We start from the raw sequence: 72089 nt of genomic DNA on the forward strand, positions 1-72089 counted from the left end.
CCGCATTTTCCTAGACAACCCACGTTTTATGAAACAATTTAGTGGTGTTGGGAACAAATGTTCACGCGATTGGATAATTCTAGTTATTAAGAAAGCCGAAGAAGAAACAAAGGCACAAAACGAAGAACTTTCAGGCTTAGAAGACAAAATCAAAAAAGACTCTGAGATTCCAGACATAAAGATTCAACTTGACAAAATTGAAGAAGAAATCAAGAAATTCCAGAAATTCACCATCGATAAAAAACTGGTGAAACTGCAAATAGACATAAAAAACTACAAGGAGGAGAGGAAATATCCTTACCTCGTAACCGGTTTCTATAACCAACTTAACACAAACGCATCAAGACAGAATCCCCGAAGACAACAAAGGAAGAAATTTGTGACCTTTTCCAATACTTCCAACAGCAGTGACTCTGACTCAACAACTGGTGGACAAGCGAACCCTCAACAGGCATCAAGTTTTCAAGGGAGAGGACAACGAGGCAGACCTCGCTACCAAGGCCAACACTCGATGAGAACACGACAATGGGTTCCAACACAACAAACATGGTGATCCCCATTTTCAATCTTAGTGACCTCATTTTGTCCACCAACGAAATAGAGGTCCTAACAAAAGGTCTCAGTTTCATAACAACTGCCAAAGCTAACCTCTTCACAACTGAAGTTGAACTATGTAAGTTTTTTCGCACGATCCGCCTTCAATATTTCTTCAGAGATAGCCCAGAGAAAGAACCCCCTAAAACTACAGGCCTAAAACCACCTTCAACTTTCACTCCCCTTGCCTCCATGGTTTGTCCGGAGATTTTAGCCTTTGAGAATCATATCAATAAGAACCTACACTTCAAAAACAATTTGTCAGCAGCACTACAAACATTAGAAAGCAACCAGACTTTCCTCATCAAGCCTGCAGATAAGGGAGGTGGCATAGTCCTCTGGAGTCAGACTTTATACGACGAAGAAGTCACTCGACAACTCTCCAATACAAGATTCTATAAACAGCTACCCACTAACCCGACTTCCAGGATTCTATCAGAAATCACAAATCTCATGAATCATGCACACAAGGAGGGTTGGATAGTTGCAGACGAGAAGGCTTTTTTAGTAAACCAACATCCTACCATCCCTGCATTCTACTTGCTCCCCAAAATCCATAAAAACCAAACCAACCCACCAAGAAGACCTATCGTGGCCGGTATAAGTTCAGTATTGGAACCTTTATCCATCTATATAGACCATTTCCTGAGACCTTTCATCAGCAAGATGCCATCCTATATAGAAGACACCACAGCAATAATTAAGATATTGGACACTATACAAACAGAACCAAACAACCTACTAGTTACACTTGATGTAGAATATCTCTACACAAGCATACCACAGCTAGAATGTCTAGAAGTTCTGAAAACGTATTTGGATGCAAGGACGACACTGGAACCTCCAACAGCATTTCTTTTAGAATGTACCAGACTAGCGCTTATGGAAAACTATTTCATCTACAGACAGACCTTCTACCAACAATGTCATGGAACAAGCATGGGGGCCACGTTTGCCCCAGATGTAGCAAATCTTTTTATGGACACTTTTGAGAAAGATTTCATCTACAACAATGCCAACCCATTTAAACCATCTATCGGCAGTTGGTTCAGGTACATTGACGATGTCTTCATGGTATGGAAAGGGACAGAAGAAGACCTCCTTCCCTTCTTACAATGGCTCAACTCACAGAACAGATGCATACAATTCACCATCAATCACAGCAAAACTAATATATCCTTTCTCGATTTAGACATCTATAAATCCAAAGGAAACTCTCTAGCCACGACACTCTACCATAAACCTACATCTAAAAATACCCTTCTGGAATATTCCAGCTTCCACCCATCTGGACTAAAAATGAATCTTCCATATGGTCAATTTTTAAGGATAAGGAGAAACTGTACCACCCAAAGTGAATATGAGTCCAAAAGTAAAGAACTAGCAACTCGCCTAAAAGAAAGAGGATACCCGAAACATCTAATTCGTCAAGCCCGCAAACGCGTGAAAAATACTAACCACGAATCTTGCCTAACATCAAAGAGAAGAGATCAGTCCACAACCAAGATGACCTGTATAACCACTTTTACACCATTGAGCAACAACATTAGGAAAGTGATCCTAAAACATTGGGATAAACTACAGACTGATTCCTTCCGCCCTGAAAAACCTTGTTTCGTCTTCAAAAGAAGCCAGAATCTTAAAGACCACCTTGTACATACGTACACAGAAATCGAAACATCTAACCAACAAACAACTCTGTGCAATTTACCCATGGTAAAAGGACACTTCAAATGCGGCTCTTGCTCTGTCTGCTCGTTGACAGCAAATCTAAAAGAAATCACTCTCAAAGGTAACCCTTGGACTTTCAACTCATTCACTAATTGCAGAACAAAGTGGTCAATTTACATCATAAAATGCCCCTGCGACCTCATCTATATAGGCAAGTGCAATTGAGAAATATGTCAGCGTATCTGTGAACATCGTTCATGTGTGCAGGACCAGGTTGATGACAAAGCACTGGTCGCACATTTTAAATCGAAAAACCATAGCCAAAACGACATCTTCTGGGCAATCCTGCAAACAGTGAAAAACCCTTTCCGTGGAGGCGACAGAGACCTAGCCCTGCGCAAACTCGAACAGAGATGGATACATCGCCTGGATTCTGTCCACCATGGTTTAAACATTTCCATCGAATGGAATCTGTTCTTCAATAGATAACAATACCTTCTTAACATTTGTAGTAATAACGGCCCATCTAACTACATCATCCATTCATGCCCTTGTCCACTCCATCATCTTCTCCTACTCCTTGGGGGTTGGTCTTTTGTTTGGTTTGCAAATAAAGCTCCATCAATTGCTTGCATCCGAAAACGTAATGCATCGATGTAAAAAATAGCCACATCTGTTTTTAACATGTTTTGCTGTTTTTCTAAAAAATATGTGTTTCCCTGTGAACTGTGCACCACTGCGTGCCTTTTTCTAAAGCAATGTGGTCTTGGCTGTTTATTTTTACATCACCAGCCTTGTATTTAATTAACCTCGACGAAACCAAGACATTGGACCAATATAGCCTATAACAATAGACCATTTTGGCCCACGTGACACCACAAATCCACAGTGATAGTAGTCCTTCTTGATAGGTCCTTTTCCTGTCCGCGGGATGCGACACTACACGCCTTTCCCACTGCCCGACATGCCCACTCAGCTGTATACACGCGCCAGGACACTACTCTCCTGTTGCACACGCGCGCCTCCTGCTCTTTTGCGTGACATGCGCACTCGGATTAATACGCTTGTATTTTACTAGCACATGCGCAGTCACCACCACACTAACACAGCTCTCCTGACGGTGACCGGAGTAGCTGGCCCTTTCCACCCGCTCATGCATTTATCTGGTAAGTTTTTCGTTTTTCGCTTCCGCGAATCTATACTCTCAGTAATTAACCCGTGCCTCACAAGCCTGAGATCTCCAGTCACGTCGGTCCACAGTTCGCTCTGGTTCTTTAAATTTACTCACAATTGTTGCACTTAAGACCTAATTGTTTCACAAATCACCTCCACTTGGCCGATATATTTCACCCTTCCATGGCCCTCAGACCCTACAGTTTTTGGAAACACCTGCCGGCAATTTTAGCACTTCACCTTGGCATCAGCATTAAATATTGTCGCTGACCTGACACCACGGCCCCCAGTCGCAGTTTCTAATTTTTAAATATTCTGATTCATTTAGCGCTTGGCCTCTGATGCTTGCAGACTGCCACTCCAGACAAATCAGTGACTGGAACACATCTTTCTACGACCAGGCGCAAAATCGCTCGCTCATGGTAGGTCGCCATTTTTGCAGTTTTTTAAAAATTTCTCTTGACACCATTCCTAGAACTAACGCAGTCCCCTATGACCCTTAGGTGGACATCCACGTCTCAACATCGACCTGACTTTAACCACCTGTCCTGATGACCGTTCGGTAACATCTCAGCAGCGCTGTCCCAACCTAAACAGCCACTGCCTCCAGCAATTAAATACCTGACCAGAAACACAAAAATCGTGTGTCGACGATGCTAGACAATGTTAAATGTATTGCCACTCTTAACAATACATAGGAAAAATAATGTTAAACCATGTTAAATGTATTGCAACTTCAAACAATACATAAAAACTAACACTGTTAATCACTATGCTTACTAATCCACAAGTATTGCCGATTACTATGTGTCTAGTAATGCTATCTTTCTTTTCCCAGCGCCGAGGCACAGTGTGTTAAATTGTTTTTGTTCTTTGTTAATGTAAAATAAACAAAACCCTTTTTTCCTTGTTACTCTCCACACTCTTGGGTTTTTGTTCTCTGTCCTTTTTTGAGTTAGTATTTACCTAGCTCTACTGCAAAATATGGTGACCCTATGTCACGCCTTTGGTCAGGGTAGCTTTTGACTCTCCCCCCTCTCTCTATACCATTTACCCTTCTGAGTTAAGCCCCCTTACAAAAAAGATGCTCCACCCTATTATTATTACTTCCATGCTACCCATGCCAAAATGTTCCCAGCATCACTGAAAACTTTGCTTGATCCAGACGACGAGAAAAAGACAACGGTCTCGGAAACGAAAGAAACTGTTGCCAGTCCAGTGCCACAGCATCAGCCTGAGCGAGAAGTGAAAGTTGAAACAAAGCGCAAACGAGAAGAGAAACTGGAAACAGAGCCTGAGGAGGCTGCCAGTAAGGGGGAAGGGTGAAAAGTGCCCCAACGTTGCTCAGCGGAAACAACATCACTGCTGAACGACACAAATCCTGCATTGAAAACACGAGCAGATACAACGCGTGCACCCCTTTGGCGCCCACCAGTTCTCGCGAATGCACCAAAGCCAGAGAAAGAAACTACATCATTGCCACGACGCCCATCGCTGCCCATCATTGTGCCACAGGCTGACACTGAGCCTGATACTGGAAATGCAAGGGCACTATACGGATCATACAATAGCAGGAGTGAATCGATATAATCTGCGGCCTCGACAGGCAAAGTGATCCACAGATCTTTGGTGCATATCTTTTTGGCCTTTGGTTCTACTCACGGACGGAGTAGGAACCAGGGGCGTAGAGGAGAGAAGTTTGAGAATTGTGCAAGTCGGACAATTCAAAACTCACGCTCCTCGGTGCGCTTATAAATTACATTTGTCCTAAGCCAGCGCGGGACAAGCTGGATGCACATGGTACTCTATCAATAAAGAAATGTTCAGAAATCGTCTGAGCAGTCGGAGAAAGAACAACTAATCTTGCTCGGGAGTGGTTAAATGATTCAGGCTGTGAAAAGACTGGGAGAATTGAACTGTGACATTTTTCGTTGAACTTTTCTGGCATCAAGAACGAGAGACATTCATGACGAACTTAGCCAGCAAGAAGAAGGATGATGAAGAACAAGTCAAGACCGGTTTCTGTCTCCTCCTGCACCCCTGGTAAAAAAATAATAGATTTAGAGACTGTAAATTTAGGGAAAAAGCATGGTAAAAGGAAAAAGGTACTGATTTGGACATTGGTCCTATGTTTCTTAAGTATGATAGTACCAACAATAACAGCTATTACACTATGGTTCCTGGAGTACGTACACCCATTAGAAACACTTTTGCCAAAAACAGCTACTGAAAGCCCGGTTCATGTAATCACTGGTACTTTGCCCCCAATGGAAGAAAGACATAGAGAAGGTTACAAAGACAATACATTGTTGCTCATCATGAACATGACCCATGCGGTGTTAAAGAAAAAAGATTGCTGGGTTTGTGCCCATTTACCACAGCACGGTGGGAAAGGGATAGGCTGGTATGCACAACCATTGCCATTGATTTATTCCTGTGAAGTAACGTTAAGTGCAATGTTCTTTGGGAAATGGAACAAGAGCAATACGGGTCAGCTAGATGAGACCGATATGAATGAATTTGAGGAAGTAATCATGAAACCTGTGGGTTGTTCCATATTCCAAAAAGCTTGTGTATTTGCACTAGAACCCGTGAGAAAGAATACACGAAAAATAACAAGACTAGATAGATTACATAGGCAGAATAGACCAACACCGCCAGCAGAAAGAACATCAGGCATTTCGGATGAGGGATGAATGGAACAAAGATGCTGTGCCCCCTGCCTATGCAGTGGATCACAGCCCCAAAACTGCTCCCCTATGTCTACAGAAAAAGGGTTCCTATAAGGTAGGAACATTTAGCAACTGCCTGAACATAGTGGTTTTAAAATATGAAATAGAACCTGTGTATGTGGGAGACCCTGTTTATTTTATATGTGGAGAAAAAGCATATCCATGGTTACCTAGGAACTGGGGAGGTACATGCTACCTAGGTCTACTGTTTCCAGGAGTGTTCCTCTTGGAGACAGCAGAAGTAGCCAGACAAACAAAAGGTAGAACTCAAAGGAGTAGTGAGGATGGAATGATAGCAATGGATATAGCCAAATCATTTATACCGTTCTTGTCCCAAATAGAAAACTCTTACAATATAAGAAAACTGTCTGGAATATTACAAAAAACAATAGATTCCACAATGGATATTTTATTGAATATGACGGTAGAAGAAAAAGGAATAAGACTGTTGGCACTTCAAAACAGGATGGCTCTCGATATAATATTAGTTGATCGCGGGGGAGTTTGCAAGCTCGTAAAAACTGCATGCTGTGTGTATATAGATGACTACTCCCCTACGATATTTAAAGCGATCCGGAAATTACATGTCATAGGTTCCACACTCTCTACTGAAGCAGGGGGTTGGGGGATAGAATCCTGGTTATGGGGATTATTGTGGTCTTGGGGATGGAAGTTAATTTCGATACTAATGATGGTACTTGGGATATTCAGAACATGCTGCTGTTGCATACAATGCTTACCAATAATATGCACTGATATAACTGATGGATGTACTAAGGGATGTATGCACATGGTGTTGAGAGGAAAACAAACGCATGGCCGGAATAACAGAGACACTGAGGAAACAAAAATAGAAAAACAATTCATGGCGATAGACATTAATGATGGAGATGATTCAGATGCAGATACCCCAGACTCCTCCTCAGAAGAGGAGGATAAAATGAATAAATAAGACGTTTGGCACACGGCCAAAAGGAGGGTTTGTCAATCTGGAAAAATGAATACCCTTCATTTGAATGATAGACGTAACTTGATGGCCGTGGGCCAACCGTTTTATGCACCGAATTGGAGAAATATGAACTGCTATGCTTGACCGACGAGCGGCCATTTTAAATGTAGTAAGAATCGCCATTTTGCTTGTTAACCATTGCTCGTTGCTTTTTGTCTAAAAACTGCTTTGCAGCTTGCAATTCTTGCGAATTCTGCGTACTCTGCGCAACTGTTAACATTGTTGTCTGAATATGAAAGGACAAGGTCGCGGGACTGAAGAGTTTGCTGAAACTCCTCATGAGTAGCCCAGAGAGGAATGCCCACGCTCCCTCTCCGTAGCCTTGGGAGGAAGCTGCAGGGCATTTAATCACTTCAAAGCTGCCAGCCAGTCTCGTACGATGGTAGAATATGTTAGAATAATACACTTAAATGCTTGAATTATGCTTCTCTTACGGCCCCCCTTCACAAAACCCTTTAGAACGTGTCGGCTCCCAGGACACGAATAGTACCGCATAGATAGCAAAGCTTGGAATGTGGCTCTTCCCCCGTGTACAGATTTCTTCCAAGAACAGAACCACCGTGTTCTAAAAGATGCCTCCGCACTTTCTAATTGCACATTGTTACTAGAATAGACATCGAAAGCATTATAATCGTCATAATCGTCGGATATGTCATCGTCATCCCGAGTTCAAAGGAACTTAATACAGAGGGGTGTTTAACATGACTTTGCTGATTGTATGATATGCATTTTGTATATATGTAACTGATGTACGTAATTCACTCCCTTGCATCCCTCGAGGTCTAGGAAACTCACGTCGCGGGGCGTGAGATCAGAATTGGTTAATTGATACTATCTTTTGCTTGCAATAAACCCTAGCATTGGGAATTTGAAACCTTGTGTCTGGCGCATCTTTTCGTGTATGGTCATTGCCTTGTTTCCATAGCACGAGGGACCCCTAGGGGCCCCTTTCAAGTTTGCAAATGATTTTGAGGCCTGCTGAAAAAGGATTCAGCTTGTGGATTCAGGCCTCCCTGCTACAAGTTCTGGAGTCTGGGTTCAAAGTTCTGGTCTCTGGAGATTGATGGATTTGAAGTCTGGAGTCTCCGTCAGCGTGCTGCGCAGGAATTCAGTTGAAGGTTGGAGCCTGGGTTCCAGTGGCTCTTTTTATGTCTTTTGAAAATGGGTGTGGATGCTAACTTTCTTTGCTCAACCCACTCACGATTTGATTGGTCAAGGATTTCTCTTTGACCTGATTTGAGAAGGGAACAGTGAGTCAGAGTGATGAGGTAGGTTTATGGGTCAGAGGGAACTCCCCTTGTCAAATTGCACACAAATCTATATTTGATCCAAATACACATGTATCTATGTACCATTTTGCTAATATTATATGTCCAGTTAACATAATTTCTGTAGCACCAAACCATCCGATCCCTGTCTTTGTAAGATGTCGTGTCCACTTTTGACAGAATTCTGCCCTTATCATCCAGATAACGAGCTCTAAAATTTCCCAGATTTTACACAAATGTGCACAAGGGATATGGGTTTCAGATGATAAAGTGTCAGATTTTTAACATGCATACATTTGGAGTAACAACCTTATTTTCCGCTACTACTCTCCAGAACATACCACAGAGTCCTGCCACCTCTTAAAATGTGCACAGAAAAATCACAAGAATGATGATATTATTTATATAATTTTTACAAGTCCGCACTATGAATTATCCATCTTTTTAAAATTATGCTCTGGCCCCAAAGGGGTGTGGTTTTCCAAAGCACATGGTGGTATTTCTGGTTTGTCCACTTCCCCCAAGCTCAGCTTGCTCACAGAGGCACTTCTCCTCCCACTTCTCCCAATAGGAAGCTATTTTATGACCCCCCCCCCCAATATAACATTTGCCTGAGCCCAAGACAGTGCTTTGTTCAGTTTCCTGCAGTCCCCAGGTGCCACTCCCTTAATTCAATCAGAGAGGTGTCATCTCCTTTTGGCAGGGGCAGCAGAATGCAACCAGGCCTGGGAACACAGCTGCTGATCAAGTTTCAACTCCTGTCGGGGGTAGTTGTCAGGCAGAATTCAATCTCTTTAAGCCAGGCTTCAGCTAAATGTCACTTTGGTTCCCAGTTTTCTACATTCAACCAAACTTGCAATTTTTACAGATGCAGCTAGAATGCCGATTCTAATTTCAAAACTATGATATTTAACAGTTGCAAACTATGTGACACTCAACAGTAGGTCACTCATTTATTTTAAACATTTCGATTTTAGTGGCTTTAAGTCCAATTTCACTTCAGCTGCTGACATCCACAACTCAGCCAGTTTCATTATGAACATTATTTTGGGCCCTTTCTCTTTCCAGATTTTGTATGCACATAAGTCTACCTTCTGCCAAATGTCTGGTGGTGTTCATTGAGATTTTTGAATATCTTGCAATGTTTAAAATAGGCATTTTTAGCTTGCATTTCAGAGAAACAAAGGTGAATTCAAAGTGCTTCCTGAGCTTACCAGCCCTGCTGTTTTTCCTTTGGCACACATTTCACCCATGGCACTCCTGGCCCATCATGCTCGCACTGGTGGGTGGTTTGTCAGGCGACCATTTTGGTGTGCGCAAAAAATGCACAGTTTTCCTGGATCCTGGCGCAAATGTGGGCTTTTCCGCCATCTTGGATTTTCTAAGCCCACAGCACCAAATGTTGCAGCATAATAGTCCAAACGTGGGTCAGGACACCCAACAGCCTAGTATTTTTGACACCATTTTATTCCACCCTCCGCAAGTGTGGGGCTGGCATTCCATGTTACACTTTATACCGTGTTTGTAATACAAAACAAATTAAAAGAGAATTGCTTTCATACAGTAGTCAATAATCATATGTATTCATGTATTTGTTTTATTTTAGCATTTATAACAACGCACAGAACCCTCAGGCATCTAGATGCTAGTAATGGGAAGTGTCAAGTGATATTAACAAATGTTGAAGAGCCTGCATAAGGACCAACATGCAGGGGGATCTTGAAGCATAATATGGCAGAGCACACCTCATGTTACGGGGGTTCCATAAGTGTACAGATCTGCATAGAGGACAAAGTAATGGTAGATGCGCAGTCTGGCACATCCACACCTCATGGTATGGGGGGGCTACAACAGCTATACAAAACCACAGATGACACAATTATATTAGGTGCACAGTCCGGTAAAGCCTCACCTCATGATGTGGTGGGCTATATCAGTTGTAAAGACACTCAAGAGACAAAATTGGAATATCTGCACAGTATGGAAAAGCAACTCCTCATATTACATGGGGTTACTTCGAATGTGCAGATGCGCCACAGGACAGTGTTAGACAGGCCCTACCTACTGGTCCAGGTCAGGGTACCGTGGAGTTGTAAGGGACCCAGTAGACAAAAGTTAACAGTAGTATAGATGAGTATAGTTACAATTACATCACTGGGCGACTAAGTCATATTAAGTTAAACACTGCTTAATACAGTCACATGAGGTATCGTGTTGGAGGTGGCTCTGGCAGGCAAGCAGGTCCTCCAGCTCCAGTAATGCTACTACTATTGGAATTATCTTGGTGTGGGAGGGGGTGTGGTGTGCGGGTGTGCTCCTTTTGTACTGGGCCTGACTCCATTGCCTCCACCTGTGCTGATTGTGTGCACCTGTGGCTGTTGGAAACAATGCTCTTTACGGCAGGTCGGCGATGCCGGTATTTATGGCATGCAGGTAGGCACCTTTTTCGCCTTCATGAGGCTGTTATTTGCATTTCCGCCTGACTTGTGATCTACTCCAGTTTACGGCACACCGCTACTGCCGGCATGGCGGTTCGCATGCACATGCGCGCGCCCAGCCCGCTCTTAACAGTATTGTACTTGTCGGTGCCGTTAATAGCGGTCTGGTGGGTCAGAATAGCCCGTAGCGGTAAGCGATGCCGGTAATCCTTTACCGGCATAGTTTTTCACTTACCTCCAAACTCGGAATGAGGGCCATAGACTCTGAAAAATAAAACCTCATCAGAAAGGCTCCTAAATCAAACACAATTACCTTTGAGAAGAATCCATGTAAAAACACGTTTCAACAAAGAAGGCTGTGTTGTGTCATGCTTAAATAATCATCAAAATAGCCTGTCTTGGCCCCAAGATCTAGAATAAATGCTGCAGTGATGAAAATTACAACTGGAAATACAAAAATAAGATGTGTTGTGCCATGGAAATCTTTTCTCCAAGCAGATTGATAAGATAAATCATGAAAATGAAAAGGCAGACTGCCAAATTACATTCAAAACTGGGGACAATGTTCTTTCCAAACTCTGTGATGGAAATAGACCTTGCCTATTGTTCAGTTATTGAGAGGATTCAGAATGCCCCTCCACGACATTCAGTCAAACAAAATGGATGAACACCCATCCACCTTATCAATACAGGACATAAAGAACACCCAGAATGCTCAAGCTCTTATGGTCCTAAAATGTGAAGCATACAATTTGGGTTTGGCAGTGTCTATAGACCTGCAGAAAACAAATGTGTTAGATCTCAAATCCATCCAAGCTGGAAAAAGTACAACATGTACAAACTGCAGGAAGAGGAAAAAGTGCACCATTCAACTTTTTAAAAAACGCAGCTATTTGTAATGGGCAGGAATGTATGATTTGTCATCAGACTCCCACGCATCTAACTCCCGCCCTAATAACCCAGAAGAAGGCAGCATTGCCATCTTCCATCAGATAAAAGAAGAATGCATCACTCTAAAATATGACACCTCATATTCTGCCTGGCTCCTTATTAGGAAGCCAGCTTGCTTCAGCTGTCTGCGTGATGCCTGAAATCCTTGAATCATAATGTATGAATTTAGTTCCTTTTCACACCATTGCGAATGTTGGCAATCTTACACAAGCTGAAGAGATCAATGATAATGTTACGCTTTTGAGATTGTGTTGACCATCAGAGCTTTGTTATGAACATGTTACGTATTTATTGTTCTCTTCTTTCCGATGTACTGCACAGTTCCAGCCCCCTTCCCACGAACTTGCGCGAGCTGAATGACACCTGGCCTAGTAGGATCGTTGTCCGTCCTTAATACAGTCACATGAGGCATCGTGTTGGAGGTGGCTCTGGCATTCCTTCATGGAAGGAAATAAGCAAAGGTTGAGACTGCGGCACAAGAGGAGTAGATCAGGACCATTACAAAAGTCATTCCAGTAAAAATTGGTGTAATATCTCCAAGAATAGCTGGGCTACTTCAGTAGAGTACATACTTTGTTAGAGGAATTGTCCTTACGTGGAGCTTCTTTGTGAGAGACAGCTAAAGGCCCTATCAATGAGCAATGCATTGCAGATCAGTTGGCTGCATGTGCTGCATGACCCATGAGGCAATAGGTTGTGATTGGTGTGTAGGCGCCTTTGTAAATGTACATATTTGTGCAAGGTGTCCAGATGATGTTTCTGCAGGGACGGTGTGGCGGAAAGAAATAATAGCAGCATACATTCATGGGATTATAGTTAAACAGGCAGCATTGGTGCCCTTTCCTAGTATTTCCCAAGCTGGGCGTAAGTTACTGGGAGTGTGTGTGATCAGTAACGCTCATGGGATGCATTGATAATGACTCCAAACTGATAAATGAAATCTACCTTGAAATCCAGTCTTGGATGGCTGCTCACAGCCTTTGTCTAAACAACGATAAGACAGAGCTCCTAATCATTGGATCACAAGCACATCTAAATTAACTTGACAAACGGTACAAAACATTCAATATTGACGGGAACATCATCAAAGTGGCCAAAAAGGTCAAAACCTTAGGAGTTTATCTAGATTCTACTTTCGCCCTTAAGAAACAAGTGAACACCACAGCCTAAACAACAGCATACACCAATAAACTGATTAACGCTTGCAAACCATACCTGTCCACCAATAGCGGAAAATAAGGTTGCCTCACACTAGCCAGGGCCTTGATTTTTTATCAAAGTCTGACAATTGTAATATGCTCTTCCTAGGCTCCACAGAATGGAACCTTAACAAATTCCAAGTCTTCCAGAATAATGCCCTCAGATCAATGCCTGCAGTGAACATTCCCCGCTCCAACCATATTTCAGCCATCAGACGGGACACACACTTGCTCCCAGTGCATGACAGAATCGCACTGCGCAGTCTTGTTATCACACATAAATGCCTGTCCAACACAGCCCCCAAATACTTGGCAGACAAATTCTCTAGGAACCTACTTTCCAGACCTAGTAGATCATACTACTCACACTGTGTTAACATCCTGAAGTACAAACTAAAAACTGCAGATGGATCCAGTTTCCCGGAACTGGCCGCTAAATACTGGAACTCTCTCCCGCAAACCATTAGAGCTGAACTCTCCTTTTGGTCCTTCAGAGCCAAATTAAAGACTGGCTCTTTGCCAAGCAAGTCTAAATAAACACATGGACTTTTGCTATTTTGCCAGCTATGAACCTGCACATTCTAACACTTGATACAATGTGTTAATACATGCTGTACACCTCTTGTCTCTGCGGATCTGTCCACTGACTTGTAACCTTTGTCGACCAGCCTGCTTGTCCTATGTTGTCATTTGTTTATTTCTGTATGTCAACAGCCCTATAACCTCTGTTGACAAACCCACTTATTTTTGTTCCTTTTTGTATGTATCGGCAACCTTCATGTAAGTTCCGGTGCCCAGTTACCTCTGGGTTAGGTGCGCTTTACAAATAATAAACTAAACTAAACTAAACTAAAATAAACTAAACTAAAAGAACACAGAGATCATGATAGGAGTCAGATTGCATAGAAATGGATGCAGTGCAGGTCTCCATGGTAGCCAGATTGGCCTGTGGCCATGGCCGGACAGGAAAAGACAGGAACAAAAGCACCATGCCCTAAACATGAACGTCTGGAAGAGGCGGGATAATGGATATGGTGGAAGCAGGTGTGTCGGTCATTGTGAAGCGAGCAGCCATGTAAGCAGGGCATATTATCCTTAATATGCTGTAGCCCTACAGGGCTTGCCTGTGGCTTTGCTGGTCTCATGGGGCATATCTTGCAGGCACTCTTTTGCATTGGTGATATAGGATGCAGGGCCAGACATGAATTGAAGCACCAGGCCTTAAACAGGGCTGGCATCACAGGCCGGCTCCCAGGGGATGTTGAAAAAATAGTCAGACACAGTCAATGAACGCCTGGAAGAGGATATATAATGGATATGCTGCAAGCATGTTTGCCAGTCATTGTGAAGTAGGTGGCCATGTTAGCAGGACATATGATAGTCAAACGAGGCTTAACTGTGGTCTGCTGGTCTCATGCAACATCTCCTGCAGGCACTGCGGTGCCTTGGTGATGTAGGATGCAGGGCCAGAAAGGAAATGAAGCACCAAGCCCTAAACAAGGCCTTTAATGGGGGTGGGCATCATTTGCCGGCTTCCAGGGAATGTTGAAAAAAATAAGCAGAGTTGGCCAATGAACGTCTGGAAGAGACTGTATAATGGAAATGCTGGAAGCAGGGGTGTTAGTCATTGTGAAGCGGGTGGCCATGTTAGCAGGGCATATGATCGTGAATATGCCGTATCATAACAGGGCTTACTTGTGGCTTGCCGGTCTCACATGGCATCTCCTGCAGGCACTCAGTTGCCTTGGTGATATAGGATGCACGGCCAGACCCGAAAACGGAGCACCAGGCCTTAAACAAGTCCTTTTAACTAGGGCCGGCATCACCTAGGAAAAGGATATTGTGAAAAGATATATCTCCAGTGGTCTAACCGTTTCTTTGACGTTTATTCTTTGACATCCTCATTTTCATGTCACCTTCATCAGGACCAGAAAACAGATTTTTCATTGCGTCTGGGGTCAAATTAAGAACACCAATTTACGTTCTCACATACTGATTAAATTCCTGCCTACGGGAGGCACAGACATGAGGGAAATGAATTTCTTGCTTAATGATCTGTCATAAACATTACACCAACTGGTCCCTAGAGCCGGTCCCAGACCAGCAAAGGCAGGCTTCCCTTCCCAAGGTCATTCTGGGCCCTTTCACAATTGTCTAAGGTTCATGGCATCGAGAATATGCACCTAAGAACAGAGGAACATCCTAAGCTCTGCTGTCTACAGCTAACTTATATTTCAACACTTACATTTTCGTCTCATAACATATCACCAAATCATAATTATAAACCCCCCCCTTTCTCCCGGGTTATTTCAGTATTACAACAGTCCACTCTCTAGAGAACACGGATGAATCAATGAGAAAAAAACACTGAGAGACAGGTCTTGCCAGATAAAGGTCAGAACATCTCCCCATCTGGGGATGGCTTACACCTTTGTTGGAAACCTCAAACAATATTGTACAGGACAATTGAGTTCTCTAGTTAGGTTCATGTTATTTAAGCACAAATACAAATGCAAATACAAAAGACCATGTTAAAATGTGTTGGTAGTGCACAGTCTACTACTGTGTGTTCGCTGTCTTTTGATGTAAAGACATTGCTAATTTAATTAGCAAGAGTAAGCATTCCTGGACTCCTGGACCTGAACTTCTCTCCAAATCTACACTAAAGCTGAACCCTGCCCTGCAGGCACATATATTTACAATCTCTTTAATCATATTTTATCAACACATAGACCCTCATTCCAAGTTTGGAGGTAGGTAACGTCCCTTACCGGCATGGCGCAAATAGCATGTCTGTGCTGGCACCAGTCCGCTAATAAAGGACTATTACGACTTTGCGGGCACAAGCTTTGCGCCATGCCGGTATGGTACCTAGCGCCATTCCGCAAAAGGCACCCAAAAAGCCCTTACCGGCATCAAGCTAGGCGCACATTACACTACCGACACAGTCCAATGCGTCATTAGCGGTGACTGTAAATAGCGCTCACTGTAATTAGCGGACACCGCTATTTACAGTCACCGCTAAATAGCGGAACCGGAAATAGCGTCATCGCATAGGAACGGGAAGGAACGGGAAGTAACACAATCCATCCAGGACCTCTGGGACACTGCTGATCGACTGAAAAGTACCTACTACAACACAAGAATGACTAAAGCTCTGAAGAAGGGATCTGCCCGCCTCAGAAAGGAAAAATTTAATCAAGACGAACTCCAGATGCTTGTGGACACTTTGCATGAGCATGCAGGCACAGTCTTCAGCAGCAACATTTGGAGAGAGGCAGTGCTGCGTAAAAAAGAGATCTGGGCACTTGTTATCCAGAAGGTTAGTGCAGTGGGCAAGACACCCCGCAAGGTGAAAGACTGCCGTAAGCGGTGAAATGACGTGCGCCTTAGGGTGCGCAACATATTATCGGTCAATCGCACCCAGGCCATGGAAACTGGAGGAGGAACTAGTTCACCCTTAAAGCTCACCCCGTGGGAGGACACATGTGCAAGCATAATTGGGTCGGAATAGATAGAAGGCGTAGGTGAGATGGAGTGTGGCGCCACGACATCTGCTGATGGAGGTGAGTGTCCAAAGTAAACACTGGTAAGCCAAATCTGATGAAAGTCAATGCCAATGTCTGTCCAAAGAGTCACGCCATGATCGGCCACACACACACTCTCTGTAAAGTAGGCCGAAGCAACTGAGACACATGCTGATGCCTGTTGCAAGACCATATCGTACATGACACATACCACACAAAGTAGGACAATCCACGAGGCACACAGCGTGCATTGTCAAAATAGTGAGCATGTCAAAAAGCACTGTTACTGGCCAACATGAGTGATGCCAACATAAGGATGCATTTACCACCCATGTATGAAATGACTTGCCCTTCCCAACATAAATACCTGTTACCGACAATTGTGTGGATGAGCAATTGTCCCAATGCACGTATGCTGCCTATCCAAACATCACTCATGCCGTCCCTCTCTTCCACCCCCACAGGCAGTGAGCATGACAGCGAAGAGCAGGACACCACCTCTGCACAGGCCACACCCAGTAAGGGGTCCCAGGAGGACAGCAGCCGTCTGTCAACCTCCAGGGGACAAGCCAGGGGGCGCGTGTCCCAGCAACCAGGCCACCGCAGGTACATATTGCACCTGTACCACCAAGGCCCGGGGAGGGCACAGCACCACCACCCCCCCACCCACTGTTCTGCCTGGAGACACCTGTCAAACACCCCATTCGGAGGAGTCCAGTGTGGCTGGGGAGGTGGCAGCCATGGCACCCCCTCACAGAGGAAGACAGCTAGGAGAACATCTGGGGCACCATGGAGGATGATACAATGGATGTGGCCCATACCCCAATGCAAATTGCACCCCCCAGGTATCTGCGAGCGATACTGTGAAGACCAACACCCCAGAGCACTTTGTCAATGACCACACCCAGGGACATATCAGTCCAGTATTCAGTGTTGGGGAGGATGAGCAGGCTGGGCATGCCAGCCAGATTCCCAGCACACCCACAGGTGCAGCCGCAGGACCACAGAGGGCTGACGTGCTCACTGCACTCATCCGAGAATTTGTAGAGGACAACCATCAGGCCAGAGTTGAGTGGCGTACAGAGTTGTTAGCACTGAGCCAGTCCTTTACAGACAACACCAACCGCCTCTGCGAGTAGGTCTCGGCCCTCCGGCAGGTGCTAGGGCCCATCGCTGATGCCTTGGAGGCAGGTCGTCCCACCCCTCAACCTTAGCAAGAGGCCACTCCATCCTCCTGCAGTTCAACCCAAACCAGCCCGCTATGCTGGTCGGTCCATGCACTGCGCAGATGGGACATGCCACTCCCTGGCTCTGGGAGTGCCGAGTGAATGTTATTGCAGCCTCATGTAGGCTTCGTGGACTCAGTGGGACTTGTGTGGGGGAGTTGTGGGGGAAGGCGGAGGGGGGTGATGGTGTGTGGGGGAGTTGAGGGGGGAGTTGGAGGGGGGTGAGCTTGTGTGGGGGAATTGTGGGGAGAGGGGGGGAGGGTGTGTGGGGGAGTTGTGGGGGGTGAGGGTGGTGGAGAGTATTGTCACTTACGTTACTATTGTTACATTCAATACACCGGTTGTGTGAAAAGGAACACCTGAGTGGACATTCATCATTGAGCATGTGTCATTTAATCATCCACAGTGCATAGTGTACATGTACCCCACACCCAGTGCCCTATGTCCAAAAATGATTTCACCCTCTGATGACATGTGTGTCCGAAATATTGTGCGATCAGTGACTCAGTGACTGCCGCACAGCACGTCACTCCTGTGCATCGGCACCGTGATGATGTCCTGCCACATCTTCTTCCTCCCCTTCATCATCATCAGGTGGTAGCAGTTCCATGTCAGGGGGCAGGGGCATATTCTGGCGGATGCACATATTGGGCCTCATTACGACCCAGGCGCTGGACCATGGTGCTATTAGCACCATGGTCCATGCCGGTCTCCGGCATGGTGGATGGCGGAATTACCACCACCATCACAAGGTTGGCGGTGGCGGTAATTCCCCATTCACCATTCGCCCTTCCCCATTCCCATTTTGCCCCATAGGGCATAATGGGGATGGGGAAGGAGCTAATTACGGCACCGTAAATTACGGTTGCCGTAATCAGCTCCAAGGTCCCTTAGCGGGTTGGATTTTAACGCCTGCAAAAAGCAGGCATTAAAGCCTCCAACCCGCTAAGGGACCTTGTAATCAGGCGCTAATGGTTTAACGGCACCGACGCTCTTTACGGTGCCGTTAAACCATTAGCACCAGGGTCGTAATGAGGCCCATTGTGCAGCATTACACATGCCATGGTGATCTTGGCCACCTTCTCATACCTGTAGAGGAGTGTCCCACCTGACCGGCTGTGGCAGCGAAATCGGGCCTTCAACAGGCCAAAGGTCTGCTCGATGACCACACGTGTACGGGTATGGGAATGATTGTAGTCCTCCTCGTGCCTGTTCTGTGGGTTTCAGGCAGGGGTTAGGAGCCACGGCTTCAAGGGATAGCCACTATCACCTGTATGAGAGAAAAATAAAGGTAAATGTCAGGGGAATCATGAAGGACAGCTGTACTAGTCACACATGACTGCAGGTTATGGTTGCCCACATGCACATGTCCCTGGATGCATTGCCACCATTTTATGTCCCTCCATGTGTCCTGTGCCATGGTCTAATGGTGTGGGTTTCATATTCAAGGTTATGCTGTGCACTGACGTCTAGTTGTACATGCATGGTGTATGCATACAGCTGTGATGGTGTCAAAACAGTGAGGTGTTGTGTCCTGTGAGATTTGGCAGTAGCCTGTGCAATAATGGGCAATCAGCATTGGCATTCCCATGGTAACATGCAGCACTCCTGTGACTGTGCAAGCCCTGTTCCGGACAGTGGATTCACTACTAGGTTCCGTATTATGCACTCCCAGGGATGCTTGTGCTGTGTGGTGATATGCTGGAGGCATCAACATGGTGCATATGCACTGCATGGTGAGGATGGCATTACAGACGGTCGCTGATGGTGCATGTGTCGTGGGATGTGGAGTGGTTTCCTGTTAGTCATGTCGTGATAGGTGTGGACCTTACTTCATTCATATGGGATTTGTATGTCTTGTACGGTATGTGTTGGTTTGGGGCACAATGTTTGATGATGTGCACATCGTGCAGTCACATCCACATTGGCAGCATGGTGGTGTGTGCATCTCTCCCCCCTTTTCAATGCCATGTGCCATACCAAGCAGCCAGGCACGTCGTCCAGCATGTCGCTCCATGAAGCGTGGTAGCGTGGAGTTCCGCAGGACCAAAGAGTCATGAGTTGATCCGGGATATCGGGCACAACAGTGTGTGATGATCTTGCTGGCGTTGCCTACCATCTGCACATTGATGGAGTGGCATTGCTTGCAGTTGCGGTACACCACCTCCATGGCATGCGGGACGCCCAACTCCATGTGGGTGCAGTCAAGGGCACCTACACAATTTGGCATGCCTGCCAGTGCATGGAAGGCAATTTTTGTATCAAATATCTCCTGGGGAGTCCGTGGTAGGGATATGTAGTCCCTTGTGTCCTTGAGGAGGGCATCCAGCACTTGGTTCAGAATCCAGCAAAATAAGGGTTGTGATATGCCATGCATGTGCCCCACTGTGTGCTGGCAGTTGCCTGTTGCAAGGAAGTGGATCACAGACACTACCTTCAGTAATGGGGGGATATTTCAATTTCAACGAGGCACACTATGTCGTCATGTATCAGGTCCACTATGGTGGTGATGGTGTCCCGGTCCAGACTTTACAGGGTGTGGATCTGCTCAGGGGTTAGGTTGAATGGACTGGCTCTGATGCGAGGGACTGGGGGCTGTTAGCATGGTAATGGTGGCTGCACTGGTGGGGTATGCTGGGCCTGTCTCACCCTCCTTCTCCTCCTGCGTCTCCTCTGTGGTGGCGGCTGTCATTGTTGTTGATGTTGTGGCAATGCAAGCAGGTCCTCCAGCTCCAGTAATGCTACTACTATTGGAATCATCTTGGTGTGGGGTGGGTGTGGTGTGTGGGTGTGCTCCTTTTGTACTGGGTCTGACTCCGTTGCCTCCACCTGTGCTGATTGTGTGCACCTGTGGCTGTTGGAAACACTGCTCTTTACGGCAGGTCGGCATTGCCGGTATTTATGGCATGCCGGTAGGCACCTTTTCCACCTTCATGAGGCAGTTATTTGCATGTCCGCCTCACTTGTGATCTACTCCGGTTTACGGCATGCCGCAAATGCCGGCATGGCGGTTCGCATGCGCATGCACGTGCCCAGCCCGCTATTAACAGCATCGTACTTGTCGGTGCCATTAATAGAGGTCTGGTGGGTCAGAATAGCCCATAGCGGTAAGCGATGCCGGTAATCCTTTACCGGCATAGTTTTTCCCTTACCTCCAAACTCGGAATGAGGGCGATAGACTCTGAAAAATAAAACCTCATCAGAAAGGCTCCTAAATCAAACACAACTACCTTTGAGGAGAATCCATGTAAAAACACGTTTCAACAAAGAAGGCTGTGTTGTGTCATGCTTAAATAAACATCAAATTAGTCTGTCTTGGGCCCAGGATCTAGAATAAATGCTGCAGTGATGAAAATTACAACTGGAAATACAAAAATAAGATGTGTTGTCGCCATGGAAATCTTTTCTCCAAGCAGATCGATAAGATAAATCATGAAAAAGAAAAGGCATCTGCTGCCAAATTACATTCAAAACTGGGGACAATGATCTTTCCAAACTATGTGATGGAAAAAGACCTTGCCTATTGTTCAGTTATTGAGAGGATTCAGAATGCCCCTCCACGACATTCAGTCAAACAAAATGGATGAACACCCATCCACCTTATCAATACAGGACATAAAGAACACCCAGAATGCTCAAGCTCTTATGGCCCTAAAATGTGAAGCATACAATTTGGGTTTGGCAGTGTCTACAGACCTGCAGAAAACAAATGTGTTAGATCTCAAATCCATCCAAGCTGGAAAAAGTACAACATGTACAAACTGCAGGAAGAGGAAAAAGTGCACCATTCAACTTTTTAAAAAACGCAGCTATTTGCAATGGGCAGGAATGAATGATTTGTCATCAGACTCCCACGCATCTAACTTCCGCCCTAATAACACAGAAGAAGGCAGCATTGCCATCTTCCATCAGATAAAAGAAGAAATGCATCACTCTAAAATATGACACCTCATATTCTGCCTGGCTCCTTATTAGGAAGCCAGCTTGCTTCAGCTGTCTGCGTGATGCCTGAAATCCTTGAATCATAATGCATGAATTTAGTTCCTTTTCACACCATTGCGAATGTCGGCAATCTTACACAGGCTGAAGAGATCAATGAAAATGTTACGCTTTTGAGATTGTGTTGACCATCAGAGCTTTGTTATGAACATGTTACGTATTTATTGTTCTCTTCTTTCCCATGTACTGCACTGCCCCAGCCCCCTTCCCACACGCTTGCGCGAGCTGAATGACACCTGGCCTAGTAGGATCGTTGTCTGGCCTGCTTTTGTTCCCCTCCCTTGCCTCATTTCGCCTTGAAACACTTGTGTATAGCCACCTTATAAATGTCATATCATATCATATCTCTGGGTTTACAAAGCCAGAACTTTTGGCTTTCCGAGTGTTTATCTAGAGCAGCAGTGGAACTACACACAAGTGGTGCACGGAATGCAGCAATTGAAATTACAACAAAGCTCCCTGTCTCTTTGGTTTGGCATTCACATTGACTAGACTGTGGGGCCTATGCCACACCTTACGTTCCACCAAAACAATATAAAGTGCTTGGATAATTCAACCAGACTTGGTAAACTTTATTCTAAAACATAACATCTTTAATAAAAAACCGGTTAAAACGTTAAATTAAAATCTCAAAAGTGACGAGTGCTTAGAAAAGTCTCCCATGCCTTTCACCTAAATGATGATTATGGGGCTGATTCATGGAATTTGTGCGCCGAAAAACAGGGATTTGTGCGCCATTCTGTCCGTAAATCCCCATTTGTTAAACAGGGATTTGCGGGCAGAATGGTGCACAAATTGCCGTTTTTCGGCGCACAAATTCCATGAATCAGCTAAATGTGCAAATATAGTACAAGGAAACAATATTGGAAAACCTCAATACAATCTAAACAGCGCAAATATGCATATGCACAAAGTTTCTTTGATGTTTGAAAACATACAGTCGGTAAACAAACCACACAATAAATTATGTAATACAAATTTTGCTTCGTCCATTTTGAGGAGAGTGCACATGTGCCCATAGGTTTAGAGATAAAGATTTATAATAAACCTTAAATCTGGGAAGCCTACTAGAATCCTAAACCAGCACTTCATAAAAAGTTCAAGCGGTGCATTGTATGGTTGGTGCTCTATATTCTCCCAGGGGCCCCAGTCAACAAGAACCTCCAGAGATGCTGGTCAGCCCACCAACTGCAGGAGCAGGGGCCACCCACACCACAGGTGAGACCAGAGATGGTCTGTGACTCCACCTGAGTCTGCTGAGCTACGAGATCATTTCCTCTATGATCATAATTTAAATTCGCATTTGCGACCGCATCCGATCGAGCTGCTACTATAAAAGGTGCTTTCAGGAAGAATTGCTGCTATTTTACCATTTGTTCGCCCTTTTCACGGTGCCTCCAATGCAAGACAAGAGGCATCCCACACTCCAAAATAGCTGCCGCCACTCTGATGCAGCTAAACAGCCTCCATCTGGCCTGACCAGTTCGGATTGGCTGATCTTCTACTCTTGTAGCCAATACGATCACCGGCAGGTGATTGCCGGCCCAACCCACTATGGCCACCCAACAAGGCTGCCTGTCTGGAGCCTGTCGGAGCCAGGGGGCACGAACACTGCCCTAGTCTCCATATATTGCCCTCACAGTCAAAGCCGCCGCTCATCCATTTGGGTAAGTGTTTGCTCAACGCACTTTAGACTCCTTCACTTACCTTGTTACATGCACGATACCTCAGAACTTTTCCAGCATTTGACTCTCACGTAACTTGCACCGTTGGGCTATCCGTTCCAAACGCAGCCACACCGCTTTGTCTATTATTGTTCCCGCTGCCCGCCACCTAAATATTGTGTACGTTAACCACCTCTTTGACCCAATGTATAGCCTCTCAGGCTCAGCATTTTATGCACTGTAAAATGGTCATTCAGCTCCCTTAATGCACTGCTTGTAAAACGTTTTTCTTAAGATGTCTTTGTACTGCTGGTAAAACGGCCCACTAACACATTGTATGCATATGACTCTGATTGTGCTTCTTGCACACTGTGCCACAGCTCCTATCTATGGACCTGCACCGCACATCCACCATACATATCCAGAGCACCATTCAGTGTGCCAGTCTTCTGTATTGCATTGCCCAATCTCTGTGCCTCTGTAGTTCATTACTCACCTGTTACTCTGGCCATTGCAAGGCACCTGTACTTAATGTGCCCCCCAGTTCACCTATGTCTGACTCATATGGTCACTGTTAGGCATTTGCACTCATTGTGCCTGCTCAGGTCATTATATGTCTTATTACATTTAGTCATTGCTAGGCATTTGTACTCATTGTGCCAGCTCAGGTCATTATATGTCTGACTACATTTAGTCATTGCTAGGCATTTGTACTCTTTGTGCCTGATCAGGTCATTATATGTTTGATTACATTAGTCATTGCTAGGCATTTGTACTCTTTGTGCCTGCTCAGGTCAGTATATGTCTGATTACATTTAGTCATTGCTAGGCATTTGTACTCATTGTGCCTGCTCAGGTCATTATATGTCTGATTACATTTAGTCATTGCTAGGCATTTGTACTCATTGTGCCTGCTCAGCTCATTATATGTCTGATTACACTTAGTCATTGCTTGATATTTGTACTCATTGTGCCTGCTCAGGTCACTATATGTCTGGTACATTTAGTTAGTGCCAGGCATTGGCAGACTCGTCGTGCCGTCTTAGGTTGCCAGGCGTTATCTGCCTCACCCTTTCCCGGTTAGTCTATCGAAGTTCTTAGCCAACTTCATCTACTAAAATGTATTGCGCCCCTGGAACATACCCGCATTACTCAACCTCGTGCGCTAGTACCTTAAAGCTCACACATCTGCCTACCCTACATCTCACCCCCTACGTATTGCTCACCATTTTGACCATATTTGGCCTACAGCTCAACCACACTACTGCCCAACACCACACAACAACCTCCCCTACAATGCACACAACAATGCATCCTACAACGGATACAAAACTACCTTGCGCACCTCCCCCACGCAACACAACATTGCTCAATCCATACCTAAATGCACCAGTCCTCTGGTTACAACATTTCACCACCAAACCTACCCCCAACCAACTCTGCCGTACTAGCATCAGGAATGCCAGGCTTGGCTCTCACCTGTACAATAGCATCACCTCATCCGCCTGTCACCACACTTTGTCTGATACAGGCATACGGAATGCCACTACGTATAAACCCACACTGTCTCCCCTGACTAGATTGACATCGCCCAACCATCGCCCATCCCGAGTCAACCATGTGACACATCAGTTAGAAAGCAAAGATTAACATCCAGATGTCACCACTGGTCCTATCACATGAACATCCTTAGTATGGCAAAAACAAAAAACACCACTGCCACTGTGGCGCTGTTAATTATCGCGACCCCCCACTGCCAATCATTCCAACACTGTGACCAAAATCAAAGGTGCACTTATTAACACACGCTCTGTCCCTGCTCACGCCTTAGACATTGCAGATTTCATCGTGACAGAAAACCTTGACTTTCTTGCTGTCACGGAAACCTGGCTGCATGTGTCCTCGGGTCCTGCCCTGACCCTAGCCATCTCTGATAACTACTCCATTATCAGATGCGATAGGGACACTAAGCAAACTAAGAGGGGTGGATTAGCATTTATATTTAAGAGTTTGCTTAATCTTAGAGCTGCCAACACCCTACCACTGCCATCAGCTGAACTACTCTATATTAAACTACCAATCACACTGCTACAGTGCATCTCATATACAGGCCAACCGGCCCTACCTCCACATTTGTAGAGGACATCTCATCCATCCTAGCCTCTAGCACCAAGCCTAAATCTCAAATCATCATACTTGGCAACCTCAACTTGGGATACCAGGAATGATGCCAAAGCCAGTGACGTACCAAATATTCTGTCTGACTTCGGCCTCACCCAACATGTTAATTAACCCACCCATATCAAGGGTCGCACCCTTAACTGGGTTTCGGACATGAACTGTGCACTAAAGGTAACCTTTGTGACACCACGTGCCTGGTCTGATCACCATAAAATAATATTTTCCATGAATTCTAGCCCACCCACTGACAAACCCAACCTCGCCCTGCCCACCTATACACGAAACAAGAAGGATATTACGGTTGAGAAACTGCTCCCCCATATCCTCCCGTTACTGAACTCTGCTGCCTCCACTTGCTTGGACCCTACTGTCCTAGTTGATACCTACAACCGTGCCGTGTTAAAAGCTCTCAACACTATTGCCCCACTCAAACTGCGCAAACAAAAACCTTGCAACCATCTTAATTGATGGTTCACCCCTCACTTACGTGAACTGCGTAAAGCAAAAAGAAAAGCCGAGTTACATTGGAAAAGTTCACCTACACTAGTCAATAGAAATAACCTTACAACCGCCTCCCTCACGTACAAAGAAGCTATCCTAGCGGCCAAAAAAGAAGTGTACAACATTAGGATCACAAAGACACAATCCAACACCAAGGAACTCTTTAAAATCCTTAAGGAACTAGAGTCCCCAGTCGCTCCACTGGATGCATGCACCCTGGATGCTGAATGGTGTTCCATTATACAAAAAGCTCTACTAAACAAAATTGCCTTGCTCTGAGCCAAAATCAATATTAAAAAAAGCCACCTCTCGGACTCTGCGGGCAACCCCCAGTCTTACAATACCCCTGCTCCGAAGCATCTATTCAAACCTTTCAGCTTCTCACCCTTTACCATTAAGGAAGTTGAAAACATCATCATGAAGCTTAAGCCTTCCAAATGCCAAAGTGACGCCTGCCCTGCGCCGGTCATAAAGGAAGCGGCTCATGACCTCGCCCGATTCATTACCTCCGTTATCAATTCATCATGCAAATCGGGCACAGTACCCGACAACCTCAAGGATGCGTGGGTCATCCTTCTAATTAAAAAACCTAACCTTGACCCTAGCAATCCCACCAACTATAGGCCCATCACCACAGTGCCTTACCTACTGAAAATTCTGGATTGCACAGCCATCTCCATATCCAGGATTACCTTGATACTAACAACCTATTAGGGCTCAGACAATCTGGCTTCCGTCCGGAGACAGCCTTGATTGACTTGAAAACCCAAATCGAGGACCTGAAAGACAAGGGCAAACAACCTCTCCTGCTCCTCCTCGACGTCTCTGCTGCATTCGATTTGGTTGATTACCAAATCCTCTGCCATCACTATAAGATAGCCGCTCACTTCTCTGACGCAGCTACTTCCTGGATCAGCTCCTTCCTGCCAAACAGATCCATGAGGGTCTTCTCTCCCTTAGCTGCTGCTGACCCAGCACATGTCCCTTGCGGAGTCCCACAAGGCTCTTGTGTATCGCCCACGTTGTACAACGTGTTTACTAAACCGCTCTTTGATATTCATGACTATCTATGTGTCTCCTACACAAATTATGCGGACGACACCCAGATACTCATCCCTATCTCTGGCGACTATGTAACAGATGTCAACGCACTCAACTCAGTCTACTCGGTTATCCAGGCCTGGATGGCACACCATGGGCTCTGCCTTAATGATGAGAAAACAGAGTTACTCATCCTAGGCTCTCAGCCCAAACTCACGAAACTTGACCCCAAATACAACTCCTTCATTATTGATGGAAATGTTATTAAAGTCACCAACATCATGAAAACACTTGGAATTTACCTAGTCTTCAATCTCTCTCTCAATAGACAAACCAACTCAGTAGTCTCAGCATCATCGAACACGTGTAAAATCATCACAGCTTGTCGCCCCTTCTTGACAACGGACAACTGCCTGATCCTAGCCAGAACCCTCATCATGTCCAAAATTGACTATTGCAACGCCCTTTACTTAGGGACTAGTCAAAGAAACCTTTATAAACTTCAGGTCACCTAGAACAATGCCATTAGTGCCACTCTCAACATCCCCAGGTGCTCACACATCTCCTCTACCAGGCGCAACCTACACTGGCTACCTATTACACTTCGCATCTCCCTCAAAGCACTTGTTCTAACCTACAAGGCACAAAATAATGCTGCACCTGCTTACCTGTCCACGCGCTTCACAAAACATACAGCATCCAGGCCCCTGAGATCTGCACAGGCACACACACTAACCATTCCCAGTTTCAAGATTCAGACAGCTAGAGGCTCGAGTTTCCCTGTCCTGGCTGCTAAACTTTGGAACTCCCTACCCAATGATCTTAGGAATGTGCCAGCCATCCAATCCTTCAAAAATAGAACTAAACGCTGGCTTCACGAACAGGATGCACTGGCCTCCACTTTGTAACTCACGCAGCGGCCACCCGCAAACAGGCTACTCACTGTATGTACTGTATATTTGACCTTTCTGCCATTCGTGTAATATTTCTTATTCATGTTCTTATTCTTGATGTAAATATGTCTATACAATGTAAGTTGTACCTATCTATGTAACACTTATCTGTAACTACCTTTCCAAACATGCACACTGATGCCCGTGGGCAGGGTGCACAATACAAATAAACAAAACACAAATACAAATACAAAGTTCTTAGTTCATGTGTGACTCTGTAATTAATGTAATGACAAAAAGGTCTATATTACATCAGACATGGGTTTTACGCCACTCTAAACACTTGACTTTAATGTTGTTAATAAAACTTCATGTTTCGTTCGTATTAAGTTTGAAACTTTTTCTAGGAACTTCGTCAGGGGTAAAAACGCCAATTAGGTATATCACATAGAGTCTAACATAGGGTACTTTCTTCACAACCCTCTTAGGAACTTGGAGGTGTTGAACAATGATTTCAATGTGACATCTCGCATGTAGCTTCCCGAGGGAAACTTGCAATAGACGTGTTCCCTCAGTATCTTGTCATTCAATTAATTTGGAGAGTCTAGACCAGACCTGAATACAGAAGCAGAAAGCAGAAAGAGACCTAGTTATTATTGGGGAACTTTCTAGTGTGCCAGTATACTAAATATTTCTGGAGGTCATAGAGCGCTTAAAGTATTTTAATGTTGGTAAATAGTCCATGGTGACTGCAATGGTTCTCAGTGTGGCAGTCACAAATATCCCTCCCATGGGCGTAATTATAGGGGGGGCAGAGGGTTTTGTCCCCCCAAACCTCTGTGGCATGCATTTTTGTACTCCCGATCTTTTGGAGGGAGGGCGGGGGGCTGCAATCATCAATTATGTAATTGGACAGCGCAAGCCCGGCTGGGGTGCTCATCAAGGCTTGCACTGTCTCATTATATAATGCAGAGATGCCTGGCAGCCGCGCTGCAACACATTTAGGGCTGGGATCCCCTACGTGGCTCAGTCCCTCACCCTGGCTGGCCTGATTCAAAGTCAGCAGCCAGGGTGCTGAACTGGGTGCTGCAGGGCCTGGCACTTGTGCTGTCACGCTAGCAGCAGCACTTCTGGGGGCCAGCGGCACAAAGCATCACTTTCCGGCTTCATGTTCGTGCGACACACAGACAGGAACTAGGAAGCTCATTCAGCTTCCTGGTTTCTGTCTGGAGGCGCGTGAGTGCGAAGAAGTTAGGTCGGTGTAACATGAGACGAGGCACGGCGGCATTTGAAAGCAGAGCAGAGGTACTTTTTTTTTTTTTAAAATACATTTTTAATTGTGTTTGTGTATGTTTGTTGGGGAGCTCTGTTCAAGCCCTATGAGGCAAAATACATGCAAACTTCCTAATTAGCATATGGCTTGCACCAACAGAAGTGACTTCAGAGAAAAGGACATTGCAAGGTGCATCGTCAGTATTTGATACTTGGAGGCACCATGGAAGTGACTTTAGAATAATTTGTCATAAATAAGCCGGGTGACAAATAACTTTGTGGTGCAAAATACCTAAATTGCACTATTTCTATATGTGGAGCAACTATATAGTCATTAGGCTTTTCCATTATAATAGCATGATACATTAACATAAGCTTTGAAGTGAATCAGAACCACTCACAGAGTGTCATTATGCCTACCCCCGGGCATCCGGATCAAGCCCATCAGCCCCAGGAGCAGGCATCCAGACATTTACAAAAACCCCAGCAGCCCCAGGGGCTGTCTGGGTTCAGTCCTGGCGCCGTAGGCACCAGGCTCATAATAAAAATCAGCCTGGCGCCATAGGCGCCAGGCTCATAGACATTACTTACCTCATGCAGACCATGCTGCAAATAAATCCAAGCTAACGTGAGGCCTGGATGGGACTATTTTACTACAGGGACATTTTTTACTCGGGTGTGGTCCTGGGGAACTTCTTTCCTGGGACTACTTTGGATGCTTTTTAAACCACGCCCGAACAGCAGCACATGCTTCGTGTTATTCTGCATCCAGCAGCGTGACTCTCACTGTGCCTGCAGCCAGCATCCAGTCTTCTGCCATGCCCGCCTCTAATCCGGAGCTCCTAGAATAAAGAGGAAGAAAAGGACAAGGTTAGAAAATGAACTTATTTCAAATTCCTCACCTGATTCCGGATCCATTTCATCTCCCGACCTGGAAGTACAACAGTCCTGCACGCGTCGCTTCGCCAGCTCCAGCACAGCGCCATACTCACCAGTTCTCACAGCATCTTTCGATCCGGCACTGTCTCCATCATTTCTTCACCGTACTCCGGCACCTAGGGGCACAAGAATAACAAGGTGAGCCAAGGGAATCAACAAATACCTCTTACCACCATAGACTTACCTGATTAACCCCGGCGGTATTATTCTCCATATCTTCATATGCCGCATCTGTAAAGAGGGGGAAAAACAACACGTTAACGCATGTAATAGTTACCGGACAGCGTTGGGTAACACAGACTCTTACCTGAACGCCAGAAGCAGCTACGAGACCTTGTTCTCACAAACTCAGTTGCAACTTAAGGAAGGAAGGGGACAAGAGTGAACATCGGGCACATTGAACTCTTTGAACTTGATACTTACCAATCCCGCCTGGGACTTCAGAGTCAATGCTTACCGGAACTCTCCCAACGCCTTCAAACCAGTGAAGTAACTGGTATCTACGCGCCCCTGCAAGACACGCAGGATGGAGAACTCATCTTTTACAAACATAAGGTGAGGTTACAAAGGGGATATCGGAGGTGATTAGTGGGGGAGAGCGAGAACAGTTGGGAGGCCATCATTAAAACCCACAGGTGGCTAATCCCTGTCTCCACTTGCGGGAAAAAACTTCTTCGGGTCCAGCAGACAAGACTAGGCGGGCCAGTCCAGACAGTCATCTCTGCACTACGCATCACGTTGACGGAGACCGCAGCTGTCCGGGTCCGATCGACACCCCTGTGGGGTCCAGGTGAGCTTAACACAGAGCTGCAGATTAGTCACAATGTGATTAAATAATTTGCTCAGGATCACACACTTGGTTAAATGATGAAACTGGGATGTGGACAATTTAAGCAACAGTGCACATCTTTCCAGGCTTAGTTGATACAGATATTCATTAAGGTTTTTCTTTACATTTCATGTGCTTATTATTTATATAATACATATGACATATAATTATTTATAGCAATGCATTGGAAGCAAACCACATTACATAATAAACTAGCCTTTCATAGTAAACCTAACATACACTATATACATTGTCATAGAAATATGTTGAGCAATGGGAGTATGGCTTTAGTTTCATTCTCCCCATTCTGCATGCAAAGTCAGAATAGCATCATGCAGATTAATGTGAGCCTAACAAATCCTCCTTGGTTTTTAAAGCCATAGGGCCTCATTACGAGAATGAAGGTAATGAATATAGGAAGGCGGAATGGTATTACTGTCATCGTTAACGTGTCCGGGCCATTACGAAGCGACAACCCGCCAATACCGCCACCGCCCGTACCATGCCCCTTCATACCGGCTCGCGCCTGTACAGGCGCCCCTTCACGGAGGAAATACTGGGATGCCGGTAATAGGAGGACATCACAACTCACGCGGGCATGCAATTACCAGCATCCCGAAGGCGGTAATTAGGGCCTGCACGATGGCGGCCATACAGGCATATTGACCACCCGTAAACAGTAACCTGCAGTCAAGGCAACTGCCACAGGTGCACACAATCACCATAGGTGGAGTCAATGGAGCCTGACCCAGCATAAAAGGAATACACTCACACACCACACCCCTTCCCACACCAAAATGATATCACTAGCTGTTGCACTCATGGGCTAGAGGACATGCCTATACTGCTACAACTACAGCAACAACAACTCCAACAACAACCACAGCCACAGCCACAGGCAGCACAGAGGAGACACAGGAGGAGAAGGGTGAGACAGAGCCAGCAATTACCACCAGTGCAGCCAGTAGTACCTCCTAGGCAGCCACCAATCCCTCGCATCAGACCTAGTCCATTCAATCTAACCCCTGAGCAGATCCACAACCTGTACAGGTTGGACCAGGACACCATCACCACCATTGTGGACATGATACATGACGACATCGTCAGCCTCATAGAAATATGCACTGCCATCCCCCTGCTACTAAGGGTGGTGTCTGTGCTCCACTTCCTGGCTACAGGCACCTACCAGCACAGAGTGGGCTAGCTGCATGGCATTTCACAACCACTATTTTCACGCATGCTGACCCAAGTGCTGGATGCCCTCCTGAAGCACGCTAACACCCACATATCCCTACCATGGACTGCCCAGGAGATAGCCGACACCAAATAAGGCTTCCATGCACTTGCAGGCATGCCCAATTGTGTCAGTGCCCTCGACTGCACCCATGTCGAATTGGTAGTCCCTCATGCCATAGAGGCTGTGTACCGCAATCGCAAGCAATACCACTCCATCAATGTGCAGATGGTATGTGACTCCAGCAAGATCATCACACATTGTTGCGCCCCATATCCCAGATCTACACATGATGCCATGGTGCTGCGTAACTCCACGCTACCCCGTCACATGGAGCGACATGCTGGACGACGTGCCTAGTTGCTTGGTGAGTTGCCTGACTGGGCCATGAGTGGGGGGATGCATACTCCACCAGGGTGGGAATGGGCGGTGAGTGGAGAATGCACACATAGCTATACACTCCTGACCTGAACCTCCCAACCCGAACATGACACATCATTGCCACACATTGGACCAATGCCTTATATCAATGACAACATGTAAGATGCCCAACCTGGCCACCATGGGTATGTCAAGCAATGCATGACCAAACATGATTAAAACAGTGCCAATGTGGCTAATGGGATAATGCACAGAGTACTGTACACAGCAATCATGGGAGGCAAGACATCGTCCTGCATCCACAGTAAATCTGCATTGGCATGCAAGTAATCACCCTGTATCATCCGTTCAACGCCATGCAGACTAGCACACCATATTGCAGTATACAATGCATCTAAATAATATTTGTGCATACATACAGGGGAACGTGCATGTCACCAGCAAATTGCTGTGGCCATGGCTGTGAATCCTGAAGGTGGCAGCTCAGAATGACTCACACAGACCTCTCTGTACTCCCATGCAGGTGATGGAGGATATCCCTTGAAGCCGTGGCTACTTTCCCCCGGGAGGAATCCGCATAACAGCCATGAAGAGTAGTACAATCGGGTCCATACCCGTATGCGTGTTGTGATTGAGCAGACCGTTGGCCTGTTGAAGGCGCGATTCCGCTGCCTAAGCAGGTCTGGTGGAGAACTCCTTTGTAGACCCGAGAAGGTCACAAAGATCACCATGGCCTGCGTCATGCTGCACAACATGTGCGTCCGGAGAAATGTACCACTGCCATCTGACTTTGACATGCATGCGCCGGGTTAGGATGATGAGGATGAAGACGGAGGAGAAGCAGCACCCCTGCCAGTACATGATGCACAAGATGGCCGTGCAGTACGCCAATCGCTGTTTGATGAATACTTTTGACCCACAGGGATGTTGATGAATATGTGTCAGTACTACACTGAACACTGGGTCCATGTGGACAGGCACACAGGGAATGTGGGGAGTTGGGCACTATGCACTGTCATGGATAAAATGTATACACACAAAATGAACAATGTCCAGGCATTGAATGGTTTTTCACACAACGGGTGTATTAATATAAAGTACAGAAATGTGCTAACTCCCTACCCCCGCAACACCAAAACACCCCATACCCACAATGAACTCCCCACACCCCCCAATGAACTCCCCATACCCCCAATGAACTCCCCATGCCCCCAATGAACACCCCAGTATACACCTATACACCACCGACACCATCTAACCCACTCCGATTGTTGACCCACACTATTTCCTTGCTTTCTTGGTGTCCGGGGCAACATTTCTGACTGCCTCGCACTCTGTCTTGTCTGACGCACAGGGCTGGAGGGTGCAGAGGAAGCGGGTGTGGAGGATGGGGGTGTGGTGGATGGGGTGGAAGCCGCAGTGATTGGCACGGCTGGTGTGGGTTTTTGCTCCTGCGTGGCGGCCCCCAGACTGTCTCACATCATCACCGCAGAGGCATTAATGGCGGCTTTGTTCCCCGCTATGGCCTGCGCTATCTCTCGCCTCATGTCCTCTCCCTCCGCCACATATTGTCGGACAAGGTCCAGCATGGAGTACTGTCTTGCCTCCACCCTTGCTAGCCGTGCCTTAAGGTTGGTGGGAGCAGCAGTGGTTGAGGGTGCTATGACCGGGCGTGCATTGGCAGGGCTAGCCTCGGGGGTGGTGCTGAGGTCCGAATCGTGTAGTGCAGGATCTGCAATGCTGCTGGTGGGTGTGGCCTGAGTGTGGGGTTGGGGCGTGGACAGGGGGCTTGGGGAATATGGACATGCCACATGGATTAGTCCATCCTCGTCTACATACTCCTCCACTCCAGTCTCAATCTCGCTCAGTGGGGCAGTGGCTGCTGCCTCGCCCATGGAACTTGTTTCTGCCGAATGGGTTCCACTGGCCTCACTTTCCACTGGTGTTGCCAGCTCTGTGGTCCCGGTCTCAGGCATAGATGTGGGGCCCTCATGTGCGGCCATGGCCTGAGCACTCACCCTGGGTTTTGGTGTGGGCTGCGAGGCTGCCCCAGAGGTGGTTTTGTCAGTGGCAGTTGTCTTGGCCCGGGACGTGGATGCCCTTGTGGTTGGTTCCTCACTGGCATCTTCTATATCAGCGCCTGGGTGGGTAGTGATGGTGTTACATGCAAGTTGCATTATATGGTGCTGTGGAGATTTTCATTTATCGTGCATACATATCTTACAGGTGTGTAACACAGGGTAGTTTGAAGAGGGCATTTTGGCATTAGCTGTGATGTCTCAATTCAGGAATGCTGCATGGCAGGTGGCACGCCGTTGTATTGGGGTTTGTGTGATGTATGACATGTAAATGGTCCATGTGTGTTGGCTGTCAGTTGGTAATGGTATTGGCACTCAGCATGCATTTCAGTTTGGCAGGGTTTGGGCCTCCATCTGGACATGGATATGTTGATGTGTGTGTGTGTGTTGGGACATTCATTCCCTTGCCTAGACTCTATTCCAGATCACGTGTGCTACGTCATGGTTTTCCCTACTGGGGTCTGCAGGGTCACTCACCTCCATCTCCAGATGTTGCGGCACCCGTCTGCATCTCCCCAAAGCCCTCGATGGACTCCATCTGGATGAAGGTACTACAGGTCTCCTCCCAGCGCATTTGTTTTGTCAGGGCACCCCCTCCTGTGGTCGTGGCCTCCCTCAGATGGCTGGCCAGGATGTTTCGTACCCTCAGGCGGAGGTCATCCCACCATCTAGCACACTTCTCGTAATGAGGCTCATGGTCATTACTTCATAAAGCATGCAACATTATGCACCCTTCTCACTTCTGTTCACTCCCTTCCATTCACATTAGGGATGAACGTCCCTGCTAATAGTACCCCCTCCCTCCCGTCAGTGCCTAATGGCTCACATTGTAATACTCTGTTGATACAGAGCAACGTGAGGACCCTCAGCTGCCCAGAGATCCTTGAGACATTGTCCTGGCAGCGAGACACATCTACCATTCGGAAGAGTTAAGGTGTCCTGGAATTGCTCAGCACACATTGTCCTGCCAGTGGGGCACTTTTGCTGTTGGACACCCTCTTTGAGGTGCCGAATGGGAGAGATGTACCAATGACAAATGTCCAAGTCTGGCTCTTAAAAGAGCTACGAGGGGGGAAGCTTGACCACCGCCTTGCGACTCTGCCGCTCGGTGCCCGCCTGCTTGGAGCCATTTGCACACAGGAAAACATATTAGCACATAGACATATAAGGTGCTGTGCAGAACCCAAGTTTGACGATATATGGCATCTAAAAATCTACACCAATTATACTTGGTCACCCACTGTACTGCATTAACCAATGGTTTCTGCCTTTGAATGAAAGGAAAAATCAGGCAAATTGCTGTCATTCCAGTGAATCCGGTCCTTTCGGCAACTGCATTATAGTTCAGCTAGGTCAAGTCAACATAGCCCAAAATTTCAGGTATCAGGGGGTGATAAAGTCTGGTCTGCTCAATGGAGGTTGCGCCACTGTTTCCATGTGTTATTGTAAATGTACATATAAATGTTGTGTGAACACAGTGCATGTCTGTGGAGGTGCTGGGTACATTTGTGTGTGAGTGAGAGTGTGTGGAGACATATGTGTGTTGACCTTTGTGTTGAATGAATGATAAATAATGCATTGTTTGTATGTTCTAGTGGAATTAAGTTTGTAAATGTTATGTTGTGTTACTGGGTGCATGGCAGGCCAGAGGAATATGTGGGGGCCCAATAGAATTTTAAAGATATGCCACCAGTCTTATGAAAGTTATAACAGAGCATCAGCAATGGACTCTTGTGGTGTAGTAGTTTAGTGTTATCCCTCAGGGATTTAGGTTGTTTGATCGACGTACAAAATCACGGCGGAAATTAACGCGGATGTGGGTGCTGAGGGGAAGACAATCAAATCTTCCAAGTTAGCAGCATCAAAGGAGGAAGGAAACAAGACATAGAAGATACAATTGAATCTCATGGAAAATACAGAGGATAGCTTTCTAAGTTTAATTTAGAAGCATAAAACCTGTTGGGTTGTATGACATTTGGCTTACCTAAGAACAGCCTTTTCAGGAAGATTGAAGTTATGCTTCTTGAATCAAGGATCACCATATACAAGTGGGGAACACTGACTATGAGGTGGGTCCTCCTAGAAACAGTCAAATTATGCTGTATCACAACTTACAAAGACAGCTGATGATCCAATGCTGACTTCACCAGCCCTGATGAAAGTGGTGTAACCTTTGAATATCACTGAAACCGGTCGGCTTATCATTGGAGTGCAACTTTCCAAAAGAAGGATTGATGAATTCATAAAAATTCCCTGCCAGCCTGCAGCTCTATCCCCTTATGAATCAAACAAGAAGAGGTTTTTGGATTTCCATGATTGTACATTTTGGAGTTGAGGATGATGTAAACCACTCCACGTACTAGTATATAGGAGAATTGTTTGAATTATTTGGTCCACTCATCTCTCTCATACTTTTAAATCTCATCAACCTACAGATACCATTGGTCTATGGTAAAAACATAAAGACAACTGCCAAGAACCTGTGGGTTTTTTTAATGAATTTCTGCTTTCCATTGAAACTGAATAAAGACTAAAAGAATGTTTCATTTGTAAGGTAGTCTTCATATGGTATAAAAGGCAATAGAAAATGAAAATCAAATATTAATCCTTTAAAAAATGACTAAAAAAACAAAATCATCTGAATCAGAATGTGTGACTGGAAATTAACTATAGTAATTTACGCTGCAAATACGTTTTTACCTTGGTACAAAAAACCAAAACCCATGTCCCCTCAAACCAGCAGTACACCCATAAACCCCCCCACTTACCTTTCTCCATGCGCTGCCTCTCCTGTAACCTGCAGTGCCAGATGCATCCCTTTAACGTGGGTTGGATCTGATGCTGTAGCATCCCTTTTCTTATATTTTTTTGTAGGGTCCCTGCCACCAATGCTGAGGAAGCGTGGAGACCCCTGCAACTGCCAAAGCCAAAAATACCGAACATAGGCTGAGGGGGCCATCCCTTCAACCACTGCTCTTCATGTTTGGTATCTTCGTCTACGAACTAATGGCGGTGACCGAATTCGGTCAAATCTACTGTCGGGGGGAATTCTCCCGGGGTCTGCTGGACCGTCAGCGTATCCCAAAAATGAGTATGAGGCACACGCAAGAAGCAAGGTGGATCTGCTGTTTATTAAACAACGGCAGGGATGGGTCAAGGATCGTACGCGTCTGTCCTGACTCTCTCTCAAAATTCGTGGGGCTCGCAGGCCCTTTTTACCTCAGTATGACGCGCTACTTGCGTCACCTGGGAAAGTTAGCAAAAAACCTATCGTCACTCTGGATTGGTTCCTCGAGTGGTAGGGTTAGTATAGCATACGTATAGAGAACGCTGTTAGTGGTTAAGGGTCAGTCAGGTGGTATACTTGGGTTGTCCCTTCTATTAGATACATGAAAATTGTTACATGAAGACCCCTGATGATTGGCTAATGTTAATGGCGTCAGTGATAAGTGCCCCATGTTCTGATTGGTCCACTCGCGAGCCCCCCAGCTTGGGACCATCGTTGTTCCCAGCTCTTAGTGCACCTGCCATTTGCAACAATGTATAACTATGTGTTTGTGCAGACAATGCGTGGATTTGTTCATAAGCTTGAGAGCAGACTACTCCCACCGCTGCAGATGTCCATTGAGTCGCTTCATTGTTGCTGCCTGTGTCTCAAAACGTGGGACCCAGGCGCCTCCTCCCTCCTGGGCCTGGCACCCTGTCAGGTTCGGCTTGGTCACGTGAGGAGAGACTGTGGTTGAGGCAGAATTCTGCACATTTAATGTTGCATTTTCCACTGTGTGTCTGGCTTAGTTTGCAGGTGTGACCTTGGCTTCGGCTTGTGGTATGCGAGTTTGCAACATTGCTCCCTTGGCTGTCTGTTCTCACCGGCTCATTCTGCAGGGTCAGCAATTGTACTCTTGCTCGTTCAATGTTCGTGGAGGCTCTTGCTTGCGGCCTACTTGGGCCTGGTGCATAGGTGGGGATGTTTGATGCACGGCGCTTTAAGTTACGGTGTCATATTGCTTTATCCCCAGTATCATGTCTTTGTTATATTTCTCATTGCAATGCATGGGTTAGGAGAAGCGTCAGCAAGCATTTTAGATGAGTTTGTTGTGCGTCTTGCGTTTCTGCATTTGAAAAACCTATGTGAAAAATAATAAAGATGCGCGTCAGTGGGTGTGTCCGTCACCTACGTCATAGCACTGAATATGTTCTTCGTGTGGATTGGTGTGGGAGTGTCCAGTGTGCCTGTTTGCACGGGTGTTCTGACCGTTGGCTAGGTCGTCATGGCATCTCTAACGATGTGTTCATTTACTGTTGAATGGTTCAGTCGAGTTCATCCATGCCGCAGGTGTCGGCTTGGGCAGGGCAGGTTGATGGGCAGGTTGGTGGGTACATCCGTATGTTCCTGTACCAGGGTATTTGGTCATCTGGTAGATAGGCAAACTCCTCTCGTGGTGGGTGTCTGGGCCGCGATCCTCTAGGCCAGGGGCGAGAGGGGATTGGTGGGAGTCTTTTGTTTCATTCTCCCACTTCAGTCCCCCCTCTGGTCGACTTGTCGACCACAAACATATCTTTTTCCTAATCTCCTCTTACTCTCCATATTTTAGTTACTCCTCCCAAGTGTCCATAGTGGTTGACATGGTCTTCAAATGACCAATACATATATACACAGGTTCCTCCAGGTGTGCAGTATACCCATTTCCCTATGTAGCTCCTTGGGTTTCTTGGGTTTTCGAGCTTCACAGATGGTGGGTCCAGGTGGTTGGTGATGATCTGTTTGCGCAGTTTTTCTCTTTCCTTTATTATTGTGCCTGTGTGCTGGTCATCATCTGTCGGCATCAAGGGGTGCATACCAATCATTTCGATCATTTCGTCTGTAGTGCGTGCCTTCCGGGCCTTCCAAAATCTTATTATGATCAGTGCAGCTCCAGCCAGTAGTATGCATCCAACTATAATCTTCAGTCCGTCCGACAGCCAAGATGGCATCCATGACCATAACATTGAAAACCAGCTGTCATCCTTCTTCACTCCTTTACTTTCTTCCATCATTTTGGAGTGCATCTGGGCCAGTTGTGATACTGCTTCTGTCAGTGTACCATTGTCAGCATCGTTAGCAGGAATGAATGTGCAGCATGATTGTCCTATCTTTGCGCAAACTCCTCCTTCCATTGCTGTAAGGAGATCTAATACATATCTGTTCTGTAGTGCTACCATCCTCACTGCTCGCAGTTGCTCTTTTATTGCGTTGAATCCATTTACTGTAGAATTAATTGTCATCATTAGCTCCCATCGAGTTATCTGGAGCCATTTTGCGTTTGCGTAAGCTTGTAGTCCCGGATGTATTATTGACGAGAAGAACATTGCTGCTCTGCTGAATAGTCTGTGTTCTGGTGGGATTGAAGTGAGTGCTGTTTCCGACCTTCCCCATAGGTAATTTCCTTTCAGAGGTTCTCCTTGTCTTTTCTTTCTATTCAGGACATTGTTGTTGTTGTTGTTTTCATTCTCTGACCCCTTCTGAGGTTTTACAGATCTCTTCTTCCTCTTGTTTCCTTCATCCATTTTAGGGAAGTTCACCATGTTCACATGTTTCTGGGGCACCACTAGTGATGGTACATTAACGTGTACCATTGTGTATATACCATTCCACAGCGGGGGCAGTGTGTGGTACACCTTGTTTCCGCAGGCCCAGTAATGGTCCATTAATACTGCTGTTCCTGCTCCCCCCTCAGGTAACTCTGTCACGCTTGCACAGTTGGTGTTGTATCCCACGTCCACTTCTCCTCTATGTTGGTAGCATATCTTAGGTGCAGACAGCGGCAGTATGCTTATTGGGTCTTCATCCTTCTCCATCCACGTCATCATGGGTACGTACTTGCCCCAAATCGTCCAACATGTTATTGTGTTCATCAATAGTTGTAATATTTTCTCTTGTTACCATGTTGCTGCCAATCACTCCTATGTCCCATTTGTTGTCCATGTACACCTTTCCTGTTATTGTTACCAGTGGTCTTTCCCAACATCCTTGTTTACCAGGAACTTCAGTGGCGTACCAGTCACATGGTAGGTATTGTAGTGTTACTTTCTTTGTTTCTCCCTTTTCAGGACCACTTGTCACGTATCTGAATGCTTCAGCATGCAAACTGCTTTTGTGGTAACTCAAATAAGTCTTGAGGAAGTTGTTTTCGTATGGATACTTGTCTCGCGTTTTCCACACCAATTTCACCACCGCCCCTTGAAATCTCCCTTTCGTTTGGAACAGTGCCAGGTATATTATACATCGTGCTGTCTTTTCATCTATTTCCGTGGCAACGAATGTTCGAGAAGCGCTCATGGCGTATGGGATCAATGAGCAGACGTAGCAGCTATCTTCTGTTGTCTGCTTACCTATTTGGGTCATGTGTTGGTACCACATGTTGTTCGAGACGTGTGCTGAATCTGTTTTGTAATTATCAATACCTTTATTATCTGAGTATGTGCTACGTTTAACTCTATTTCCCTTATGTGGAGGCTTGCTAGTACCACCTGACGTAACACCTGTTGCAGCTGTGGGTGGGGGTATGTTAGGTTTGGGTACAGCCAAAATTTTGATAGCATAGCTTTTCTGCCATACAGAGGCAGCCAAAAACCCAGTGATCATCAAAATCCCTATCATCTTTATTACAGAAGCTGGTCTCACCGGCATTTTGCTCTTACCTTGCTGCAGTCCGGCAGCTTATTCTTGCGACGTTAAAGTTGCCCACCTGAAAATTCTCAATATGCTTGTTATTAGTGTTAGTTGTTGTTTTCAAGCTCTCCCTATCAAGTAGTCGTTCAGTGCCCAGGCGAAGAGCTGTTCCCACGCCAATCTAAGCGATCTGTCTCTTAGGGCAGGCAAGTGTTGGTGAAGATGGGGCATTGATTGTTCTATGGCCAAGATAAATGCTGTGTAGTAGACACGTACCCTCCTTCTTTTTAGGTACTTTGGCATTTTTATGTGATAACAAATTGGTGTGATAGGGCTTCAGGGTGGTTATCATCTGAGGGTAGCATCTACTCCTGGGCAATGAACTTTATTAGTTATCTGTTTTCTTAGCAATACAATAATATGCGGTACCTGCATGTGCGAGAAAGAAAAAAGAGAACATTCAAGTGTTTACATGTGTATATGTGCAAAACAATGTCCTTCAATTGGGTGGTTACTGTAGTGGGTAGGAGGTCGAATGGCAGAGGGTTTGGGGTTCAACTGGCGGAAGTCTCTTTACTCTTTGATCGTGTGACCATGGGGTGGGCGGTATGGCAATTACCAGTTTCTATTTTAGTAGTTGTCTCTGGGATATCTGAGGGGTGGCAGGGTATGGAGACACTTATGTCGTCAGCTGTGGTAGAAGTCTCTTCCTCCGTGGGTGACGCTGTTCTTCCAATGGCCCTGTCGGTGACTCTAGGGCGGGTCTGGAGTTTGCAGATCTTTACGTCGTGTAGGTGATTCCAAGCACGCTTATCCTGCAACTTTACTGCTCTCGTAGATACCTCCTCTACAAGGTGGGGACTAGTTAAGCGTGGACTGTTCCACTTTCTATTGAAATTGCAGAGCAGCACGTGGTCACCTTTAGCAATTTTGCACAGTTTTTCCTTTTCTGATCCTTGGTCCTCGTCTTCTTGTTGATAACTCTTAGACCCGCCCCCCCGTGCGCTCGAGCTGTTGAGACACAAACACTACACTAGTAATCAAAGAAGACACATATTGGTACATTTCTTCACCAAGAATAGTTGCAGTGTTTTCATAGTCTGTGAATGCCCTTGATGTTGGCGTTAGAGGAAGGCGCCTTTGACGTCCGGTCACCACCTCATGAGGAGTGAGGTGGTGGTCGGAGCCTGGTCTATTCCTCAGCTCAAATAGAGCTAGCGGAAGGCAATACAACCAAATCTTCTTTCTTGTTTGCTGTATCTTTGCAATTGCCTCCTTCAGTAGGCCATTCAGGCGTTCGCATATACCGTTGGCCTGCGGGTGATATGCACATGCAAATTTATGCTTGATGTTCAGTAAGGATGTGATGTGCTGGAACATCTCATTAGCGAAAAGCGGGCCGTTATCCGACCGCAGTACCTCGCACACTCCCCACCTGGGGAAAACCTCCCTCACTAGAAATTTAGCTGCTATAAATGCATCTGGAGGTGAGCAGGGTCCTGCCTCAATCCACCTGGAGAATGGGCATACTACTACAATCATATACCTATTTCCTTGACATACGTTGATCATATCAACGTAGTCAATATGGATGTGCAGGAAAGGTCCCTCTGGCCGGGGTATAGTACCTTTTGTCACTTTCAGCGTGTGACCGGCCGTAAACTGTTGACATGTGAGACAATTGCTGATAAAATTTGTCACATGGGAATTTAACTCGGGACAGAACCAATCTTCCCTAATTCGTGCTGCAATAACTTCCTTGCCTGTGTGGGCTGGGTGGTGGAGTTGGCTCAGGGCGGTGTTCAATAGTGCCAATGGCATTACCATCTTTCCAGTGTTACCCTGGCGCCATAGTGCGTCAGTTGGCGACATTGTATATCCTCTTTTTACCCATATTTCTTTTTCTGCCATTGGTGCAGCCGCTTGTAACTCCATTATCTGTGTGGCTGGGAGATGGGTGTACCCTTCTCTCATCAACATCTCTTTAGCTATCCCCCTCCCTCTCCCTCTCTCTGACTCAGGGGGGTTCCATATCTCACCAAAATATGCGGCATACTTCGCATGTGCGTCTGCTGCTGCATTTCCTTTTGAGATATGATCTTCTCCGTTAGTATGTGCGAGACATTTGACCAAGACTAGTTCTTAGGGATCATTTATTACTTCAATTAACTCAACTAACAAGAGAGCATGTTGCACTGGGGTGCCGTCATGCTCTCCTAAACCCTCTTCTCCTCCATTTAGACAATCCTGAGTGGACAGTAGACGTGACATATGCGCTGTCAGAATATATAGTCACTCTTTTGTCAAAGCTTTCCTTCAACGCCAAGATCAGTGCAACCAATTCTGCTGCTTGAGCAGAGTAATGTTGTGGTAATTGTACGCATTTCACCGCCACATACACCAATTCCTCTGACATTTTTACCACTGCTGCCCCAGTTCTCCTTATCCCATCACTTTGGTCTATTGTTGATGACCCATCAATGAACAAGAGCTCTCCTCCATCTAGCGCGTCCTCTTCAACTTTCCTAGTACATGAGTACATTTCGGTAGTTTGCGTACAATCATGTGCATAGTCGCCTTCCTCAATGACTTCCGCTATAAACCTTGCAGGATTAACTGTGCTGCATCTAACAATTGATAATTCTGGTCTAGATAAGATGATCTCATAACCTGACGCCATCTGCGTGGTTAGTGTGGACTTAGGCTTGTTCAATATTGCAAATAGTGCATGTTCCACAAATAGTGTGGTTGGGCACCCCATTGTATTTGATGATGCTTTCTCTACCGCGAAGGCAGCTGCGGCGAAACCTTGTTCGCAAGGGAAATGTCCTAACATTACAGGATCCAAGTGACCGCTGTAAAATGCTACTGGTTTGTAACCCATGCTTGTTTTTTGAGCCAACACTGCTTTCATTACTGCTGAGTCGCAATGTGAAAATATAAAGAATTGTCGTTCATAATCTGGGGTGGCCAGTACCGGAGCAGTTGATATTGCATCTTTCAGTTCATCAAAGGCTTCTTTCATTTCCATTGTCCGCCCCAATTTTTTCTCCCCTTTGTTAGCTTCTCTTAATGCCTCAAGTAGGGGTCCTATGTATGAGCTGTAATCAAATACCCATGCTCTACAGTAGTTGCACAGTCCCAGGAACTGCTGCAGTTCCCTCACTGTTTGTGGCAATGGCGTTTTTGATATGGCCTGTGCTCTTTGTGGCGCGATCTTTCTTCCGTATTGGGATATGAGCTGACCAATGTATAGTACCTGTTCCTGACAGTACTGTAACTTTTCTTTGTCTACCTTGTAACCCTTTTCAGCCAATATTGTCAGCATCTTCAATGAGTCCTCTCTGCATTTTTCTTTCGCTTGTGCTGCAAATTATTATATCGTCAACATACTGCAACACTGTGCTTTCCAATTCAATGTTTCCCAAGTCCATTTGTATTACTCTGTTGAAAATTGAGGGTGACTCGCAGTACCCTTGTGGCAATCTGGTGTGTTTCCATTTTGTGTTTCTGTACGTGAAGCTTGTTAGATCTTGTGAGTCTGGATGCAGGGGTATTGAGAAAAAGGCAGTTTTGAGGTCAATCACTGTAAATCGTGATGCCTCTGCTGGAATGCCACACAATATTGTGGCCGGGTTTGCTACTATGGGGTATTCTGCTTCCACTATGTTGTTCAAGGGCCTGAGGTCCTGGATGAAAAGCCAAGACCCTCCTTTAGCTTTGCGCACTGGATATACGGCTGTGTTACATGGTGATTCTGATGGTACCAATATGCCATTATTTATAAGGGCCGTTATTGTTTCATATATGCCCTTATCTGCCTCTTTTGATAGTGGGTATTGCTTCACTCTAGGGAGTATTGCACCTTTTTTCAATTTTATTCTTACTCCCCCTATACTCTTTATGCACCCCACGTCATAGGGACTAGTAGTCCATAATGATGTTGGGACTTTTGCCATATCCTCCTCAAAGAAGGGAACTGAAGTGGATGTTGGTGCTTCAAGTGCCATTGCAATTTTCTGTGCCACTTGTTTGTATGTCACTCTTAGCCATATGTCCACACTCATCATAAATACCATTTCACCTTCTTCCTTTCCTTCTGAAAAGAGCTCCTCGTCTGACACCTGGGTGAGCCTGCATCCCTCAGCTAGGGCTATTACTGCCCTCCATGCTCTTCCTTCCCTGTCTTGGGCAAGTACTGCGATATAATCAGCAGTTGCCATAATGCTCTCCATGCTCACTGAAATCACCTTTCCTTCTGGTTCATTGGCTGGTGTTTCTGGTCTAAACAAATAGGCTGTTGGCCTCCTCCAGATCTTTCCTTCTATTCCTGGCATCCATGCGAATGCCATGTCTGTTCCATACTGGAACAGTTCGCCATCTACTGGCTCAGCCCTAATCACTGTCTGTCCACAGTATGCTTGTATAATTTGCCGTGCAGTGAGCATTTTTATTCCAGGAGTGGAGCAAATTATGCCGTCTTCCGTAAAGGAGATCGTCATATTCAACCTGCTCATTATGTCTCTCCCAAGTATGTTTACTGGTGAGTCCCTAGAATATAAAAGCGGGACGGACATGTCATAATCCCCTATCGATAAGGGAAAGCTATCAGTAAAGGGAACCACCCCCCAGCCCCAGAGAATCCTTGGGTGTTCATGGCCTCACCTGACATCTTAAATTTACCTTCCATTACGCAAGACCGGGTCGCCCCGGTGTCAACAAGGAATGACAATTTTTTGTCACCTATCGTTACCTCTATGCGTGGTTCCTCCGCACTATTAGGTGTTACCGACAGGATGGGACACACCAAGGCCGTCTGTGGGCTGTCCTATTGTGGGTATAATGATTGACCACTTCCTGTGTAAGGGTTGTGTCCCAGGACCGTCACCCTTCCCAGTTGTGTTTGCTGTAGTTGTGTATTGGTAGATGTTATTTTATGGTCTTGAATTTGGGCAGGTTGCTGTACTTGCTGCACTTGATGTTGTTTTGTTATCGCCACCTGTTGTTGTGGTAGTGAATATGTCTGTGGCTGTTGTTGTGTTACTAGTTGTTGCTGCACAACTCCCGGTTGCAGTGCCTGCTGTTGTTGGATGCCCTGCTGTTCCCTTGTAGGCCCTTGTTGTCCCTGTTCTCCCCATGATGGTGTGCCGGGTATCATTCTACATGTGCGTGACATGTGCCCTAGTAATCCACAAATCCAACATACCGGTGGTTCCCTGTTCTGCCATGAGAAGCTCCCTGAATTGTCCTGGCATACTGGTTGCCCGGTGGGGTAGAAATTTCTGAATCCTCCCCCTTGCTGTTGTGTGTTATAGCCGTATCCCCTCCCCCTCATCATTCCTCCCCTTCCCCTGTTATAATTATAATATCCAGCTCCTGGCGTTGAGTATCCTCCTCCCATGTTAGTCGTGTATGGTTGGGGTGGTGGATTTGGAAGGGATCTTGTGCAGCCACTACTGTGTGGGGTTTTGAGTCATTGTTGTAGGTGTAGTTATTAGTGCACCTTCCATCGTGTATTTAGTAAGTTTTTTCTGTACCAGTTTAGCCTCTTCCGCTTTTCTATCCTCTTCCTTTTGTTTCATCTTTTCTTGCCATGTCCTACAATGATCTACTATCATCAGTTGTATTTCTGGCAATGCTTTTGCTTCCATCCCCACTACCTTCTTCAGTTGTTTCTGAACTACTTCTGGGAGCCCTTGTATTAGTGTATGATAAAATAATGCGGGCGTTTTGTCCCATTGTTCTCTAGTTTCCATACGCCACTTCTCTTGAATTTCCAGGATATAATCAACAGGATCTTCATTCTCATGCATCTTGCGTGATGTAATTGCTCCTATGTCTGATGTGTCTGGGTACTGTACCATCAGCGCTTGCCATAATGCATGTCTGCAGTTTGCGAATGGTGCCCCATCGTGTGATGTGTTTGTTATTGTGACCCCGGGGAAGCCTGCTCTCTTCCAGATGTCATCTGCTGCATCCCCCAATATTGATATTAGGAGGCCCTTTACATCCCCCACTGCCAGTTTCTGTCCTGCGGTGTGTTTTTCCATTTCATATATCCATTTTCCCGCACCTCCACTTAATGATGGGAGCCTGCACTTTATATTTTCTTTGTCTGCATGCTTCCAAGAGACGTATTGTGGTCTAAACCCTCCCCTCTCCAGAAGTGGCATTAAGTTGTGTCCTGTTTGACCCCCTGGGTTCCCGAAAGTCGAGTCCGTGTACCCCTCCTCTTCTTCTGTGTCGTCTACATCGCCAATTGTGTCCATATTTCCCCTGCTCGTAACTGTTTCTCCTCCATCTCTTCCCCTTCTTTTATCGTTTCCTTTATTTGATGTGGGCATGTGTATTCGTTCTTCCTGCCTTCGTCCAGGGAGATCTCTAAGCCTTCCTGCATAGGGTCTCAGTTCGTGAGGGGCGGGTGCGGGTGTAGGTGGGCATGTTGCACGGGATGAGTGTGGGGTGGTGGAGCATGTTGGACGGGATGATGAGGGTGTAGCTGCACGTGTCTGCCTTCCCGCCATTCCTCGCTCTTCCCCCTCACTTCCCTCCAGTTCTTCCATTCTCCTGCAGGCCCATGGTGATTCTCTATTTGTCCGGGTGATGTATAATTTATCTAGGCTTTCCCTTTCACTATTTCTTCCTTCCTTCTCCATTCCTTCTTCTTCCTCACTACAAAAGTCATCCAGGAGTGACAACCCCCAATCTGTCTTTTTCCCCCTGATCGTTACTGTTTTTAAGTCTATTTGATCTGTTCCTCCCGTTTCTTCTTTACCAATTGCTCCCCTTTGTGCTGATGTTGTGGCTACTTTTGTGTTCCTGCGTACATACCTCCTTACTTCACTCTCCCCTCTCCTATCTTCTCTTTCCCCTTCTTTTATCTCCGCTATTTCTCTACCAATTTCCTCTCTTTTCTTTATTAATTCCTCCATTAGTTCACTACTCATCTTTTCCAATATCCTTTCTTCGTCTCTCTTCCTTTCCCATCTCGCTCTTTCCCGCTCTAATATACTCTCTATCATCCTCGCTTCTTCGTATTTCTTTTTCGTTTCTGATAGTAATCTCCTCTTCCATATTTCCATTTCTTTTTCTTTCTCTTCTTCCTCTCTTTTCTTGTCACGCAGTGCTGCTCTGGATACCCTTTCTGCTGCTGCCTTTACCCTTTCGGCTTCTCTCTTTTGCTCCTCAGTTCGTTCCCTCATTTTTTCCAACTCATTCTTACTTTCTTTCCTTTCCCGTGCTCTCTCTCTTTCCTCTCTCTCAAGCTGCTTGATCAGTGCATTCTGCTCATCCCTTAATTCTGCTAGTTGTTCCTCCAAAATCTCTTCCTTTTGTCGTAACAGCTCTTCCTCCTTTCTTTTCCCCTCTTCCCCTTTCATTTCACTCTTTCTGGTATTATCCTCGTCCATTTTCCTTACTACCTCCTTCTCTTCTCCTGTTAATGAACCTCGTAATTTTAATAATACCTGCGCAGCTACCCACTCATCATGTCCTATTGCCGCGATCTGTTCTTCGCCAGTCCTCCCCTGCGGGCATCTTCGTATGAGCTTATCCCGTCGTACTAGTCTGCTCCCTTCCCGTGTGGCCACCTGTAGCTGTATATGGTGGCGGGCTATATGCTGGGTTCGAGTACTCCTCAGCCGCCCTTAATTGTTCTCTTACTATTTCTCGTAGTTCTGTTAAAGGATATAACCCCCCTTCCTCCGTTTTCATTACCTTTGCTAGGGGCATATCGTCGCTCTGTTCCTTTTTTATTTCCTTTTCGTTTAGGTTGTTACTCTTTTCTCCTACCTCTTGTCCGTTCCCCGTGTTCTGTGTGTCTTCACTCTCTTTTTCCCCATTCTCTCCTTCCTCCTTAATCTTCTTTTCTTCCGTTGTTTCCCCCATAGTGAACATTCCGTTTGGTCCTGGTTGGGACCCTTGGAACATCCTCCATAAGTTAAACACATCCACGTGGTGTGTCAACTTCTTCCCCTTGTATGTGTTATGCAGATGGGTTAATAGTGAATGTTGGGTATATGGATCGAAACTGCCATTAGGTGGCCATGGTGTCGTCATTTTGTTGTCCATCCCCTGTGTCCATTCTATGCTGTATTTGATCAGTTTCTCCCTATGGGGTGACAGTGTTTTACATATATGCTGTAGCGGGGTAGTGAGGGTGTTCCCCCACCCTCCCGATCCTGTCCCGTATGACATAGTAGCACTTCACTTGTTATCCTACCCCTATTAGGTAGCGGTTATCTTGCTAACAGTGTACGCTATACAATCTTAAATCTTTACCTGGCCCCGTAATTTTGGGGACTTGCGATTGTCCGCTAAGGAAAAATAGTAAAATATAGCATTTGCATTTGTATATTCTTTTCTTTTTTTTTTTTTTTCTCTCTTTACCGAACACCTTTACGACCCCCTACGGCCGAGGCGCACGTAGCCCCCTGCGGCTGCATGCCCTGTGCGATGTTCTTATACAGCCGTCCCACTTTTGTTTTACCCCTCCTCCTCTTTCTTCACTTGTTGTGGCCGGCGTTCTCCGTGCGCGGCCACGTCCCCCTTTTCACCTTGCCCCGATCTACTTGTTACCGTTTATCTCCGTCTCCACTCCCTTTCCATTATTCTCTTCCCCACCACTCTCCGAAAAATGCCTTGTGTTCGAGATATCCTATGAAAGCCCTACTGGTGACGTCACCAATCTCTTCCAAAACTACTGGTAAGTTCTTTACATGTTTTTAAAAGTTCGAAATACGCTTGCAATCTACCCCCGTTAACCCCACAGCTGTCCTCTTGTCACGCCTGGAACAAGGTAATCAACAATATAATCAGACTGCACACGCTGCGTCGCCTCGCGTGTGATATGCCCCTCGACAGGAGGGCTTAACCAGCAAATTATCTTCCGTATTAGGCAACCAGCTAGCTACCACCTACAGGGAAACGCCATCTATCTATCGAGTTTTCTGCTCGATCAATAGGGATCTTCGTCTACTCATTGATCAATAATCACCAAATCGTAGGAAACCGAACACACACACACCGTTACAGGTGGTCGCGACCTAGGCCAATCAGTGTCTACGAGCTGCCGCATGGGATGTTTTCGTGCTCCGCCCCCTTCTCTTCCGTAACGTAGCGGACTGCTCTCGCACTTGTCCAGCTACCATTCACTTCACCCTCAACACTAATTTATCAAACCTTCGCCGCGCACCTGTGTAACACCTCCCACCTCCCGTATTCTATTCCCTCCCCCTCCCTTACAATTTCACATTGCTTGTTGGGCGTGGCATACTCACCAAGTTCTCTTTATGCGGGGCCGCTCGACCGCGTGCACCCCTCCAAGCGGCTCGCCAACTCCCCTCGTCTGGACCACGTCTGGACACTCGCCAACCGCGGGTGGGATACTTCTCAACCGGCTCCCGAAGGCCAATATCCGGATTGCGCTGTCCGGTCTTCTCGCAGTTCCGCGATGGTCCTCAAAAAGGGGGCAGCAGCAGAGGGGGCCGGGCCTCCTCGCAATGAGAGCACTCAGAAAAATAAAATAAAAAGCAGATCTTAAACAGATCTCAGCAGTGCCTCCAACTTGTCGGGGGGAATTCTCCCGGGGTCTGCTGGACCGTCCGCGGACCCCCGGGCAGGGAGGCCCAACTCCTCCCGCGTATCCCAAAAATGAGTATGAGGCACACGCAAGAAGCAAGGTGGTTCTGCTGTTTATTAAACAACGGCAGGGATGGGTCAAGGATCGTACGCGTCCGTCCTGACTCTCTCTCAAAATTCGTGGGGCTCGCAGGCCCTTTTTACCTCAGTATGACACGCTACTTGCGTCACCTGGGAAAGTTAGCAAAAAACCTATCGTCACTCTCGATTGGTTCCTCGAGTGGTAGGGTTAGTATAGCATACGTATAGAGAACGCTGTTAGTGGTTAAGGGTCAGTCAGGTGGTATACTTGGGTTGTCCCTTCTATTAGATACATGAAAATTGTTACATGAAGACCCCCTGATGATTGGCTAATTTTAATGGCGTCAGTGATAAGTGCCCCATGTTCTGATTGGTCCACTCGCGAGCCCCCCAGCTTGGGACCATCGTTGTTCCCAGCTCTTAGTGCACCTGCCATTTGCAACAATGTATAACTATGTGTTTGTGCAGACAATGCGTGGGTTTGTTCCTAAGCTTGAGAGCAGACTACTCCCACCGCTGCAGATGTCAATTGAGTCGCTTCATTGTTGCTGCCTGTGTCTCAAAACGTGGGACCCAGGCGCCTCCTTCCTCCTGAGCCTTGCACCCTGTCAGGTTCGGCTTGGTCACGTGAGGAGAGACTGCAGTTGAGGCAGAATTCTGCACATTTAATGTTGCATTTTCCACTGTGTGTCTGGCTTAGTTTGCAGGTGTGACCTTGGCTTCGGCTTGTGGTATGCGAGTTTGCAACATTGCTCCCTTGGCTGTCTGTTCTCGCCGGCTCATTCTGCAGGGTCAGCAATTGTACTCTTGCTCGTTCAATGTTCGTGGAGGCTCTTGCTTGCGGCCTACTCGGGCCTGGTGCATAGGTGGGGATGTTTGATGCACGGCGCTTTAAGTTACGGTGTCATATTGCTTTATCCCCAGTATCATATCTTCGTTATATTTCTCATTGCAATGCATGGGTTAGGAGAAGCGTCAGCAAGCATTTTAGATGAGTTTGTTGTGCGTCTTGCGTTTCTGCATTTGAAAAACCTATGTGAAAAATAATAAAGACGCGCGTCAGTGGGTGTGTCCGTCACCTACGTCATAGCACTGAATATGTTCTTCGTGTGGATTGGTGTGGGAGTGTCCAGTGTGCCTGTTTGCACGGCTGTTCTGACCGTTGGCTAGGTCGTCATGGCATCTCTAACGATAATGCCTATCCATGACAGCCCCACGTTACTTATCAGATAAATTCACCAGACACAGCACATCAGACCAGCCAGATCCCCTTATCTGCACCAACTAAACATTCCAAAGTTTAACTTGAAAATAGCAGGGGGAGCAAGCTTCCCTGTGCTAGCAGCAAAATGTTGGAACGCACTTCCCATGGAATTTAGAGCTAACTCTGCGTTTTGGTCATTCAGAGCCAAGGTGAAGGCTCTATTCCCGACTCAGCAAAAGCTTGTTATCTGCCATCGGCAAATTCTTTCATCTTGTATCCCTGTCTTATTCATAGACCTGGACCACTTTGTAACCCAGTCCTTTTTGTAACAATTGATGCTATTCACTGACACGGATCATCCTGTAACCTGGTCCTCACACTGTTTATTGTATTTAACGTCTTCTCCTGTCTATCATATGTGAAACCTCTGTAACCTTGCCGCTTCATAAGGATAATGCACCCAGTTACCCCAGGGTTTGGCTGTGCTATACAAATAAACAAACTAAACTAAAAACTAAACTAAACTAATGAGCTCCTCACCCGAGGGTATCTGGGCGCAGCAAGAATATGCTGTTTTTATATACAGTACAGGATAATTACAGGTGTGATGGTACTATTTACATTACAGGCAGTTTACAAGTAAGGTACAATACAACAATACCATTCAAGGTAGCATTCAGATGTCGTTAGAAATAAGCAAGGTTTTCATGTTTTTCCATAAATGTAGGAATGTCTGGTCAGTTCATAGGTGCAAGGGGAGGGCATTCCATTATTGGGCAGCTTGTACCGGGAAACTGATCCCACCTGCTCTTTTCAAGTTGAATTTAGGAACTGTAATGCAGTAGGACTGAGCATATCTGGTAGAGGGACAGGACGATTTTCTGATGATTTTTTCTTGGAGGTATTGTGGGGCAGCGTTATTTAGACATTTGTGGGTGATGTAAGCTATTTTGAATTTAAATCCTATCCTTAATGTATAGCCACTTGGTATTTCTAACATCTGAGATATGTTATCTCTTAGGAATGTTTAAAGCAGTTCTCGAAGCATTATTTTGTAGAATTTGAAGTTCTCTTAGGAAGCCCTGTGACATATGTTATCAATGGTATGTAAATCCCTTGAAGTAAATGATTAAGCAAACACATGAATAGTTAAATGCTTGCATAATAAATAAGGTTTAATGTATCTACCTATAGATATAAAAGTGAATATTTTGTTTGTGGTGAAGCATTGTTCCTTACAAATGTCCACGCTGTTTCACCAATCTGCACCACATTTAGCATAGCTGCCTGTTAAGAACCTCCAAACATTACTGACTACATGACATTTGGACACCCCACTCCTTTTCCCAGATTTCAGCAAAAGTCAAAATGTGTTTTTGGGTTTGTGGCTTGGTGAAGCATTGTTCCCCATACAATTTCAACCCGTTTCACCAATTTGCACCACATTTTGCATAGTTACCTGTTAGCACCCTCCAAACATTACTGGCTACATGGCATTTGGACACCCCAGCCTGTCCCCAGGATTTCATCACAAGTCAACATTTGTTTGTGGGTCTGTGGCTTGGCGAAGCATTGTTCCTTATACAATTCCACACCGTTTCACTAATCTGCACCAAATTTTCCATAGTTACATGTTAGGACTCTCTAGACATTACTGGTTACTTGACATTTGAACACCGCACCCTGGATTTCAGCACAAGTCAAAATGTGTTTGTGCGTTTGTGGCTTGGCAAAGCGCTGTTCCTTATGCAATTCCACACTGTTTCATCAATCTGCACAAAACTGTGCATAGTTACCTGTTAGGAGCCTCTGGGCATTACTGGCTACATGACATTTGGACACCCCATCCCTTTCCCCAGATTTCACCACCTTCACACACGAGAAGGTTGCCTGAAATCAGCAAAACATCAATGTGGTCGTAGAAGGCCGGTCCCGGCATGAGGAACATGACTCGAGGTCCAGGCCCTAGGATGCACAGTTTCCAAGATATTTGCACCACAATGCACAGCAACAAACTGCACCACACTGGGGTGAGGTAACATATGGGGAGAGAGAGCAAAGAAGGTCCCAGTAGGCAGCAGCACATCAACTCTCACCTCCCCCCAACTTCTACTTTGGTATATGTCAGCCAGCCAAACGCACCCCCATTCTCAGTGCAGTTTTCTTCAGAGTGCACAGCAATCAAACGATAAGTGAATCAGAATAGCACCCAACAGGACCAGAGTTATAATGTCTGTCTACAGAACCCGTTGGTGGATGAGTCCTTCTGCTATTGTTGAATGAAATGCATTCTGCAAAATGTAATACCTGCAGAATTGTTTAGTCACTATGTATGCAATGGCTTTTTTGTCAGTCCCCAAGTTCTCAGTCTCACTATCAGTTGCATTTCCTTTAAAAGAATGACTACTGCAAAGAAGACTTCCTCTGTTTATGTTCCATAACATCAAAATATTGAGACCCGACTGATCAATCCAGTAGCTGCTTAGTTCGGGGGCTATGTCCTAAAGTCTGTCAACATATTCATCCCATCCCAAACCTTTACTGAATCTTGGACAAGTAATTAAGTCAATAGCAAAAATGAAGCTGATCCTAAAAACCGAAAACATTGAATGTCCTCAGACACATTTAGTGCAAACCCAAGCACACAACCCAAATCATGCTGAGAGCATGTCTGTGTGTAACTGCCAGTCGCTGCTGGAGGAGTGAAGGTTTTTTAGTTAGGCATTCATGAAATCCTTTATTTTGGTTTGTGAATATTTATTTCTTCATTGGGGACTGATCATGGTAGAAAGGTTGTGGACCCCATAGTGACCTCTGCATGCAACTGGAGAATGGCTATGCAGCTTTGCATGCAGTGTTTTTTTTTTGTTTTGTTCTGTGAATCATGTACTCACACACATGTTACTTTATCTGAGACCCAAGCATGATGTCTACGAGTCACACCCACGGGATCGGAGACATCAAGAGCTGGTTCTTGTAATTGAGGACTGTTTCTAATCGCTAGGACCAAATTCATCATCATCTCATTCAAGCACCAAACCCTGTCCATCATAATGTTTTGCGTCAAAGCAGAGTTTTAATTTATCTTGGATCTGAGCCAACACCCATAAGCCAATCTCGTAACACAGATGTGCTGAAGACACAAGTAGCACACTTCAGCATCAAAACCAAATGTATACAAATGTAGCTAACTGCTGCTCGTGCTCATAGGAAAACCTTATCACAAAGGTAGCAGCACAGGGTTTTGCCAATGCTATGTAAACCACCTGAAGTAAATGAGTAAACAAAACATAAATACATAAACAAGATGTATGATGAAATGATTTAATACTATATATAGGGAAATATGTATGCATCAAGAAATGTTTAATTGAAATGTATTTAATGTATTTGGTTTCAGTTAAGAAATTGTCAGTCGCACTATCAGTTTCAATTTCCTTTAAAAGGCTTACTTCAGGATGTAAAGCAACCTCTGCTTACCTTTCAGAAAATCATGTTCTCACGCATAACAAAAGCCTTTTTTTTAACAGGTCACTCTCAGTGCAGAGCCAGAAAAACAAGTTGAATAATTGTCAGCTCCCGAACTTGAATGAACCAAAATATAAACAAGTATGGTAGCATCAGGCTTTTTAAATGTTCTCTAGTATATAAAGTAACATCTTATGGAGGGGTAAAACTTTGCTTTACATCTCCACCCTAAAATATTTTACAACGTACATTTTGCCCTTCTAAAGCTTTCCTGGAAATCCTGTAATAAGCCTCCTAGTGTAGGAATGTCCCTTCAAATTAGAGATTCTGTTTGGTCCTGCGACAAAGTGACCATTGTATGACAAATATAGCAACCTGATTGAGGGAACCAGCGCCTGCTGAATTTGGGAGCTAGTGATTTTCTAAGTGCTAGAGTATTTCTAAAATGTCCTCCCTCCCCAAACAGTTACTGAGTAAAGCAAAAAGTAATTAGGGCAACAGCAAAAATTAAGGTGACCCTGGAAACAGTCAACATTGAATGTCCCCTCTCACATTTAGGGGGTAATTCATACAAATCAGCACACAAGTGGCGCACACGGCTGGCGCAGTGGGCGCGTGTGGCAGTCTGCGCCAGCCGCGTGTGCCTAAATCCATTTCCGTGCACAGCGTATTCATGGATTCTAACATCCATAACGAGCCGTGGCGCAGAGTGGTGCAGCGAACCTGCAGCAGTGCCAGTTATGCCGCCAACCCCGCCCCGTGCGCCATGAACAGCACACAAATTGCGTAAATGGCGCACAGGCCAGTGGACCAGCAAACAGCCCCCCAACCACGAAAACGTCTGTAAAGCTCCCTGCGCACCCCTCTGAATACAAGAACCCCTCTCGCAGCGGGGTGTGCGTGGAGAATCACACGCGATAGGCCCTGTGTGAGCAGGGTATGTGTATTCTGAGGGGTGCGCGGGGAGAATCACATGCGAAAGTGCTTGTGCGAGCGGGGTACGTGTTTTTTGGGGGTGCGCGTGGAGAATCACACGCGATAGGCCCTATGCGAGCAGGGTACGTGTATTCTGAGGAGTGCACAGGGAGAATCACACGCAAAAGTGCTTGTGCGAGCGGGGTACGTGTATTCTGAGGGGTGCGCGGGGAGAATCACATGAGAAAGTGCTTGTGCGAGCGCGGTACGTGTATTTCAGGGGTGCGCGTGGAGAATCACACGCAATAGGCCTTGTGCGAGCAGGGTACGTGTATTCTGAGAGGTGCGCGGGAGAATCACATGCGAAAGTGCTTGTGCGAGCGGGGTACGTGTATTTCGGGGGTGCGCGTGGAGAATCACACACGATAGGCCTTGTGTGAGCGGGGTACGTGTATTTCGGGGGTGCGCGTGGAGAATCACACGCGATAGGCCTTGTGCAAGCGGGGTATGTGTATTTCGGGCGTGCGCATGGAGAATCACACGATAGGCCTTTTGCAAGCGGGGTACGTGTATTTCGGGAGTGCGCGTGGAGAATCACACGCGACAGGCCTTGTGTGAGTGGGTACGTGTATTTCGGGGGTGTGTGTGGAGAATCACACACGATAGGCCCTGTGCGAGCAGGGTATGTGTATTCTGAGGGGTGCACGGGGAGTTCCAAATGTGATTTTGCAGTGCATATCCTCCCAGGTGTGCCCTGTACCCCCTCCCAAGCCCCTGCAGCCAGCCCACACCACAGGGTACTACCCTGCACCCCTGGTCATGTCCTGTAGGCAGCCCATCCACCCTGGCCATGCCCCCCTGCCAGCCCACATGTCACCATGCACCAGTGAGCACCGAGTCATGTCCCCCTGCACTCCCAGACCAAGCATTGACGGGCACCTGCCAGCAGGCCCCGACACATGTCCCCCTGCACCCCCACACCCCAGCATTGACGGGCACCTGCCAGCAGGCCCGACACATGTCCCCCTGCACCCCCACCCCCCCAGCATTGATGGGCACTTGCCAGCAGGCCCCAACACATGTCCCCCTGCACCCCCACCCACCCAGCATTGACGGGCACCTGCCAGCAGGCCACAACACATGTCCCTCTGCACCCCCACCCGCCCCCAGCATTGACGGGCACCTGCCAGCAGGCCCCAACACATGTCCCCCTGCACCCCCACCCCCTCAGCATTGACGGGAACCTGTCAGCAGGCCCCGACACATGTGCCCCTGCACCCCCACCCACCCAGCATTGTCGGGCACATGCCAGCAGGCCCCGACTCATGTCCCCCTGCACCCCCACCCACCCAGCATTGACAGGCACCTGCCAGAAGGCCCCGACACATGTCCCCACCCACCATGTCATAAAGAAGCACATTCATGGGCCTCATGTCCACCAAAATCCCACTGCACGCCACCCCAGTCTTCAGACACAATCAAGTTTCCCATCCACCCCACACTGAAAGGCCTATTTCCTGTCACAAACCAAAAGTCAACTATGCACATCAACACATGTCCATCACACACACACACTGGGTGCCAGTTATTTTGTAAACCCACATTGTGACATGCAGTAAACCAATGAGCGAATACCACACATGGAAGTAACAAATCAAAATGTATTGTGCAGAAAATGAAAGCATGAAAATAATTTTAAGCAAGAAAAAAAATGCATATCCAAAAAATTAAAAAAAATAATGAAGTCACAATCCAAAGTAATCCAAAATAAAGTTAGTGAAAACTCCTTGTTCACCAAAGCAAATCCAAAGTGATGTAAAATAATATTTTCGCAGAAATCCACAGTCCAACAGAGATTGAAACCAGGGTCCATGAGCCCAACAAAAAAAACTATAAAAAAAACTACCTAATTAAGAACTATATACAAAAAAAAGAGAAAGGAAACCTAACGCTAACTAACTATATACAATGGCAGCGGGCAAGTCCTACGGCTCACTCTGTGATGTTAGCCAGGGCATCATCGAACTCCATGTCAATCTCCTGGAGGCAGACCTCTGCCCTGGCCCCGAGGTCTCGCAGGTCTCGCAGGGATGCAGTCATGGCCTGTTCCAACTCCCTGCGAGTTGCCTCGAGGCACGCAGCCCGCCTTAACACCCGACGCATGGAGAACTCTGCCCTGACCATAGTGAGCCGCGCCTTTTCAGCCCGCCGCCGCTTCGCATCTATCCGCTGGCCCAACCGCAGCCGCACAGAAGACACTCCCATTCCAGGGTCCTCCTGCCCTCTGTCCGATGCCTGCCCCTCTGATGTTGATGGCCACGAACCATCATCGCTCCCACCTAGAGCATGCTGCTGCTGCTGTCCATGTGCCCTGTCCAATGATGCCTGCACATCCTCCATCTGCTGGTGTCCAGTTGCTGGGGTGTCCACCCCTGCTGTACCGCTGACTCCCGACTGTGGCAGGGATGGGATCTCCACCAAGCTGGCTGTGTTTGTCTGGCCAGGTCCACAGGGGGACCTGGTGGAAACTGGGCTGGAAGACGGTAGGGAGAACGACTGGCGCATAGTCTCCATAGAGGAGGAGAGGCCCACCAGAGTGCGCGACACATGTAGGAACCCACCGAACTTGCCCCTCCCAACTGTGCCACGTTGCCACGCAGCTCTTCGTGTTGGCATGCGTGGTCCCCCCAGGAAGCACGCACGTCATCACGAATGACACGCGTGCGCAAAGCGACACCATTCAGGACGGAGCCCATACGGTCATGGGACTCCTCGTCCGCAGGTAGTGGAGAGACAGATGACGTGAACCTCCCCCCTACCTGCAGACGGGCCTGGGATGGGGCATCCCTGCTGGTGCATGGTGGTGCAGTCACAGGGTCAGGGACAGCGACATGCACAGGCCCATCCGCGGCAACCTGTGCTGCCTCCTGACCCTAGCGCTGGACTGTACCACTTGCACCAGTGGTACTACCCCCACCAGGCCCCATGTGCGTCTCAGTAGCGCGCTCCTCCTCCTCTGTGGAGACCACCAACCTGGATGTCTCCGCACCGTCTTCCACCATTGCAAGCCCCTGTGGGGGCTCACTCGGCCCTTCCGCTACAGCCGTAGGGGCAGACGCGGCCCAGTCCCGTCGCTCCCGGATGATGGCAATACCTGGGAGGGTGGCTGGGCCTTGCGTCGCCGCCCGGTGGAGGCATCCCCGCCGCTGAGCTTCACTACTCTGTCTCCGCCCTCTTCTTCACTCGACGCTGCATAGAGGGAGACAAAGAACGCAAGCATCAGGGTACTGTACAATAGTCCCCTAGACAGGAAGCAATAACACATGAGTGGCACTGTAAAACGTCACTTCTATCCTGTCCCTCCACAACACATGGGTCAATGCAGGCAACACACTTGCATAAACAGGCACGTCGCATGCAATCAACATCAGCATCCATGTACAAGGGGCCTCTATTGACATAAATGTTGCCTTAAAACTCACATGCATCATGGCTCATACTGATCCCATGCACACACATCACCGGAGGGTCATGCATCATGGCTCATACACCACAGACACAGTGGATACAAGGGTGACCAGACTGCATAAGTGAATCTACACATCGTCACGGACATGTATCATGCATCCATGGTGTTTCAAAGTCACACACACGCTTCTCAGACACACAGACATGTACACCATACATGTACATGAGAGCAGCAACCATCTCTCACCCCCATCCATGTCCAAGAACAGGGACAGGCATGCATTCATGTGTGCATTCCACATGCTGCTCCCCATGTTGCATTGGAACACATGCACCATCCATGTGGTTCACGCATTACTGGTCTCACATGCATTACCATGATGTCCCTGCACACACACATCCATACATGGCCTATGTTACACATACAGGCAAGTAGCTGACTACCAGCACACTGCAACATGCCCTGTTTTACACAGCAATGCATGGCCACTTACCGCTGGACTCTAGACGGGTCTTCCTCCGAAGGATCTGCGCGTGGGGCACTGGGCTTATGTGTTCCAGGACCCTCATCTGGATGTTGGTCAGGCTGACCTGGCACCCCTCTGCATCCTCTGCCTCCATGAGGCGCCGGGCCTTGTTGAGGGTCCTGAACCTGAAGTCCTCCCAGCGCTTCCGGACGTATCTGATGTCGCGGATTGCCACCCCCTCTGTGTTGATGGCAACCACTACGTCCTCCCAGATCCTCTCCCGTCCTTCCTTGTCGGTGCGCAATGGTGTGAAGAGGGCATCATGTTGCTCCAGAACTTGCTCCACCAGGAAACCAACTTCCTTCTCACTGAGGCTGGTGGCCCTCTGCCTCTCTGGCTGGGGGTCACCATTGGTCTCGGATGGTGTCTGCCCCGACATGGCGACCCCTGAGGCAGGTGTGGTTGGGCAACTGGGTCCTGGGTCTTCTGTTCCAGCAGGGGTGGACACAGCAACTGTACCCCTGCAGATGGCTGACATGCAGGCACCAAATAGCAGGGCACGTGGGCAGCAGACAGGCAGGCAGCAGCAGATGGCAGGTGGGAGCGTGCTCGGTGCTCTTAAGGGCAGGAAAATGGCCTTTTGGGCAGGAGCGTGGTCTTCCATGTGTTGTCACGTGGCCAGCTTGATACGGAGTGATTTGGCATGTCGAAAAAGTGCAAGTCAGCGTGTAATTCGAGGAAAGGCCCTTAGCGCGTAAGCGCATCTGTGACATAACGCGCACGGGCGTTTCTCTAAACACGGATGCATACTGGATCAGCACGTGAAAAAACCACACGTCCGTGTGTGAATGCGTGTAAATCGAGGAAAGGGCCTAAGCGCGTAAGTGACGTGACGCGCGCAGGCGTTTCCCTCAGCACGGGTTAAAGGTGAGCAGGGCCAGCAGTTCACTGTACGTGCCTTTTGTGGAGAACGACATGTGTGTTGCTGCTTCGTGTTGTTTCACGTGCCATCACATCTTCACAGTGGATCAAGGACGTATCTCTTCTTTTGGTGGTGGTATTTTTTCTACGCGTGTTATTCATCATCACGCTAGTCTGACGGTGAGTCGCGCACGCTATTTTTCCCACTGCGGGTGCCCCTGTGTATCGCATACCTGTTTTTGAGGTCATAGTAGCCTGGGTGTCCCACGCATACGTGTTTTTCGTGTTCCTGGGTGCCATCGCGTACTGCGGGAGGTTAATTCCATGCACGTAGGCTGCAGGGGTTGCGTGCAGGGTTTTACTGCAGTTTTGGGGTGCCTGAGCATTGCGTGACCCGTCACTTCATCAACGGGGTCACATACAGCCTTGCAGGTGCAGGGCTGCTGTTAACATCCTGCATCCCACCCCGTTCACCCCAATTGCCCAGGACAATTGTCGTGTACACCTCCCATTGGCACTTCTCCATCTGTGCCGGCACTACTCCATCTGGTCAGGGGCAACTCAGCTGGGCGTACTCCTCATGGTAGGTGTGGTCAGGGACGTGGCTGGGTGACCAGGGAGTAGGGGGACTCCAGGGTGTCCAGGGTGGCCACTTGGACATGATGTTGTGCCATGTGTTGGTGCAGTCATGCCACCACCCCCTGTGGTTCCGGGAGATACAGCTTCGGCATCTGCACTGGCGCCCATGTGACCCGGCAGTCTGTTTCATCGACTGCCACAGGCCCAAGGGTAGTGGTAGCCGCAGATGCAGCTGTGGACACCACCACCCAGGCTCAGGGTCTGCCAGTGCAGGCTGCTTTGGCACTTGAAGAGTCCATGGAAGATTTCCAACAGGGCAGGAGGAAAACTGTAGGTGCACGCAGGGCAGCCCTGACCAAGACACGTGTCCCTGGGGCAGTAATTTCATTTGCTGCCCCGACCAGCCAGGTGTTGGCAAGTGCAGGGGCAGATGCAGCCAACAACCCCCCCAGTTGTGAGTCTACCAACCAGGACAGTCACGGTCAATGACCTGCCACATCAGATGTTGCTGTGCAGGGTCCATTCGAGGGCGCACAGCTGCCACTGACGCAAGTCAGGCCTTTGGTCGTCCTTCCACCTGCCACTCCCTTGGCTCAATCCACTGGTGCCACTGGCCATACTGATCAGGGCGGCATTTGCCAGCCAGGGTCTGTGCCAACATCCAAGAGGAGGAAGGTTGCACCTGCAGCACAGGCTGGGACCCCACACATAGCCACGACCTCCTGCACGTCGAGGAAGAAGCCTTTCTGTGCGCAGGAACTGGACTTCCTCATGGACTATGTGCGGGACCACAAACATGACATGCTAGTGGGGCCTAATTGTCAAACTATGGCTGCCCATCGTGATACCCACTGGAAGCAAGTTGCGGAACATGTGAGTGCATTCAGCCATGAGGTGCGCATGGCGCAAGAGTGAAAAAAGCATTGGAATGACCTCAAACGCAGCGCTAAGGCAAAGCGTGCCTCAAATTAGAACATGACTCTGGTGACTGGCAGTGGGCCGGCACCTGAGGAAGAAGACCTCACTCCGCACGAGTCACTCGTTGTGGAGTTCATACCACCTGAATCGGTCGAAGGAGTGGGAGAGATGCCGGACTTTGATGCCCAGTCCAGTGAGTATTGCTGCGTGTTTGTCAAGGCCACGTGTGTTTTACTTGTGTGATGTGTTGTGCATGACTGCCACTACATGTCATGTGTACATGGCTCAGATGTGCAAGTAATGCAATGCTTCACTGATGCATGGCTGCTCTGCAGGATGGTGGACATGTGGAGCAGATGGGGACTGTCCTCATCCCCACACTTGCAGCCTACTCACATGCTGGTCACCTGGATGCCCCTCCAGTCCATGTTCCAGCTCACTGGCCCTTCTGCATGCAGCCTGGGGTGTCCTTCCTCTCAGCACTGGGACTATGTCATTGCATGACTGACGTGCATGTGTCCTCTGCCTGCATGTGGGTACTCCATGTAGGCATGCTCCCTTGCCCCTCCACCCCCCCTGCACCCTAATATCACCTTTGCACTGGTCTGCATCATTTTTCCGTAATGCAATGGCCTGTTCATGCGTCCTGTGTACATGCTAACTTCCACCAGCCATCCTGCCAGACATGTGCAGTGGGGTACATCCTTTATACTTGATGCAGGGCGTCTCACTTGGACTGTGTAGATGTCAGATGCTCCGCAGGGACATGAGTGCTCATTCATGCTCCATGTGCATTCCATGCATGCCTCTATGTGTCCTTGACTGGATGATCATTGTAGTACGTGTCCAGGGTGACCTACATTGCATGGCATTTCATCAGCGTTCCCATGGCCACTGTGACTCAGTCCTGCGTCCCACACATGCTTAGGGTGTGACAGTCTGTGTGGATCACAGGCCTCAGCCTGTTTCAGGCCCACTGACTCTGTCCTAGTGGTGTAGTGTCTTCTGCACACGTGGGTGTACTCCTGAGGATTCATCATGTGTCCTGCTTACTTTCCCATCATCATCTGCTGTGTTGTCACTTGACTCAGATGATGCAATTGATGCTAGTCAAAACTGTCTGCCAATGCACAGGTCTCTGGTCATCCTTTTGATACCATGCAAGGCATCCCTGCATTTCCACTTCGGGTGAGGGGTGGTTTGCTTGTAGCCATGCAACCCATTGCATGCACATTGCACGTGATGCCTGAACTTGACCTTGCACTGCCTTCACGTTTTCTGATACACATCATGAAGTACTTGTACATGTAGATAGTGAGTAAGTTACAAATGTCCAGTACTGCATCAACCCACTTCTGAGTGGTATAACACCCTTCTACATGCCTAATCACAGAAGCAATGTCAAGTTCACCCGGCATGCATGGCAGGTTCTCTTTTGTGTTTGACATGTTTGCTTCATGTGTTGGCTGTCTGTGTGATGTCCATGTGTGTGTGTGTTGTCTGCTTCTAACATGTGTAGTGATCTGTTTTTCTCTCTAATTTTCAGATGATGACACAATGGAGCCAGAGGATGGTGTTGTCATGCCAGGCACAGGGTTGTTATCACTACAGCAACCCGGCACAAGTGGGGGTCGTGGAGTGGTAGGCCACGAGAACCCCCATATGCTACAGACCATCTTGTCTTTGGCTGGCAATGAGTCCAGCCCAGATGACCACTCTGACGTCCATGTCGAGTTGGATGTATATGAGGTCCATACGTCAGGGGGGAGTGATTCTGATGTGGACACTCCTCTGTCCGCGACACCTGCACTGAGGGGTCAGACACTGGTGGAACCTCTGCCTGTGGTGGATCGGGACTCAGGGTCACCCTCCACACCAGTCGCTGATGGGCCAGGACCATCACGTCGACGGGGGCATGTAGCTGTGCAGCCGCGGGTGGTGCCAACCCAACGAGGACGGCCGGTTCTTGGGTCCCACAGGTGTCAAGCCCAGCAACGTGGTGGCCGTGCGCAACCGAGGTATACTGAGTGGGAGCAAGACATGACTGCCAATTCAGAACGCCAGGGGGCAGCAATGGAAAACATCGCTGTGAGCATGGAGCGTGTGGCCCAATCCGTGCTCCCCACCTGCTAGGTAGGTGTTTCTCCAGCGGCGGGCGGCACAGTCCACAGCCCGCTCGCTCAGGCTGGGCATGGCAGCCTCAGACAGGGCACGCCAGGCTGAAATGTTGCCTTTGTGTCAAGCAATTGCTGCTCACGCAGAGGCACACATGGAGGCCCTGATTGCTGAGTATGAGTCCCTCAGATCCACTCTGGGTGTCCTCTTGATGTCCCAGAGGGCACGGTCAGAGGAGAGTTTTGAGCAGCTTGAGTGTACCATCTCGGCTGAGATACGTGCTTGCCGGGAGGTGCATCAGTTGTCCAGCCAGGCCTTGCAGGACGAATTCTGTATTACACATGTTACCTTGCAAGAGGAAGCACGCGTATCACGGGAGGTTCTGCATGCAGACCTATGTGTCATCGCCGCACAGAGCCAGGCTCACCCGTCCGGCAGACTTGCTGCCGACGAGGGGCAAGCTGCGGCTAGGCCTGGTCAGGCTCCTGGGCCACGTCCTCCTTTTCAGGAAGAGCCAGACTCGGACGACGAGGTATCTCCCACAAAGGCCAGGCTGTGCAGGCGTTGAGCCCATGGAGGTTTCTTCTTTTCCTCAACATCATCGCATGTGGGTGTTGAGTGCACCCTGTACCTCCCCCCTCCTGGATGCCCCCCCGGGTCGTATGTGGCCATTTTTGATTTTTCTTTTTAGTTTAGTTAGTTAACTTTCGATTTGATAGTTAGTTTAATTAGGTAATGTAGGTTTTTTATAGTTAGTGTAATTAGTTAATATAGTTTAAAACTGCTTATTTATTGTGCTTTCATGTGATGGTGTGGTGCTTTGTGGCTTTTGAAACCATCCACTGTCTGTTCCAGCTGGCCCCTTCAAGCTTGTTTCGTGTATGTGTTTGCAGCTTGGGGTCCTGACTCACATAAGCCACTCCTGCTTCCCTTATCCATGGGCTCGCAAGCATGGTTCGGTGTTACAGCCTATTTCACAAGGGCTTTGGACTGTCATATCTGTGGCATGTCTGCTGCTGCACTACTTGTGTTAACACCCCTAGTGGGGACTATCGGGGTCTTATCGACCGCATTTCTTCTTTTGAGAGATGTGTGGTTTCATGATTCATGTGTACATTAATTGCTATACATTGTGTAGTATGTTTCTTATCTTTACTGTATATGTGCTTGATGCAATTCATGCTGTAGACAGTGGCTACCACACTTTGCCTGTCAAAGTCACATTGATGGTGTGAATTCTGATGTACGCCTCTGACATGGTCCAGTCATGACCTGCCTGAAGAGACACACACAGGGGAATTTCCAGCATTAATCATGTGTTTTGTGCCCTTTCTGCAGGGGAATGAGCCTTCAGACCACCTTTGCCAGTAGACATGGGCCATTGGACGTCTGGCAGCTGGACACGTTCGGTGGTGCAGACATGCGCATGTGTGCGCAAGCAGAGCCACAGGGATTGTGCTCATACATCCAATAGAAGCAGACGTATTTCCAGGAACTCCAGGCAAGTTGAGTAGAACAGGGGGGCCACACTGCAGCCAACCTTCCACCAAGCCAGTTGCACATGCAAGCTAAGTAGCACCACTGACGGTCAGCTTGGACAGGTATTGGTGTTGAAGCGCACAGTACAGCTAAAATGCGTTGGTGGACTAATGGCTAGTTGATGACAAAGTTGTCAGGGGCCCACGCAGGGGCAGTTGCACATATCCTCTGGTCCACCATGCTCCATTGAGGCAGATGTATTAGCCCTGTAGCGTTCTGAGCCAGGGAAAGTAGCAGCGCACAGGGACACACAACGAGGGGCAGACTCGCGTGCACTGCATGTCATTTGCATGTTGAAATTGACACATGCACTACCTACTTTATTTGGGGAATGCCAGAACACGACTTGTACTGAAGTCGTACCTCGCTAAATGCATCTAGCTGCTTACCCAGCGAAGATTGCATGCTGTGTGAATCTTGGCACATTGATCTTCCATTTACCACGCACCCACGTGCTCCAGACTTACTGCATTGACTGTGTATGAACCATCACGGGGGGAATCTTACGTATGGGTACGAAGCACCATACAAGATTGTTAGTTTGTAGAGGAGTTTGTTACTTTTGGGCATGTATGGTGGTGTGTGTGTGTGGGTTATGGGAACACACAGATTAGTAACTATGACTCTCTTTGCAGCATTGAACTGCTCCTATTACAGGACCTGAGAGTGTGCAAGCAGGAGGCCATCACTCACTCCAGAGTTAAGTTTCTCTTTGACTTCCATTTGAGTCATTTGGTACAATGTGCATGATGAACACGTTTTGTCTGATTGTGTATGTGTTAATGTGAATAGTAGATTTTTGTAAATTCCCTAACATGGAATGCATGCTGTGTGAATCTTGGCACATTGATCTTCCATTTACCACGCACCCACATGCTCCAGACTTACTGCATTGACTGTGTATGAACCATCACGGGGGGAATCTTACGTATGGGTACGAAGCACCATACAAGATTGTTAGTTTGTAGAGGAGTTTGTTACTTTCGGGCATGTATGATGGTGTGTGTGTGTGTGGGTTAAATTCCCTAATTTCCCTTGACAATCCTACTCCCCTCTCCTGCCCCCCTTTCCAGTTATCCATAATACCAATGCCTGTCCCGACAACATATCCCTGACCCTCCTTCCCCACCGGGGTCTCAGATGCCTGTGTAAGTTTGACCTTGCAGGCAACCAGACCACGGTCGGGGTGGTTGTTTCGTGCCACTCCTGCGCCTGTACACCGGAGCTGTGACACTACACATCAGTTTGTGGTGCATCATTGTATATTATGTACCAAACATGGTACACATCCTGTTGTGGCATTGTTTCACTGTGCTACCTTGGTTGTTCCATCATTGTGCTAGTACTTGTGCTTTGTGATTTACTGCTACTTCAAGTCATCTACTGGAGACTCTTCAGGTGTATTTTGCTACCTACATGCTTTTTGCTTGCCTTTTGTGTTTGGCTCCTTTGAGTCCTCTTTGATTTGGTATTTTTGCCAGTCAAAGTGGGCTCTGAGGGTCCTGGACAATTTGTACGCGCAAGGTGGAAGATGGAGACAAAGGGGAAGGGTAATTATGTGGCCAGGTAGACTTCAAGGAAGTAGGCTACATACCCCAGGTGCAGTTGTTCAGTGGGTCATGGTGATATGTGAAGGAGTGGGGGTATTTTGTTGTTGGACAGTTGGCTTGGCCTACAGTGTGATGGGCACCCTGACATTGTAATTGTGGTGTCATATGTACATGATGTATTCTGCTGAGCAATGCCAGTTCATGTGTTGTGTCTACCTTTCAGGTGTGAGGGGATTGGTGTGGTTTGACATGCTGGGGTGTACACATGGGCAATGTTCACATGTGATGTGTAGAGGACACTGATGGTCACTTGATTGCACATGCATGTATTGAGTGCATGTCCCTACTGACACACACACTTGCACTATGATCCACAACACGTACAACCACCCTTCCATGTCCACCAGTGCACTCGGTTTGCCTTCTGGGGCCCACTGTGTCCCTGCAGCACATGATCTATGAACATGTGTGGATCCTGTACATGCATAATTTGTTTTTTATTTTAGTTGGTTGTTTTAATGTGATGCTCAGGGTGTGCGTCACACACAATGGATGGCCACTGTGCTGCGTGCTGAGCAGTGTGTTGCAGGAGATGGACACAGCACACGGATTCTGCAGTGATGATTTTGCCATGCCCAATAATGCATGTAAACAGGCATTCATTGTTATGTTCATGCTACAACTGTTGGAATGCATTTGGCTATGACTTGTTTTGTGTGGGAGGTTGTTTGTCAGTCATTTCATCTGATTCCATGACAGGCATCATTGTCTGATGCCACTTTCCATTTTTCACATGTCAATTTGTACATTATTTGTACTGTGTTGGGGTTTTGCAATTGCTTGCCATGTTATGGCATGGCAGGCAAGGGTGATGTGGTTTTGGAGGGTTTGGGTGACATACCAGTAATTGTCATGGCCTGTTTTGCAGGTGTGTGTGATACACACCTTGCAGGTGTTCCTTTTGGTCACACAGGATTGGTTAGGTTTGAGTAGCTAGGGATGCACACAATGTTGCACTTCCAGGGCAACATTCTCAGGGTGGTAAGGTTGTGACAGTTGACTGTCTCTTTGTCATCATCGATTGTCACCTGCTATGTGCCAGGCCTGTGTGCACTCCACAGGGGTGGGAGTTTAGGTGAAACATGTGGTCACAAGCTGGTTTCGGGCTGCCTCGCCACGTGCCCTATTCCCTCCCATGGGCAGCGCCTGTGCCTGTGGTTGGGGATGTGGGTGCACCACCATATCCACCGGTACGCCCTGCCGTGTTGCAACATTGTGCAGAAAACATGCTGCCACAATGATCCTGCACACTACTGGGGGTGCATAGAGTAGCTGCCCGCAAGAGCGGTCAAGGGAGCGTAAGCGTGACTTGAGCACTCCGAATGTGCGCTCGACTATGCCCCTGGTTGCAATATGGGCAGCGTTGTATCTTACCTGGGGGTAAAATAGCCTTTTGGGCAGGAGCGTGGTCTTCCATGTGTTGTCACGTGGCCAGCTTGATACGGAGTGATTTGGCACGTGGAAAAAGTGCAAGTCAGCGTGTAATTCGAGGAAAGTCCCTTAGCGCGTAAGCGCATCTGTGACATAACACGCACGGGCGTTTCTCTCAACACGGATGCATACTGGATCAGCACGTGAAAAAACCACACGTCCGTGTGTGAATGCGTGTAAATCGAGGAAAGGGCCTAAGCGCGTAAGTGACGTGACGCGCGCAGGCGTTTCCCTCAGCACGGGTTAAAGGTGAGCAGGGCCAGCAGTTCACTGTACGTGCCTTTTGTGGAGAACGACATGTGTGTTGCTGCTTCGTGTTGTTTCACGCGCCATCACATCTTCACAGTGGATCAAGGACGTATCTCTTCTTTTGGTGGTGGTATTTTTTCTACGCGTGTTTTTCATCATCATGCTAGTCTGACGGTGAGTCGCGCACGCTATTTTTCCCACTGCGGGTGCCCCTGTGTATCGCATACCTGTTTTTGAGGTCATAGTAGCCTGCGTGTCCCACGCATACGCGTTTTTCGTGTTCCTGGGTGCCATCGCGTACTGCGGGAGGTTAATTCCACGCACGTAGGCTGCAGGGGTTGCGTACAGGGTTTTACTGCAGTTTTGGGGTGCCTGAGCATTGCGTGACCCGTCACTTCATCACCGGGGTCACATACAGCCTTGCAGGTGCAGGGCTGCTGTTAACATCTTGCATCCCACCCCCTTCACCCCAATTGCCCAGGACAATTGTCGTGTACACCTCCCATTGGCACTTCTCCATCTGTGCCGGCACTACTCCATCTGGTGAGGGGCGCCTCAGCTGGGCGTACTCCTCATGGTGGGTGTGGTCAGGGACGTGGCTGGGTGACCAGGGAGTAGGGGGACTCCAGGGTGTCCAGGGTGGCCACTTGGACATGATGTTGTGCCATGTGTTGGTGCAGTCATGCCACCACCCCCTGTGGTTCCGGGAGATACAGCTTCGGCATCTGCACTGGCGCCCATGTGACCCGGCAGTCTGTTTCATCGACTTCCACGGGCCCAAGGGTAGTGGTAGCCGCAGATGCAGCTGTGTACACCACCACCCAGGCTCAGGGTCTGCCAGTGCAGGCTGCGTTGGCACTTGAAGAGTCCATGGAAGATTTCCAACAGGGCAGGAGGAAAACTGTAGGTGCACGCAGGGCAGCCCTGACCAAGACACGTGTCCCTGGGGCAGTAATTTCATTTGCTGCCCCGACCAGCCAGGTGTTGGCAAGTGCAGGGGCAGATGCAGCCAACAACCCCCCCAGTTGTGAGTCTACCAACCAGGACAGTCACGGTCAATGACCTGCCACAGCAGATGTTGCTGTGCAGGGTCCATTCGAGGGCACACAGCTGCCACTGATGCAAGTCAGGCCTTTGGTCGTCCTTCCACCTGCCACTCCCTTGGCTCAATCCACTGGTGCCACTGGCCATACTGATCAGGGCGGCATTTGCCAGCCAGGGTCTGTGCCAACATCCAAGAGGAGGAAGGTTGCACCTGCAGCACAGGCTGGGACCCCACACATAGCCACGACCTCTTGCACGTCGAGGAAGAAGCCTTTCTGTGCGCAGGAACTGGACTTCCTCATGGACTATGTGCGGGACCACAACCATGACATGCTAGTGGGGCCTAATTGTCAAACTATGGCTGCCCATCGTGATACCCAATGGAAGCAAGTTGCGGAACATGTGAGTGCATTCAGCCATGAGGTGCGCATGGCGCAAGAGTGCAAAAAGCATTGGAATGACCTCAAACGCAGCGCTAAGGCAAAGCATGCCTAAAATCAGAACATGACTCTGGTGACTGGCAGTGGGCCGGCACCTGAGGAAGAAGACCTCACTCCGCACGAGTCACTCGTTGTGGAGTTCATACCACCTGAATCGGTCGAAGGAGTGGGAGAGATGCCGGACTTTGATGCCCAGTCCAGTGAGTATTGCTGCGTGTTTGTCGAGGCCATGTGTGTTTTACTTGTGTGATGTGTTGTGCATGACTGCCACTACATGTCATGTGTACATGGCTCAGATGTGCAAGTAATGCAATGCTTCACTGATGCATGGCTGCTCTGCAGGATGGTGGACATGTGGAGCAGATGGGGACTGTCCTCATCCCCACACTTGCAGCCTACTCACATGCTGGTCACCTGGATGCCCCTCCAGTCCATGTTCCAGCTCACTGGACCTTCTGCATGCAGCCTGGGGTGTCCTTCCTCTCAGCACTGGGACTATGTCATTGCATGACTGACGTGCATGTGTCCTCTGCCTGCATGCGGGTACTCCATGTAGGCATGCTCCCTTGCCCCTCTACCCCCCCTGCACCCTAATATCACCTTTGCACT

The sequence above is a fragment of the Ambystoma mexicanum genome, chromosome 1q (assembly GCF_040938575.1).
Source record: "Ambystoma mexicanum isolate Mex_15411 chromosome 1q, UKY_AmexF1_1, whole genome shotgun sequence".
Classification (NCBI taxonomy): Eukaryota; Metazoa; Chordata; class Amphibia; order Caudata; family Ambystomatidae; genus Ambystoma; species Ambystoma mexicanum.